Source organism: Apodemus sylvaticus, chromosome 3 (assembly GCF_947179515.1).
Source record: "Apodemus sylvaticus chromosome 3, mApoSyl1.1, whole genome shotgun sequence".
Lineage (NCBI taxonomy): Eukaryota > Metazoa > Chordata > Mammalia > Rodentia > Muridae > Apodemus > Apodemus sylvaticus.
Window position 1 is genome coordinate 4,263,515 of NC_067474.1, and position 72,089 is coordinate 4,335,603.

The window sequence follows — 72,089 nt, forward strand, 5'->3', positions numbered from 1 at the left end:
TCATCTTTTGAAGGCTGTTGTTTCCGGAGTGCAAAAAGGATACAGGCTAGATTGAATCAGCTTAGGCCTGAAGCTGAGATCAGCTAGGGTGTGAATTTTATTAGGCAAATTGTCTGCATCAGGTGAGAGGAATAGGGCATAAAATAAAATAAAATAAAATAAAATAAAATAAAATAAAATAAAGAGTAAAAAAAACAGATTTTAGTAACATGAAAAAGAAAGAGAGAAGGAAAATGGATTTCAGAACTCTGCTAGGGACAAAGAGAAATCTGGAGGCATACTGTTTCCTCTATGGACCCTACTGGAGATATTCTTAGTACTGTATAACAAGTGTTCCTCCCTCTCTATGTATTATTTGTCTTTGGTGCACCAGTTTGTCAATTTGTGCCTGCCCTTGTTTCATTCTTTGAATGACTGTTATTCTGTGTTTCATGTTGAAAGAAAAAAAATGGTAAAAACTTTGTCTGCTGGCAGTCCATCTCTTGATCCAGTCTCAATTTACACATCAGAGGCTGATTTAAGCTGGCCTGCATTCAGCTAGGGGTCAAGTACAGCTGGAGAAAAAGCCCTTTTAAAAGGGCCAGCAGCTTCTCAAGTTCTAGAGCAAGTAGGCTGATGGTTATTGCTCCTAGAAAAATCTCTGAAATTGTGATTATTGGGTCCACAGTGCTTTTTCTCTTGTAATTACAGCTAGAAAAAGAAAAAATGGATTTGGCTTAAATGTATAAGATTTGTGTAGTAGCTTCATTTTTGTTTCTGATTGGTCTTAAAGGTATAAATGTGTTTTGCATGTCTTGAATATAGAGTATTGGATAAGTATATAGAGTATAAGTTATTGGGCATGATTAAAAATTATAACATTGGTAACAAAAGGTTAGTATTAAATTGGTAACTCAGGGCTGGAGTTATCTTAAACAACAACATGTGGCATGCCCCAACCCAGGAAAACAGGCCTCTAAAGATACTTCTAAATTGGCATAATATTTTACTTAATTCTTAACCTAGAAATTGGATGTATAAGATTTAAAACTATGTCTCTTTAATGAGGTATTATAAGTTGCACTGTCATGCATTCAAACATAAGAACTGGCAGAACAATATTTTAATGTGAAAGTGTAAGACCCCCCCCAAAAAAAACCGAGGGTGCCCTAAACTCATAGGCTAAACATCTCAGATCAGTAATAATAACAAAGAACTGGGTGTAAATCCTGTACTTTCAAATTTTTAGTATTTATACCAATGAAAACCTTGATTTTGTATCAAAATAAAACCTGTATCAAATAAGAACTTATGCCTTGAACTTAATAACAATTATAAAGATTTTAGTATCAGAAAGACAGATTTTTTTCACTTAATATTTTAGAATCTAGTCTTCTGGAGGTCTCCCTTATTTTGACCTCTCTCCCAGAAAAACAATATAACCACAAAGTTTAACATCACATCGAGCATAACAATTTAAACAAGTTAAAATAAAAGAAATAAACCATGTGTACCAACTTAAACCCAAAAATTCTCACACCTGCCACATTGAGCGTCTTGTTAAGACTTGTTTTCCTTTTCAGGGGGCGTCAGAGCCCAAGTATTTTTGTCTCTCCTTTTGTTCTAAGTTGACGCGCTTGAGGCACGCTTGAGTCATGTGACCTGATTTTGGTGCCACAGAGTTGCTTTTCAGTCAAAGTCAAAATAATATCGTCCGTCTAAGTCCAAGAACACAAAACACAATACAAAACAACACCACATAGACAGCCTGACCCTGCCACCATCAGGCCTCTAGATTCAAGAACACAGAGCAAGAAAATCACACAATTTGCCCCTAGAGGGGCCCAGTTTCAGACACCAGGCATACCTGCACACATTACAGAAACTAGACAAGCCAGATTTACAGATGGAAGAGAGCCTTATTTAGCTCTCTCAAGGTCCAGCTTCCTCCAGACTCCCATGGTCTCGACTCTAGCAGTTGCCAGTCAAGCCCAGCACCAGACAGGCTCTCTGAACCCCAGAAGCTTGCAAGCAAAACCCAACAGAACCAGATCAGAAAACTAGACGGCTGGGAGGGAGTATAAGTTCTCCAATTCAGTAGAACTTCCATGTCCTCTCAGAAATTCAGACAGGAATCTATCTTCTAGGGTCTCTGGAGTTCCCCCAAAATACCCGGGAACGTCTCCCCAGGTCGCAGCCTGTGGTACAGAGCACATCTGCCCACCACGGTCCTCTGGTTCTCACGAACCCGAGAGGACAGCTGTCCACTGAAAACGTGTGTTTCCTCAGAAACAGAAAACAGAGCAGTACAGACATTCAGGACACAGACACCAGCTGGCACACACACATTCCAGAGGGGATCCCCTTTACCTCCGAGTTGGTTCTCGCGTGTGAAGGGAAATCGCACTTCCCGGCCCATGCACCAAAAAATGTAAGACCCCAAAAACCAAAGGTGCCCCAGCACCCCATGCCTCAGAAGGCGACACCCAAATCACTCTCGAGAAACGGTCTTGATGCAATAGCATGAGGATTTATTTATTCCAGAATTCTGGGTTCCACAGCCATACACCACGCAGTGGTAGAGGACTGAAGACCCTGTGCAACTGAAGTCAAGGGTATTTAAAGGGGAAAAATCACAAGACAAGGGTTGGAGGCCACAATTCACAAGGCAAGGGGTGGAGGACAAAACATGCATGGAATGGGGAAGTACAGAATGAGGAAGTAAGGAAGGCTAGAGATTATCTGGAGCAAATGTCCTTGGGGCATTGTATAGTTAAACATTGGAACTAGAACAGGGTAGGCTATCTTTCTCGAGCTGAAAACAGAAAAACAAGTTACTCTGTGCTGGACTAGTTGTTTAGAGGTCTAAAAACATTGAGTTGGGGGGGGGGTCTCTCAATTTAATTGGATCACATATTTATGTGATCCTTTTCAGTTGCCTCCTGCTTCAACACAGATAATTGAATTGGATGCTGTAACCACTATTTTTAAAATGATAAAAAAAATCAAGTTTTAATTTGTACACTGATAGCCTATATATATATATATATATATATATATATATATATATATATATATATATATATACATATATATGTATATGTATAATCTTAAAATATATATAATCTTAAATTTTGCAATTATTTATACAAATACAACTCAAATTAAGAAAAGGTACTGATCCTTTAAATGACTGTCCTTCGGACATTTAAGAGTTCATCCAGGGGCTGGAGAGATGGCTCAGTGGTTAAGAGAACTGACTGCTCTACCAGGGATCCTGAGTTCAATTCCCAGCAAGCACATGGTTTCTCACAACTATCTATAATGAGATCTGACACCCTCTTCTGGTGTGTCTGAAGAAAGCTACAGTGTACGTATATGTAATAAATTAATAAATCTTTAAGAAAGAGCTCATCCTGGATTGCCTGGACAAGACCCCCTTAAGGCAAGCCCACAAGAGTTTTGTATCCCAGGCAGACTGGCCATACAATCATATTCTTTACATCATCAAAATAGCAAGGGCTTGAGAATAATTTTATATTTTTAGAAAATGTGCACACAAAATTGTAAAGACTTATTCTCCGTGTCCTCAATTTCTACCTCTACCACATAATGGTGTTAATTCAAGAGGAATTAATCCATTATTACAAATTAATGGTACTCATATTTCTGATTTTAGAAAATTAAAATATGTGCATGTAACTAATGATACATTTTCAGGCTTTCTAGCTGCAACTGCTCTAACAGGAAAAGCAACTAAAAATGCTACATTTATTTTCTATGCTTGGATAGTCATTGCCTACATTATTGTCTATGATTTGTGTTCTAACTTAGATTAAAACAGATAATAGAACTGGCTATTTATTACAGTCATCAAACATTTGAGATGTTTTGACAACAATTTAACAAAAATGTAATTCTTATAATTCTCAAGGATGAGGTATTGTGGAACTTTATAACAATATCTTCTTTTTTTTTATTCGATATATTTTTTATTTACATTTCAAATGATTTCCCCTTTTCTAGCCCCCCACTCCCCGAAAGTCCCATAAGCTCCCTTCTCTCCCCCTGTCCTCCCACCCACCCCTTCCCACTTCCCCGTTCTGGTTTTGCCCTATACTGCTTCACTGAGTCTTTCCAGAACAAGGGGCCACTCCTCCTTTCTTCTTGTACCTCATTTGATGTATGGATTATGTTTGGGGTATTCCAGTTTTCTAGGTTAATATCCACTTATGAGTGAGTGCATACCATGAGTCACCTTTTGAGTCTGGGTTACCTCACTTAGTATGATGTTTTCTAGCTCCATCCATTTGCCTAAGAATTTCATGAATTCATTGTTTCTAATGGCTGAATAGTATTCCATTGTGTAGATATACCACATTTTTTGCATCCACTCTTCTGTTGAGGGATATCCCTGTGCATATTATTTAAATCATGCTTTTATATTTTTAAAAACATTTTAAATTTTGAATGCCAAGGAACTTCTCCTGAGTATCTATAGCTTCCTATAACTAGGCATACCCATGCCTAGGTGAGGTGGAAGGATCCACTTATTGGTATATGTCAAGATCCTGATCAGGTATTTAATATGGGGAAGAAGGCATGTTTGTGGTTTATCTGCAGAATGCTGCAGAAGCATCCTAGCTAGCTGAGGGATTGGTGTGGCATGCTGAAGATAATTGCTGACAATGGTGACAGGAAAGCTGTATTGGGTGTATGTCCTTGATCCACCTTTACTTGCCTATGTCCCAGATTAGATAAACTGCCTTGCTTCAAGCTTTTAGACTTTGTGGGACAGAGAACATGGAGACTATTAAAACTGAATTTGAAAACTTATTCTAAAGGAGGAGTTATAATAACATTCTCTTTCTTTTAATGTGATCAGTTATTCTGACTCAATCATGCACTAGTCTAGAAATAAATGCAAAATTGGAGATTCCAATTATGAAGATGGCTAATAATCTTTATCAGCTAGCTGATTTAATTTAAAATATAGTCTCCACTTTTTTCTGAGAAGTAACAACTTCTCTGTTGATTCTCAAAGCTACCTCCCACACCCCAAAGGCTAGCTTTTGTGTCTGATAGCTGCTACTTTGCAATTGAATAGGATACAACTTGTCCAATGACAAGTTAATTCCATTTTGCTCTCCTGACTTTGTATTTTAAGCAGGTGATTGCTTTGATGCAGGCAAGGCTTAGTGGCTCACAGTGACAATTTTCTCATCACTATGAAAAACTGGGCTGAGTGCACATTTGTAGGTCCTTTTGTGGCTTGGATTGTGTTGGGGGAAAGGTGTGCTATGAAGATCTGTTAGCCAGAGAACTATGATCTTTCATCAACCTAAGGCAGAAACGTGTGCCTATAGGCCACATTAATTTATAATAAATGCTAAAAGTCGGGTTTGTGCAAATAAACACAAACTAGATGTGCATGCATTTCCGAAGATGGGTAAAAGAAAGTCTAGAATTCTGACCTAAGACAGGCAGATCTGCCAGCCACCATAATTCCCAGACAGAACTATGGAGCATAAGTAAATCTTTGGCCCCAGTTCAGTCAATTTTTAATAAATCAGAAGGGAGGAATTGTGACCTCTCCCCGCAGCCTTCTGAGCAGGAATTCCAGACCTCAGGACTAGCTACAATCACACCCACCTAGGGTAGAGTGTTCAGAACAAGGTGAAATCCACTGTTCTTCCAGATCTACAATTTCCTGAATTAAGCAGGCAACCCTCTGAGCAGTGGAACCAACACATGCTGAGAAACTGAACTGATTTTGAAGACAAGTTTCCAGCCTTAGGGAGAAGGATCCCTCTGCCCCACCCACCTTTGTATTTGGAGCCCCCTATTAAACATTGAGTCTTGATCAGAAAGCCTTTTGTCTTGGATCCATATTTTTCTCCCCAGGTTTCCTTCCAGGTGACCTTGGTCCCCTTAGCTGCAGGCAGCTACACCTGAGATTCTGATATTGGCCTTTCTGTCTAGGGTGAGGTGGAATTTCAGGGTTGTTTTGATTTGCCTTTCCTTGATGATTAAGGATGTTGAACATTTCTTTTGGGTGTTTCTCAGCCATCTGGTATTCCTCAGTTGAAAATTCTTTGTTTACTTCTGTGCCCCATTTTTAATAGGGTTATCTGGAGTCTAACTTCTTGAATTCTTTCTATATATTGGATGTTAGCCCAGGTATGGAGAGATGTTGGATATTGAACAAGTAAGGACAGAGTGGACAGCCTTCTTTAGTCCCTGATGTTAGTGGGATTGCTTCAAGTTTCTCTCCATTTAGTTTGATGTTGGCTACTGGTTTGCTGTATATTGCTTTTACTGTGTTTAGGTATGGGCCTTGAATTCCTGATCTTTCCAAGACTTTATCATGAAGAGACGTTGGAAAGTCAAATGCTTTCTCACCATCTAGTGAAATGATTATGTGTTTTTTTTTCTTTGAGTTTGTTTAGATAGTGGATTACATTAATGGATTTCCATATATTGAACCATCTCTGCATCCCTGTGATGAAGCCTACTCGATCATGGTGGATGACTGTTTTGATGTACTCTTGGATTTGGTTGGCAAAAATTTTACTGAGTATTTTAGCATTGTTATTCATAAGGGAAATTGGTCTAAAGTTCTCTTTCTTTGTTGGGTCTTTGTGTGGTTTAGATATCAGAGTAATTGGGGTTTCATAAAATGAATTGGGTAGTGTTCCTTCTGTTTCTATTTTGTGGAATAGTTTGAAAAGTATTAGTTTGAAAAGTATTAGGTATTCTTTGAAAGTCTGATACAACTCTGCATTGAACCTGAAAGAATAGAAAATACAGCCTAACTCTGGCCTTCTAAGGAGCCCCAAACACTTCACATTCCAGAGCCCACTCTTTGTGCTCTTTGTTAGAAACTAGGTAAAAGGTCACATTCCAGAGCCTGCCTTTTAAGAGCTAGGCAGAAAGGTCTTGAATAGGTGATCCTGGCCCCATAAGGTAACTGGAAATGAGCTAAGCTTATCTTGCTTCTGTAAACTGCTTGTGCCATTACCCCTATCCAGGAGTTCACACAGCTATAGACATCCAAGAAAATAGGAAACTAATTGGTCCACTGAGTATGGGCTCCAGTAATTTAAACTGATTGGCCTAAAAACTATGGAGTGGTACAAATCTATTGGCTCGCACTTTGTGGGCTCTCCATGCTAAGAAATGATTGGCTTGTGATTCTCAGACTTTGCTGTAAACTTACAAAAGCTGTCGAAATTAGGCACTGGGGGGTCCGCAGTCCTCTAACCCTGCATGGTGTACGACTGTGGAACCCAGAATTCTGGAATAAAGAAATCCTCATGTTATTGCATCAAGACCATTTCTCATGAGTGATTTGGGTGTCACCTTCCAAGGCGTGGGGTCCTGGGGCACTCTCGGTTTTGGGGGGTCTTACAAACCCATCTGGTCCTGGGTTTTTGTTTGGTTGGGAGACTATTAATGACTGCTTCTATTTCTTTAGGGGCTATGTAGATCATTTATCTGATCCTGATTTAACTTTGGTACCTAGTCTCTGTCCACAAAATTGTTCATTTTGTCTAGATTTTCCACTTTTGTTGAGTATAGGCTTTTGTACTAGGATCTGGTGACTTTTTTGGATTTCCTCACTATCTGTTGTTATGCATCCCTTTTCATTTCTGATTTTGCTGATGTGGATACTTACTCTGGGCCCTCTGGTTAGTTTGGCTAAGGGTTTGTCTATCTTGTTGGTTCTTCAAAGAACCTGCTTCTGGTTTGGTTGACTCTTTGTATAGTTCTTTTTGTTTCTACTAGGTTTCTACTTTCAACCCTGAGTTTGATTATTTCCTGCCATCTACTCCTCTTGGGTGTATTTGCTTCTTTTTGTTCTAGAGCCTTCAATTATGCTATTAAGCTGTTATGTTAGTGTGTGCTCTTTTCCAGTTTCTTTTTGGAGGCACTCGGAGCTATGATTTTCCTCTTAGCACTGCTTTAATTGTGTCCCATAAGTGTGAGTATGTTGTGCCTTTGTTTTCATTAAACTCTAAAAAGTCTTTAATTTCCTTCTTTATTTCTTCCTTGACCAACTTATCATTGAGTAGAATGATGTTCGATTTCCATGTGTATGTGGGCTTTCTATTGTTTTTGTTCTTTTTGTTGTTATTGAAGATCAGCCTTAGTCCATAGTGATCTGTTATGGTGCATGGAATTATTTCAGTCTTCTTATATCTGCTGAGGTCTGTTTTGTGACAGAGTATATGATCAGTTTTGGAAAATGTACCATGAGATGCTAAGAAGAAGGCATATCCTTTTGTTTTAGGATAAAATGTTCTATAGATATCTGTTAAATCCATTTGGCTCATAACTTCTGATAATTTCACTGTTTCTCTGTTTGGTTTGTATTTTCCTGATCTATCCATTGATGAGAGTGGGGTGTTGACGTCTCCCACTAAATTATTGTGTGGGGTATAATGTGTGCTTTGAGCTTTAGTAAAATTTCTTTAATGAATGTGGGTGCCCTTGTATTTGGAACATATTTGTTCAGAAACACTGAAACATTGAAACATTGAAAGTTCTTCTTGGTAGATTTTTCCTTTGATGCATATGAAGTATCCTTCCTTATCTTTTTAGATTACTTTAGGTTGGAAGTTGATTTTATTCCATATTAGAATGGCTACACCAGCTTGTTTCTTGGGACCATTTACTTGGAAAATTGTTTTCTAGCCTTTTACTCTGAGATAGTGTCTGTCTTTATGCCTGAGGTGAGTTTCCTGTATGCAGCAAAATGTTGGGTCCTGCTTATATATCCAGTCTGTTAATCTATGTTTTTTTATTGGAGAATTGAGGCCATTGATATTAAGAGATATTAAGAAAAAGTGATTGTTGCTTCCTGTTATTTTTGTTATTAGAGGTAGAGTTATGTTTGTGTGGCTCTCTTCTTTTTGGTTGATTAAAAGAAGATTATTGTCTTGCTTTTTCTAGTGTGTAGTTTCCCTCCTTTTGTTGGTGCTTTGCATTCATTATTCTTTTGATTTGTGAAAAGATATTGTGTAAATTTGTTTGTGTCATGGAATACCTTGGTTTCTCCATCTATAGTAATTGAGAATTTTGCTGGGTATAGTAGCCTGAGTTGGCATTTGTGTTCCCTTAGGGTCTGTATGACATCTTCCCAGGATCTTCTAGCTTTCATAGTCTCTGGTGAGAAGTCTGGTGTAATTCTGATAGCTCTGCCTTTATATGTTTCTTGACCTTTTTCCCTTACTGCTTTCAATATTCTTTCCTTGTTTAGTATATTTGGTGTTTTAATTATTATGTGATGGGAGGAATTTCTTTTCTGGTACAAACTATTTGGAGTTCTGTAGACTTTTTGTATATGTTCGTGGGCATCTCTTTCTTTAAGTTAGGGAAGTTTTCTTCTGTAATTTTCTTGAAGATATTTACTGGCCCTTTAAGTTGGAAATCTTCACTCTCTTCTATACCTATAATCCTTAGGTTTGATCTTCTCATTTTGTCCTGGATTTCCTGGATTTTTGGGTTAGGTGCTTTTTGCATTTTTCATTTTCTTTGACTGTTGTGTCAATGCTTTCTGTGGTATCTTCTGCATCTGAGAGTCTCTCTTCTATCTCTTGTATTCTGTTGTTGATACTTGTATCCATGACTCCTGACTTCTTTCCAATGTTTTCTATGTGCAGAGTTGTTTCCCTTTGTAATTTCTTTATTGTTTCTACCTCCATCTTTAGATCTGGGATGGTTTTGTTCAATTCCTTCTCCTATTTAGTTGTGCTTTCCTGTAGTTCTTTAAGGGCTTCTACCTGTTTAATTGTGTTTTCCTGTATTTCTTTAAGGGGATTATTTATGCCATTCTTGAAACCATCTATCAGCATCATGAGCTGTGATTTAAAATCCAAATCTTGATATTCCAGTTTGTTGCTATATCCAAGACTTGCTATTGTGGGAGAATTGGCTTTGTATGGTGCTGTGTTGCCTTGATTTCTCTTGGTAATGTTCCTACATTTGCCTTTTGCCATCTGGTTATCTCTGGTGTTAGTTGGTCCTGCTGTCTCTGGGGGGGTGGGAGGGTGCTTGTCTCTCCTGTGGGTCTGCAAGCCTGTCTCAGCACCCCTGTGTGACCAGCTCTCCCCCCTGGCACAGACCTCTGTGGTGCTGCCCACCTCCTGGGTGCAGGTGGAGCCTGGACTGACTCTGTTCCAGCTGCTCTGCTGCTCCTGTTCCCTGTGTTCCTCGCTGTACCCACCCGTTCAGTCTCTGGAGAAAAGATGATGGTGGCCTCACCTCCAAAGCCAGGATTCAAACCACTCCCTGCAGAGCAGTTCTCCCTGGCATGATCAGTGCTGTGGAGCTGCCCAGCTTTTGGGTGCAGGTGGAGCCCAGATGAACCCGGCTACTCTGCTACTCCTGCTCCTTGTGCTCCTGGCTGTTCCTTTCAAGGTCTTAATCAGTTATATATATTAACTATATATCTAAATAGTATAATAAATGTATTAAAAGTTTACCATTATTGAATATGTTAAATCATGCAAATTTCCTGGTTTTACCAATCATCCAGAATAACTATTGGTATTATTAAAAGATATTATCAATAATTCTTATATTAGTAGTTAATTTACAAAATAAACAATACTCACTAAAGAATAAAGGGGAGTACCTACATGTCCCTTAATATGTTTCCTGGTACATTACAAATAGTTAATGACTAACTAGTAGTATAAGAATCTCATCTTTCAAGTCAGAGATTTCTAATGGTCTATAAAATAACTCAAAACACTAATTTCTAATCTTCAATTTTAAGTGCCCCTGTTAAAAGATGTATCAAATAATTTCCTTAATAGAGAAAATAAAATTTGAATTTTTTCAAATTTCCACAAAGCCTTGTACATAATTTTAAAAATTAATTTGAAAACTGAGTTTTAAAGCCTTAGTTGAGTCTGATCAAGTTTCATGTTTAAACATAAATTTAGATGTTTACAGTCTGTCTTAGTCAGGGTTTCTATTCCTGCACAAACATCATGACCAAGAAGCAAGTTGGGGAAGAAAGAGTTTATTGAGCTTACACTTCCACATTGCAGTTCATCACTAAAGGAAGTCAGGACTGGAACTCAAGCAGGTCAGGAAGCAAGAGCTGATGCAGAGACCATGGAGGGATGTTTCTTACTGGCTTGCTCCCCCTGGCTTGCTCAGCTTGCTCTCTTATAGAACCCAAGAGCACCAGCCCAGGGATGGCTCCACCTACAAGGGGCCCTCCCCACTTGATCACTAATTGAGAAAATGCCCCACAGCTGGATCTCATGGAGGCACTTCCCCAACTAAAGCTCCTTTCTCTGTGATAACTCCAGCCTGTGTCAAGTTGACACACAAAACTAGCCAGTACACAGTCCATCTTTGCCATTTTGCCCAGAAGTCTCTCAAGGCATTTTGAATTCTGAGATGACTATTCTTGATTTCTAACTTATCTACAACTGGAACTAACTAAAGCCCAAGTATCTATGTACACCTATGAGCAAGTTTTATTAATTAAATATTTGAAGTGGAAGGATCCACTTTTAATTCATATCTTTTGAGATTGAACGAAACCTGTTTATTCTGGGCCACATTCTCTGGGAGCAGTCAATATGGAAAAGGAATTTCTCTCTCTGTCTCTGTCTCTGTCTCTCTCTCTGCTTTCTCAACATCATTCTGACTGGCAAATCTATTCCTTCATTGACAATAAAGCCTACTACTTCAGGATTCCAGTGTATGCTGAAGACTAGATGAGTCATCTAGTCTTGTGGACTGAGCAGCAACTTGATTCTTGAACTTCCCATTGGTGGATAGACACTGTTGAACTAACTGGATCACAACATGCAAGCCACTCTACTAAATCCATGGATAGACATACATGGACAGACAGACAGACAGATAGACAGACAGACATGGTGATAGATTGAATCATTTTATCTGTTCTATCTCTCTAGGGAACTCTGATTAATATGGTCTGTGAAGCAGGCTCTACACACACTCTGAAACTTGAAAACCTTCAGAATATCTCACCAAATGCTGACAAACATGTCCATAAACCTTGATGAAATTTCTAGTGAAAACCAGATGTGCCTAATTAGCAAAAGCTTAAATGAAAGCACTTAAATTTATAATATTTGGCTAGCTTGTTTAGAAGGAAAGTTCAGCCTTCTGGATTCAACTGCAATTCTGGCAATCTCCAGTGTGGAATGAGCAGCTTAAGAAAGACATATAACAACAAGCTAAATATATTTTCTATGGAGGTCCTTACTGATGATAGCCATTGTTTTGAGTGTAGATAGCCTTCAGCAATGGTCTGTTTAGATTTCATTTTATTCTCCTTTTTTTTTTTTGTCATTTAAGTTTTGAAATAATGTATACCAAAATAGCTTCATTTCTTGTTAAGATCACAAACTAAGCCAGGCGGTAGTGGTGCACACCTGTAATCTCAGAACTCTGAGAGGCAAAGGCAAGCAGATTTCTGAGTTTGAGGCCAGCCTGGTCTACAGAGTGATTTCCAGGACAGCCAGGGCTATACAGTGAAACCCTGTCTCAAAAAACAAACAAACAAACAAACAAACAAAACAAACAACAAAAAACAAACAACAAAAAAACAAAAACAAACAAACAAACAAAAAACAAAAAAATCACAAACTAAGGCACATTAGAGCATTAAGATATTTTTGAAAAACTGAGGAGGGCTTTGATCATTTGAGCTTTCATTTGATCACCTGTGTCTTCTACAAGATGTCACAGAGGCCCATTCTATTAATAATACTATGCTGATTGAAATAACTAATCAGGAAGTAGGAACCACTCTGGACTTGCTGGTAAAGTGTACATACATGAGACAATGGGAAATAAATCTAGCCAAAATGTAAGGATCTTCTACCGGAGCAAAATTTAAGAGTTCAATAACATGGAGCTTCAGATATAATCCTTCTAAGGTAACAGTTATGTTGTTGCACCTGGACCCTATGACCATTAAGAAAAAAAGATTAACATTTGCTGGCCATATATGGATTTTGGAGGCAGCACATTCTTCTTCACTTGGGTAAATTTTCATCTCTAGCTTGATCACACTAGAATATTTTTGACCCGCCTTTAACTGTGATAGTTGATTTTGTTCATAAACTTGATATGATCTGGATTCAACAAAGACACCCAGCACAGCAGTTCTGTGATGGTTATTTCCAGAAAAGGTTAACTTAGGGAAAAGACTCTGCCACAGAGGTACTTACCAATAAGTAAGTACATGTGGCTGATATCCTTTGTGACACCAAAAATCAGCTTATTTGGATTTCCAATGTAGACAGAAAACCAGTGGCTCTCCAAAAATGTCCCTGGGGCACCATATTGGGGTTGTTGAGGTATTTAACTCATGCACTGAGAAGCTTCTTGGTTCTCAGTCTGTCCAGTGTACAGACAGCCATTGTTGAACTATCAAGCCTAAATCAGATAAGCCAGTACAACAAATCCCCTTAGTAACATGAGTATTCTATTAGGTCTCTTCTTCTAAAGAACCCTGACAAATATGTAAGTTAACAATCAAGTTAATGTTGCCATCAAATTAAGCTTGATTCCTGCTTAGCTAGAAGTATTACACCATCCCACATACCAAGGGACTTGGAATTTCATATACCTACTTTGGAATGGGGCCTGGAAACAGAATAGCTAGGTTGCTTTGTCAGATGTTCTACCACTTGGGGCATATGTTACAATAAATCTGGCATTTCAGGTGTCAATGGGAGATATAGACTTTGGCAAGTCTCCATAAGTAGATTACAGAAGTGGTCTGTAGGTCTTTGGAACTAGGCCCTGTTATTATTTTCAGATAACACCCTTGACCTACTATTATGTCTTAGTAGACAGTGACTGCTTGACAATGTACCATCAAGTTGTCATCTGAGCTGATGTATATATAAATAGCTGGGTGTTACCTGACCTGACAAGCCATAAATTTGGAAAAGCAGCAGAAAGCAGTACATATGTAACTGGACCCAATCTGGTCCTGAAGACCCAAGTAAGTTACATGAAGAAGTCACCAATATGTGTGTGTGTGTGTGTGTGTGTGTGTGTGTGTGTATATATATATATATATATATATATATATATATATATATATATCTCCAGAAATTTCTTAATGTTGCCATGTCCTTTGATTAAGGCCAGTGCCAGTCTACCAGGTATAAAACTAATGGCCCAAACTCTTCAGAAATGGTGATATTGGTCATCTCTCCAGGTAAATAAGCAAGACCTTAGAGATGTAGTAGAGGAAGATAGTTATAATTACCAGCTAAGGCCATGTGTCCAGTTAGACAACAATAACTGTAATTAATAGGAGCGTTTCTGTACTATTTTGGTAAGAATATGTTTGTAAAGCCTTGTGGTGGTGGCAGTAGTAGTGCATACCTTTAATCCCAGCACTAGGGGGTTATTTCTATAAGTTTGAGACTGGCATAGTCTACAAAGCAAGTTCCAGGACAGCTAGAGCTACATAGAGAACCAAAAATAGTTTGTATAAGTATACACATATATCAAGCAGATATTTGTTTTCTTTCCACTACTTTTTTAAGATGTAATATAACAACAATTGAGATACTATCAATGTTATATGTTACAAATCTATATTATTATTTCTAACTTATGAGATAGTGAAAGATTAAGCCTTTATCAAAAAATTTTGCCATCCATTCTGGAAGACTATAATGTTTTCATTTGAACATGGGGTAGTAATATCATAACAAACACAATTATGGCCTCATTATTGTTTTCATTTTGAAATGAAGCAGGACATAAGGAAATTCCATTCAGGGTCAAGATGACAAAGGATGAATTTGTGATAATTAACCTTGATTGTCAACTTGATTATATCTAGAAGTTACTAAAAGGCATGCCTCTGGGCAAGTCTATGTAGACATTTCCAGGAAGAATCTACTCAAAAATAGATCATACCTTCCAGCAGAAGTTCAGATACAAGGAGGTCCAAGTTAAAAACAATGCTCCTGAGTGTTTGATCTTAGCCATTCTGACTGGTGTGAGGTAGAATCTCTCAGAATTGTTTTGATTTGCATTTCTCTGATGACTAAGGATGTTGAACATTTCTTTAGGTGCTTCTCAGCCATTTGGTATTCCTCAGTTGAGAATTCTTTGTTTAGCTCTATGCCCCATTTCTAATAGGGTTATTTGGTTCCCTGTAGTCTAACTTCTTGAGTTCTTTGTATATATTGGATATTAGCCCTCTATCAGATGTAGGGTTGGTAAAGATCTTTTCCCAATTTATTGGTTGCCATTTTGTCCTGTTGACAGTGTCCTTTGCCTTTTCAATTTTATGAGGTCCCATCCCACTTGTCAATTCTTGATCTTAGAACATAAGCCATTGATGTTCTGTTCAAGAAAATTTCCCCTGTGACCATGTGTTCAAGGCTCTTCCCCACTTTCTCTTCTATTAGTTTCAGTTTATCTGGTTTTATGTGGCAGTCCTTGATCCACTTGGACTTGCACTTTGTACAAGGAGATAAATATGGATCCATTTGCATTCTTCTACATGGATGCTCCCAGCCAGCCATTGGACTGAGCATGGGGTCCCCAATGGAAGAGACAGAAATGGACTGAAGGAGCTGAAGGTATTTGCAACCCCAAAGGATAAACAACATCAAACAACCAGATCACCTAGAGCTCTCAGAGACTAAACCACCAACCAAAGAGTACACATGGAGGGGCCCATGGCTCCAGGTGCATGTGTAGCAGAGGATGCCCTTGTCAGATATCAATGGTAGGAGAGGCCCTTGGTCCTATGAAGGCTCAACGCCCCAGTGTAGGGGAATGCCAGGACAGGGAAGCAGGAGTGGGTGGGTGGGTGAACACTGTCATAGAAGCAGGGACAGGGGCAATCGGATAGGGGGTTTCTGCAGGGGAAACCAGGAAAGCGGATACATTTGAAATGTAAATAAATAAAATACCTAATAAAAATTAAAAAAAAAAAAAGCAGTGCTCCTTGTTTGCCTGCCTTCAAATGCCTTCAATTTCTAATGCAGAAGTATCAGACGAAATTGAGGTCTATTTGGAATTAGTAACATTTAACTATTATCCACATCCTTTGCTTGTATGTAGTACAATTTTAAGACACTGGTAAGTACATTAAACTCTTCCTCATACATTTAAAGTTCCTTTCAATTATGCATATATCTGTGATATAACAATGTTCCATATACATATGCCATTTTGTATGTTCTCAAGATGTAAAATCAATACTAGGTTGGGAACTATCAAGGGTTCTGAAGTGTGTCAAGTGGATCAGTGGGCATGTGTGTCTGAGCATGAAAAATTTGAAGGCCAGAGTACAACTTCAGATATTCTTCAGAAGCCACACAACTCATTTTTTGAAGCAGGTTCTCTCACTTGGCATAGATCTCTCTAATTAATCTAGTCTGGTTGTCTGGAATCCCGAGAGAAAAATCTGTCTCTGCTTCCCTCAAGCTGGAATTATGAATAAGCACTAGCATACTGAGAATTTTTTTTTAATATGGACTATGGAGACCAACTCAGGTCCTGTTTATGCAAGGCAAGCACTTTTCCATCTGAGCCTGTTCTTCTGTCTGTGGGTTAGAACCTTGTACATAAAGTATCTGTAATTTTACTAACTGTAAAATATTTAAGACTTCAAAGTGCAAATTAGTGTAACTTTACAGTGAGGCATAGACATGACATTTTATTGGCAACAGAATATCTTTCTCCAGGGTTTCTCAGTAGTTTTAAATGAAGTTATATTGAATTTTTGTACTGAAACTTAAGACCAAGTGAAATTTTCTTGATGTAGGGTTTATTTCCAGAGGCTTGAGGGTTCTCTATAAACTCCAAATTCATGTGTGGTTCACAGAAAATGCTAGTATGATTCAATCAGCTTTGGAAAGCCTAGATAGAATTTCAAGCAATTAGGAACAAGAGAATAAATGTGCTTCATTTACTTTAGACCAAACTCTGTGGGTTTTGAATTTAGAACTGAACAATTGGGGTTTAAGTTCTACTCACAGGAAAAACATGACTTCCTGATGGAAAGAAAAAAACTTGAAGAAAACAATTTTACTTTGGAAAAATACAAAAATGGTTTATACATGGGCTCTGGAACCCAAGTCCACTAGCCAAGAAGTCGTCTGAAAGGAATTTGAAGAAACTGAGTAACAGGATGTGTTACAGCAGGTTGTTACTCTGTATTAAAGAGAATTGCCAGAATATAGAGAGATGTGGAAACAATCTTCTTGGGAAAGAAAATGTTAACCTCAGTCATATGTTGCTGAATTCAAAATTTATTTTTTAAAAACAAATACAGAAGGTCTTAGGAAAGCAAGGAATTGGTTATCAGTGCATTGGCTAACTCAGCTGAGCACATTCCAAGTAAGGAGCTCCTGTGAGTCGAGTGGCAGAATCATTCTTCCATCACTTCAGAAACAGGAAATCTGCAATGTGGTGTTAAAGGCTGAACCCAAGGATTGCCACTTGGCAGGGTGGGCCCCATAGGCTAATTTTTCACTCAAACATCTACAACTACCGTGAGGTTGACTGATTCACGTGGCTGAAGACCACACTGCTGGTTATATTTTTGAGTTTATGGTTTTCCTTTTTGGCATTTCATAAATTTTGATTGGATGATTTCATGGAAGAAATAAATCTGTAATAAGTACAAGTTTAAAAAAAAATGTTACCTGGCAAATTAAAAGGAAAAAGCTTCCACTCACACAAAGAGTATGGAAACGAGAAGAGGGTCCTGAGTTCAGAAGGGTGTAGTTAAAGGGGTGAGTAAGCTTCAGACCAGTGGAAGATGAAGAGGAAGACTGGGAAATCAGATTTCTATCACGGCTCATGTATAGATTTGGATATCCTCCCCCTCCTAGAGAAACATATTTGATGCTAAGGATGGAAATATGTGTAAAAGTTCTAAAACAGATTACTAAATCTAAGACATTTGAAACCAGTTCTGCTACTTAAAATACAGCCAGATTTCTCTCTCAGATGAGACGGAGTGGGAAAACAAGACATTTCTAAAGACAGTTTCAAGCTAACCAAGTCTGCAGTTCCATGGGATGCCTTTGGAACCAGTCTAGTTTCACTCTACATGAATGCATCTGGTTTTCAAATAAATCTGGACTGAGTTAAAAGTTGAGGTGGAAGCCAGGAGAACCCTGAAAACGGGTGAAATTTAGCATAGCCAGCTAATTTTAGTTGATCTTTAAGACCCCCGCCCCTGACAGAGCACTATTTGAAGCTGCAACTGAAAGGTTATTATCCATTTGGACTTCCTTAAGTACATTTCTGTGCAAATACCCAGGGAAACAAAATGTCATGTTTCCTGCAACTTTGGTTAACTTGAATGTTACCTTCAGAAAAGACCCAGACATGACCCACATCTATAAAAAGTGTTGGAAAATGTTTATAAACCTTTTCAAGCTGATTGATTTGTAAATAAATTGAGGAAGAAGTTTGGGGGTTTTGTTTTGTTTTTAGTTTTAAATGCCACTCCAAGTCCACAAATTCTCCACTCTTAATTCAACAGGCAAGAGTAAAAAGCTTAAAGCACCCCCCCCCAAAAAAAGATTCCAAATAGAAAAAAACTAAAATAAAAGGTAGACAGAATTGCTGAAAATTCTCCTCTTGCATAACTAAAACTCATGAAAAGAGACCAAAATTCCAAAGAGAAAACTTGTGAAATGCCATAGGTTGTAGAGGACAATCAAAGCTCCAGCCTGCTGTCTGGAGAAATCTCTGAGCAAAATTTTTATTTCATTTATTCTTCATTAATTCATTATATAGTGATTTCCATATAGTTCCCATATAATATTCATTGAAAACATTTACTTAGTGTAATCATTTGAACCCTGCACAGAAACAGAAAATTTAGAAATACTGTAACATCTGCCAATGGGAAGAAAAGAACAGCAGTGTTAGGGATTAACTCAATATGTTTCACTGAGCTTCTAGCACACTGCTCTTTCTCCATCAGAGAGCTTAGTCCACTTGATTCAGCTTCTTCTTTTTTTTTATTCGATATATTTTTTATTTACATTTCAAATGATTTCCCCTTTTCTAGACCTCCACTCCCCGAAAGTCCCATCAGCCCCCTTCCCTCCCCCTGTTTTCCCACCCAACCCTTCCCACTTCCCTGTTCTGGTTTTGCCCTATACTGCTTCACTGAGTCTGTGTGTTCATTCTCTCACCACCCAGCCAGGTCCATCCCTAAGGCTATGCAAAGATCAGGCCTCACACACAACACACATATGTGTGCAACATACATTCTATGCTCCTATTCTACACATTCTGTGGCTCTATGTTTTTCCATTTACCCACAGACCTGAGGCTTTGGGGTCACTGACATGAGTGTGTCCTCATCAACCACGACAGAACACACACACACACACACACACACACAAACACAAACACAAACTGAGGACTTGCCAAACTCAGGGCTCCCGAATCTCACTTCATACTATTTTATCTAAAGACTTAAATATACTTGAGGAAAACTCATTTGCTACCAAAATAAGCAAATGTACTGAAAAATTTCTACATTGTGTTAGTCGCATAGAATGGCTGCTTTGTTCTAGAAAGATTTCTAAGTACTCACTTAAAATTACTCTTAAATAAGTTTCGTAAGTAGAAGCTTAGTTTGTATATATAAGAAATTTAAAGTGAAAAACCCTGGCTACAATCTATTCATTAAAAAAAAAATGAACGGGATAAATGATGCCTTCAATGTGAAACCATGAATCATTTGAATCACTTTAAATCATTTTAGATAAAGTTTGCAGTAATGTTATCAAAGACTTGGGAGATTACAGTTTTGGTTATTCTTCCCGGCAACAATAAAAACAAAGGTAGCAAGCTAGCTTTCCTCCTTTACATAACCCATCTGTATTAGTTACTTTCTCATGCCTGGAATAAAATACTGGACAAAATCGACTTTAGGGAAGAAGGGTTTATTTTTACTTTAATTTTGAGGGCACAGGATTCATCATGGTAGAAAGGTCGGGTGGTAGGGGCATGAAGCCTACTAAAGTGGCTAATCAATATACCTAAAGGTGTGCCTTGCGAATGTCCTAGGTGTTTCTTAACCCAATCATGCTTAACAATCAAGAATTATCATCAAACTATCTGTAAAATAAGATTAGGAAATAAAATAGTAGTTTTTAAATCATCTCAGTACAATTCTACTCCATGGTTCTCCCAAAATAACCTAACTGCTGATGTCTTTGTTAGCTTTTGCTTTCGACCCAAGAAATTATGCAGTGTGCCCTTCCTGCAAGGAGGGGCATTTCCTGAATGTTCTGGATGGTTTTGTGTCAACTTGACATAAGCAAAAGTCATCTGAGAGGGAGCTGTAATTAAGAAAATGCCTCCTTAAGATCAAGCTGTAGACATGCTGGGAGGGCATTAATTACTGATTGATGGGAGAAGGCCTGGTTCATTGTGGGTGGTACCACCTATGGCCTGGTGGTTCTGGGTTCCATAAGAAACAGACTGATAAAGCTATGAGGAGCAAACCAGCAAACATCACCCCTCAATGGCTTCTGCATCAGCTCCTGAATCCAGATTTCTGCCCTGGTTGAGTTCCTGCCCTGACTTCCTTTGATGAACAGTGACATGGAGGTGTAAGCTGAATAAAACCTTTCCTGCCCAAGTTTCTTCAGTCATGGTGTTTCATCTCAGCAACAGTAACCCTAACTAGGACATTGGACTTTGGAGTATATTCAAATATTTTCTATCTCATGTGATAGGACTGATCTTAATTTTTTCATTTTAGATATTGTCTAGTCTTAGAGCTTTTATATGTACCTTTTAGGTGCCCTTAGGAAATCTAGAAGCTGCATCTGTGGGAATGCCCTGGAGTCCCATGGTCAGGTCAGTCCCAAGGGAGTGGCCAATCAATTCAGTCCCACTGACAAGCACAACTTTTCACCATCATTAGCAATTTGCTAAGATGGTGTTGACAGACTTATTAGGGGTAACTGTTACCCATCAAATATAGAACAGGTTCAGAGTTCTAACAGGATTTGAGTCCATATGTGAGCTCATTGCTCCTCTCACGTAATGCATTGAAATTTCTGTCTGTCCAAAAACACACACACACACACAAAAAAAATGTTCATAAAGGATATTTAGGCTCTGATTTCTTCTTTTATTCATTTTTCTAGATTTTGACACAGGTCACATTGGTCTTAGAAAATATTTTTTGGGGCATCTTGTTCTGTCTTCTGAAAAAGTATGTGTAGAGCTTGAACTACTTACTGAAAATATAAAGAAATCATCTGGGTTTTGAGTGATCTTTGAAGAAAAATACTACTATGAGTTAAATTCCTTTATATATGCAATTGGAAAGCATAAAATAAGTCACACTCGAAAAACCTAAATTTAAAATTATGGTGTATGACTTTTGTACGTGTGATTGTAAATCATGAAACTAGAAAATGGATACTGAAATGAAATTGCAAAGAATATGGGAAATAGAGAGTGTAATGGGGGGGGGGGAGGGCAAAGGATAGTCCAGTCAGCAAAGTGCCTGCCTGGCAAGCATGATAGCCTGCATTTGATCTGCAGTGGTTTCAGGAAGATGTCCCCCCTGTTCTCAGGTATCTAAGTGCCTGGTCCCCTGTTGGTGACACTATTTGGGTAGGTTTCAGAGGTGGCATTGCTGGAGGAAGCATGTCAACAAGGACAGAATTTAAAGCCATTTTTATTATGCAGCCTCTTCTGCTTTTAACTGTCTTAATGAAAGTGTTTGTCTTATGGACAAAATCAACAAATGTAAAATGCCTGCAAATGCCATATGCTTATTAACATAGTAATGGTTTGATGACTGTCTGGGTAACTATTGACTACCAAATTGTTAAATTCAAAATATAATTTAGTCTCATATAAAATAATATGAATACACACTGGCCACCTCTCCACACACCCAAAATGACTTGATTGGGGATTGAGTATACCTGTGGCTTTTCTTTTAGCATGGAACCCCAACAGTTCATATTTCACTTACGACTTTACATTTTCATGCATATGTCTGGCTTCTTGCACTGTGTGAGCTTAACAACACTGCAGTGCTGTTGTTGAGGATCCGATGTTTAGGTAATGAGTAAAACCCTTGATGTGGTTTCTGACAAGACATCCAAGGTTAAAGTAACTCCTCCACTTGCACAGGAGTAGAGCACTGCCCATCACATGTGTATTTTGTCTGCAGACTGACACAGCTTTGATGTCTCAACCAGGGAGTCTGTTCTACTTTGCTCTCACTATCTTCTTACCCATTCTTTGGTCCTCCTTCCTCGGAACCCATGCTCCATCTTTCATGTGTGCTCACCCTCCAGTGAGTTCTTCCTCTCCATCTTGCTTCATTTTCATACTGTAACAAATAAGTAAAACAAACCACTATCCTTGTACTCTATTGACTTTGTTCAATTGCCTTAGAATCTACTGCCTTACCTTCTAAACCAACCATTTGGCAGCATTTGGGAAGCAAGATATTGTGATGTTAGTGCAGAAAACAAAATGAATGAGCTAACATTTGATATAAATACTTTGATATAAATAACATTTGATATAAATATTTCTGCTGTATTAAATGTCCTTTTGTGTTTTTACAGTGGTACCTTTTTCTTCTCTGACATGAGTTGCACATTCACTTGGCTTTCCCTAGTTATTGACTTTTGTTTGGTGAACTCAAGGAAGATAAGGGCAAGGAGGCTTCTGCTTATTTTGCTCACGTCTGGATAATATTAAAATAGTACTCAGTTTCTAGTTGCTATGTAGAACAATAGCTAGGCTTACTAAGACTCGAAATTCACATGTTAGTTTATGTTCACAATCCATACTCAATTAAAGGAAGAGACATGAGTGTGTCAAGAACATAAATTATCCTGAGAGCAATCCATAGAGCCTTCTACTCAGTGCTCATCCTGGATGTGATTCAAGTGCCCTGCTGTAATAACTAACATCAACATTCCTCTTTAGGCTGCCACTCAATGTAGCCATAAAGTGTGTATTTCAATGAACTCAGTGACTCACAAGGAAAGCATGGCATAACTACATGTCTTCAGAACCACACTGCTTACTTTTCTCTATTTCCTTAATCATTTTCATCTTCTTTCTTTTTCAATGGCAAGACTAAATCCAAGACTTCTATATGTTGATGAGTGTTCCAACACTGAGCAACCCCAGTCCTGATGCTTTTGTTTTTAAGTGAAAATATGTAATTTTTTTCTTTTTAAAATATGTAATTTTTAAAAGATTTTAAAGTAGCTCTTTGTGGACCAGAAAACATTTATTTTCAAATTATTTTTATTGATCTTACAGACAGAATAATATCTTTAATTTCCCATGACAATCAACAACACCATTACAATTTTGATATCAATAGCAATAACTACTAAAAATTGAGCAAGAAGATCACCAGTTTTGAGAATCAAAAGGCATATAATGGCAGTACCAGTAAAATAGTGTGCATGTGTGTTAAGAAAGAAATAGACAACATAACCTTTTAATGCCTTGGGAATTTTCTAGCTGTGGCATTTATACTATTTTTTTTTAACATGAGAAGCACATTTGCCAGTTACCAATGATGCTGAAAAAGAAGATATAGTAAAGTGCCTCTTTGGCTAACAGTGTCGCTGTGCACCTCCGTTTGATATCATACAGTGCTGACATCACTCACAAAACATAAGAAATCAATACTACGTTTGCCTCAAAGTTTTTCACAGATGGCTAATCTTGATGAAGATAACCTCCCTTCAGAAACTAAGGTCATTAATGTTTTAGCTTCATTTGAAACCTTTCAAACCTGCCGAATCTAATTGAACAGTCTTAGACTACTGGATGAAGAGAGACATCTAGTGGTCAGGGTGTTAGCACTAGCCAAATAGTTTTAAAGCACTACTGTCAAGAATATGTACCTATAAGACAGTGAAGAGGCTCAGATGCTTCACCTTTAACATTGGCACACATCTACCTCCAAATAAATTACAGATGAAAATTATAATTTCCTGATTCCATAATAACATATACTGACAGAAAAGTCACTCTAACAATCCGTTCACAGGTAAATAAATACCTTTTGTAGACTTTTTTTTTTTTTTTTTTTTTTTTACAAAATTCCTATTGTTACTTCTTTGTGCCTCACTTTTTATTTCTATCAGGTGTAAGAAATTCTGAATTATTAGTCAGTTAATTTTACGGGTGTTGTATGAAATGCAATAACAGCAATGTCCTAGCAATAAGCAGACTCAGACACGGTATGACACACTGATGGGCAGAGGAAGATGGCATGAAAGCTGCTCACATTTCCTCATCATTGATCTGATTTCACATTGGTGTTAGAATTGTTTTTGATGTTGTTGTTTTCTTTTGTTTTTACAACCAGGACACGTCCTGCTCATGTGGGGTTTTTTCAGTACATCTATCTCATGAAATGGAATAATAGAATCAAAATGGAATTACAGAATTGTTTTTATCATCAGAAAGCCATTGTTTGCTAGTTGTGACATTTTCCTATTAATAAAGAGTCAGTACATTCCTTGGCTATGTACATAGTGCACCTGAGGCCATCCAAGCAGGCTTTCTCTTTACTCAATCTTTGGACAAACTTCCCATCAAATTCCTGAAGCTTCTCCTAAGGCTTTGACAGCTCCAGGAAAACTGCATCCTGATTTAATAGGTTTTTCCTGAACAAAAATCACACATTATAGTCTGATGGTTATTCCTAGGTCATCCAGGAACTGTCTCTTCCCAAATATTTAAACACATATGGATGAATATGGGTGGGTATCACTACCTATATATTTTATCTCTCCCAAATTAACTGTCAATATCTAGTGCTAGCTTTTCCTTTTTTCTTTAATTTAAAGCTTGTACATGAATGTACTAGCCTCCCCCAAATAAAAAATAAGTATATTTAGCTCTCATAAAATTATCCACTACCGGCCATAAGCCATGATTTTACTTGAGACACTCATCTATATATTACTTATATGCATAAAGAGGGCTGTAGAGGCCTATGCTTGTAGAATTGAACAGTCATCCACAGGAAAGTATCTCACATGGTCATGGGAGCCATGAAGACTACCCTACTATCCCTTTAGATAATCATATAAGTGCTAGACATGTTTCAATGGGCATCTTATGGTCAAGTGCGTAATAACTTAATCTTATTAAATCAGCAAGTGTAACTCATAATTAAGGTCAAATGAAGTGTTTTCTATGCAGTGTGTAGGTTTCTCCCCAGTATACTACCCCCACTAACTTCCTAGCTGTCTCCTCCCTAACTGTTCTCAGTTAAGGAGGGGACATGACAACAAGTAGGTATATGTGAAATTTCCCAATGAAAGAGGCAACCATGGGTAGTAGTGGAGGCCACTGGAAGCTACCATCTGCTGCTCTGTTCTGGATGTACTTCATTCTCTCATTTTCTTCTCCCCTTTCCCATTGTCTCCTTTACTTATGCCTAAGGCTGCTAATGGAAGATGAAATGGTATAATTTTTTTTTTTTTTGGTGTCTGAACTCTGTCTAATGTAACAAAGATGACTTCTGAGTCCCAAAGGAGCATCCTGCTACTGTTCAACCCCCAGAACTGCAGTCACTCTCAGGTCATGGGTTATTATTACTATCTGTTCCTAATTATAACCTCTCAAAAAATTCCTGCAAACATGAACTGACAATCCCCATCAACGGTCTCTTCCCCATCTGTCAGCAGTTACACTGACCTTTAGGGACAGATTAGAAGTAAGTCATGTTGTCTTCAAAAAAAAGAAAAGAAGTGAGATAAAGAGAGAGAAAAGAAAAAATATATGACCTCCTTTCCCCACATGCACTCCCCTGTGAATAATATAAAGTATGCTTTCTACTAGTTGCCAAGGTTAAGTCTTCACTAGGTCTGGACAAGCAGATGGGGGTCTAGTGGAGTGTGCTGCTGCCACAGATACCAACAAACCTAGAAATAATTTGGTCTGGGTCTAAGTGCTAATATCATGCTGCTTAGTCTCCTTCGGAAAAGCATAAATGCAAAATACCCCATTCCTACAAGCAAACCAACCACAAGGGTGCTGCCAAGAACTTTTGGGGCCCTTTTCTTGGCCACCCGGAATGCTGTTGGCAGCACCGCAGAGATTAATATATTGTTGACATGTCCTAAAACCTTGTTAAATGTTTTTCTCTTCAAGACACGCTCATAATAGGTTTCCAAGTTCGGTCTCTTTCCATGTCCCCAGTTTCTTCTTGCAAACCCCAGGAACTTCAGCCGATGCAATGTGACAGCCAATGAGACATCTGCCAGTGTAAAGGATTCTCCACAGAGCCAAGGCTGGTTGCCCTCCTCTAATCAGAGAAAGGGAATGAGAATTAGGGACAAGCATTATACAAACAGACTACAGCTCCCATTTGCAGTCTGAGCCCTAAGGCTAAAGACAGTCACATTTCATCTTGACCATCACAGTCAAGCAGAGTTATCCCAAACTCACAGAGCCTTGTTTAACATGTCAGCCACAAAACACCCTTTGTTTCTTTGTCATTATACAATGTACCATAAAAGTTATTTGCATGCCCTTTGCATTATACTATGTATTGAAAGTAATCAAGAATGACTTCAAGTGTACAGGAGAATATGTAAATACCAAATCATTTTACATAAAGGACCTGACCATCCTAGGAGTGTGGTGTCTTCAGTTGCTCCGGAAACCAATCAACCCTCATGGAACAGAAGAATAGTTACATTTCCTTAAAGTAGAAGGAAGTCAGTCTTGCTTTTTATTTCTTTTAAGGTTTTTTTTTTTTTTTTTTTTTTTTTGGACAAGGGCTTACTCTGAAAATTCTTGAACTGCTGGCAATGCCTCTATCTCAACCTTACAATTACTGGGATGACAGGTAAGAGCAGTCAAACCCAGCTAAGCCCCTGTTATAAAAGAAGTTCCAGGTAACATTGTCTTCACAAGATGCACAAACAGGTCCCATGTATAAACATGAAAAATGGCTGATTGCTGTAGCTCACAGACGCAATCTGTAGATGTTCTGGGGCCCACTATAATCACTTGCTCCCACTTTACACTTTAGAGGCAAGCTATTTCCCTAACTGAGAAAAAAAAAACAGAGAGGACATACAAGAAATTATTTGGATTACTCAACGAAACCACTCTAAATATTGACTCGTGAAGCTGGTTAAGGTTTCATCTCCCAGACATCATTGAAAATGTACAGAGAACATTTCTTGAATCACATTACTTATAGATACAAACTAGATTACAACTAGATTCCAGAGTTCCCCTGAATGAAATAGTCTATTTAAAACTGCCTCTGAATAGAAATAACCCCAGAAACAGATTATAGAACATGGTTAGAGGGGTCTGAGAATGATACTACAAATGCTTTTAGGGTTTCATCAAAAAGAAAGCTAATGAGAACCTACCTGGAGTTTCTTCATTTCTTCTTTGTAACTCGGTTTCCACCTGATCCAAGACCTTCTCCAACTCATCAAGAATTTTCTTCAAGTATTTGACATTGTCATGATCAAGCAGCTTTGACTAATTAACAACCCAAAAAGAAGCTATTTATGGTACTAACAACAACAGGAAAACTATAATACACAAAGTAGATTTTACATACAGATGCATGTATACTTTTAGAATTAAAAGCTCTTCGTTCCACATAGTTTTTAAATGGGGAGATATAAAATAACTTTGCAGAGCTAGAGCAAAATGAGGAAATAGTCCAGCTGTGAGATTAGCTCAGTACTATTGGTCACTCCTGGGAGGAGGGGTAGATGGTCCTGAGGAACACCTATTTCTGCCTGTTGGCCTTACATACAGAAACATGTGCAAATGGACATACCACATATATGCACATATTGACAGGGGAAAGAAAGAATTTAAAAGAAGTCTAAACATGATTGTGAATGGTAAGGAGAACAACTATGGAGGATTACTCTGAGCCCATCTAGCTAATAGAGGACAAAAGGAAGGCAGGAAGCTGAGGGAGAGGTGAGTGCTGCTTGCTACAAGCACCATACAGAAAGAGCTTCCATGTGCCATCTGGGCATAGGCAAAGAACCAACAGAAGGTAAAAGACTTTGATGATTACTGATATTCCTTATGATGAGCAGAACAAGTCACTCAAGACATGGAGGCCTTAAAGTGGCAGACTGCCTGCTGAAAGATTCCTAGATTATATTAACCAAAACTTACATGCATTACCATCCATACTCAACAGCTCCTTATCAGATGATTATCAATGGATCTGGCTATCAAACATAATAAAGAATTTTTTTCTTGCTTGAAAGTTTGTTTTTATTTGGGAGTATTTGAGACTGTATCCCACTTTGTAACCCAGGATGGCCTGGAACTCAGTGACCCTCCTGGCACATATGCTGCTGAGTAAATACAGGCCACAGGAGCCACATGCACCAATGATCTACAATAGTACAAAGATGTTCTAGAAATAGCATTCATCTTTTTCAGAAAGAATAAGTGGTGTGAAGTATAGCAAGCCTGACACTTACTTTAAGTCGCTTCTGCTTGGCAATGTATGCCTCTTGTAGGTCAGGGTTTTCTTCAGCAAGTTTCCTTAGTTCAGACTCTGTGTTACCAATCTGGCCTGATAATAAAAACATTTTGAAATGAAAACAGCATTCTCCCTCTCATGGTCCAGACATAAGGAGAAGTAGGGACACACCCTGGTGAGAATGTGAGCTCTGGGACTGGCAGCCTGATGATACCTTGGAGATAGTTTGTCTGCCTCCATTTCCCCATTTAAAATGTATCAAGAAAATACCTAGCACACAGTCTAAGGATTTCATGAGAAGCTGTTGTGGGCAGCTCCAGCAAGGCTTGGCACCTTCGTGCTCTATGCCACTAGACTGCCTTACTCTCCCATGACTCTCCACTTTCTCTGATGAAAGAAAGAGAGAACCTTGTTTAAAATAATGTTAACTATAGGTAATAAGGTTGTAGTCAGTTTGTATTTCAAATCACATTTTAAAAACTTAGGAAGAGAAGAAAAAAACTATAAGGGCAGAGAGTGCTAGGAGAGGGCATGGGAGAAGAGAGGAGATAAGAGGAGGAGAGGAGAGGAGAGGGGAGGAGTGGAGGGGAGGGGAGAGGAGAGGAGAGGAGGGAAGAGGAGAAGAGAGGGGGGAGGGGAGAGGAGAGGAGTGGGGGGAAGAGGAGAGGAGAGGAGGGGAGAGGAGAGGAGGGAAGAGGAGAGGAGAGGAGGGAAGAGGAGAAGAGAGGAGGGGAGGGGAGAGGAGAGGAGAGGAGGGGAGGGAAGAGGAGAGGAGAGGAGGGGAGAGGAGAGGAGAGGAGGGAAGAGGAGAAGAGAGGAGGGGAGGGGAAAGGAGAGGAGTGGAGGGAAGAGGAGAGGAGAGGAGGGGAGAGGAGAGGAGAGGAGGGGAGAGGAGAGGAGAGGAGGGGAGGGAAGGGGAGAGGAGGGGAGGGGAGGAGACAGGAGGGGAGGGGAGGAGAGAAGGGGAGAGGAGAGAAGAGGAGGGGAGGGGAGGGGAGGGGAGGGGAGATGAGGGGAGAGGAGGGGAGAGGAGAGGAGAGGAGGGGAGAGGAGAGGAGTGGAGGGGAGAGGTGAGCAGGAGAGAGGGGAGTGAAAAGGAGAGAGAAGAAGGGGAAATGGAGGAAAGAAGAGATGGGAAAAGAAAAAGGAAAAAGTATACAAAAGGAGCAAGGCAATAATAATAGAAGCAACAAGGTTAGATGTCATGTAAGAAAAAGACAAGACTTGGGATCGAGTGTCTTCAAACACTCCTGAGTATGACCAGTGCCACCTCTGTCCTTCCTACTCTTCTTCCACACTCTCCCCCTCTCCACATCTCATACACTGATGTTACCTATCCACAAGACAGGAAGTAGAGAAGAAGCAGATGTCACAACTCAATCTCAGAAAATTCCCAATCACTGAACATGGAGGTGATGGCTGTACATCCTCTCATCCAGCTTCCTCCCTTCATGAAATATGTGGACTGAGTTACCCATACATCCAAGAAGGTGTGGGCCATTCAGTTTCCCCGTTCATCTTCTTGAGAACACATCACGTTCTCAACCTTTCTATCAGTTACCTTTCTAAGTTTTATCAAAGTTTGGCCTCAAGAACAAAAGCTGACAAATTAGACCAGATAGAAAATATATATCTAGTTAAATTTCTCAGGAACAGATTAACCTGACAGGTTATTGAAATGATGCAGTCTCATGCATGTCCATGAAGCAAACTCAACAATCCCATTCCCTCATCTTCCCTCAGTGACCAGAAGATACAGCAAGTCTCAAAACTGACACAAAACTTCAAGCAGAATCAGTCCCTGGCCTTTGAGATTTTTACATACTGCGAATCCTTGTGGTTGCATAAGCTGGGATCATGGAATCCACAGTGAGCTCAGGATGCAAAATACAGCCATGCGTGTAAGCATCCATGGGCAGGGAGTCCAGAAGTTCTCGATAATGCTGCACCCGTGGGTAATACATGCTTCCCTCATCCGGCATTAGCCTGGGTGTTCTTTCTAAAACACACATAGAAAATATAAACACAATATTGGAGGAAAGCTACAAATAGGACATAACATTGAAATGCATTCTTATCATCTCACCACAGCTGCACAATCACAAAATGAAGTCTTTCCAGACCAGTCAACATTTAAATTAGACTTATGTTCCAGATCAGAGTCCAAACCATGACCCTCCAGCACCCTCTCATTTTCCCACCTTGTAAATTCCTGCTCAACCCTCAAGTCTAACCCTCAGGTCCATCACTTCCTTATGAAGCATGCCCTCACCTCCTATATCCAACTATCTCACTTGTGTCTTCCTGTACATGCCATAAAAGGCCAACTGTGCTCTGCTATAGGCCCTGTCACTTTGTACATGGTTGCATCTTTTTACTTCATGAATGCTTTGGGGACAAGGAACTATGGTGTAGGCTATACATAAAGTGTAGCCGTGCTAGTATTTATTGTGAGAAGGCAATTGAGGGCCATTCTTTTTTATGAGTCAACCAACACGAGAGGCCCCACAGTTACTAAATGACCATTAAATAGCAATCTATATAAAGTAGAAAAGGCTTTTGCTCAAAAATCCATTTCACTTTCCCTACATTTCTAGCAATCTAACCCTGGAAAATTCATTCTGCCTAAATCTTCACTTGCTGGTGAAAATCTAGATTGTAAAACTCTTGTGATCTGGGAGCACATAACATGCTTCATTAGACCCCTCAAGCGTAATAAATATTTAACACATACTCAGTACATGATAAATTATAGTAAGTAAGCACGTCCCCAAGTTGCTGGTTACTTATACTGGGAGGTCCTGTAGTACTTAATACAGAGGCTAGAAAATGGATACTGGAAAGTTAACCCAGGACCCACAACTACTCTATGTAAGACAAAACAATTGCAACCTGACCACTACTAATTCAAGGCGTTACTTATTATACCATCATATCTTCTAAGAACTCATATTTCAAAAAGTACCCACAAAGAAAAATGTGAAGGATGAAGCCCAAAGGGCAAGGCTATGTCCCTTCAGAATCATTTCCCAATCTGCCTCTTAAACTGTTCTGAAAAATGCCAACTAGCTTATTTCCACTAGTGCAAGGAAGAGCCTCAATATTTTTTTATTTACTCATTTCTTGGCTCATGCTCTATATTTAATTCAGAATGCCCTGAGCATTCCACATTCATTCTTAAACATTGACAATTCAGAGTTGGTTGCCATTAACAGAGCATTTCAAGCAAGATCTTCTAAGGCCAGACCAAGACAAACAAGCCTTTTAAGCCAGTTGGAAATTTCCAACTCTCTAAGGAAAAAAAAGCATGGATGATTCCTCAGACTAGTAGGCAAATGTCTGGTTCCCAGTTAGACAGTACATGCTAAAGACTTCCTTAGAATAACAACAAAGCATGGACTACAACACCTCAGTACAAACCCCATGTGAGAACAAGACAGGGAAGCATCGTAGACCACATCTGTCCTGTAGACACTGCCCGCCTTAATTAGCTCCTTACTCAGACTTTTCAGGATCTCATCAGTATTTCCAGTTCCCCAGTCAATCCATTTCCACGAGGAAAATAAACACGAAGCTATGAAATACTGAGGCCCTCTGACCCTTGCATGTACCACTGGTCTTGTCTCAAAATAATAATGTCCTTAGATGCATAAAATAAAAAACATGACACTACAGAGATTATTAAGACATTAACAAAATAATACTTATTTATAAGATACCTACATATATACTTCTTTAATACATTACTAATATCCAGCAGCAGATGTGATAACTTCCCTAATATAAAAGTATCAAAACATCTATAATAATTTACTATAGTAGGGACATATCTGTGATTTCTATTGGTAACAAAGTCAATGCACTCTTAACTGCTTTGTGTTATCTATATTAGTAATAAAAGAACGGCAGACTCCAATTAGAAATAAGCAAAGTTAAAGACAATTTTACACTCATCTAAGATCTCAACTCTTCCTCCACTCATAGATCCACAGAGTTCTCAATGTGTGACCTGAGTATCCACAGACTTCCCAGAGGCACATTGAGGGGATTCATAAATTCTAGACTTTTTAGAATAACACTCTGATGCTAATGGATTTTCACTCTTGTTATCTCTCCAGCTATAATCAAGCCTTCAAGGGGCGACATAAAACACACTGGCTCTGTGACATGTGACAGTCTTAGACACTTGAGTGCTCTAGGGTGTTAAAAGTTTTCTGGTTCGCTTCTAAATAGGAAATATTGACCCATATAAGCCAAACCTCTCAAGTGTCCTCAATAGTTTTTATGACAAAGAGATTCAAAACCCTTAAGAAGCATTCATTGCCTTAGCAGTCCAGGAGCCTCATGTTAATAACCATAAACAGTACATTTTTGATCACTTTCCAAATGACAAGTTTATGGCTCATGGGTAGGGCTGCTTTCTGGTGCCAAACCTCATTGCTTTCTCCAAAAGAACATACCACTTCCTTTCCAGAAAAGTGAACTAGAGGAAGAATAGTAACATTTAATTGTTTTCTGGGTACAATCCATCTGGCTAAGCCTGACTTCTTCAAAGTAGAACAAACACTTAAAGCCATGAACATAATTTTCTCCTATCCAGTGGCCCACTGATAGCCACTCTCTGCTGGAGAACTTTGTCAGGCAGGCACAATCACTTCACCGATGCCCTTATCCTAGCTCCCTTCCCAAATATCTCAATGCCAAGTAGGCTACCTCCTTTGAAAGCAAAGCACAACAGCATTCACTGCCTCAGGTAAGTTCTTCAAAAGACAATTGAGCCCAGCAAGTGGTATGCTTGCCATTCCAGCATTTAGCAGCCAGTGTGGGCTATGCAGTAAGTAATGAGCACTCAAACAACCAAACCAAAAAATAAAAAAGGCAAGGGGTAAATTCTTTTGAATTATACATATCCTCCTTCCAATATGTTTACTTTACTTTCTAATTCTTCCATAGAGTGTCATTGTAAAGATGTTTTTAAAGTACATTTTATTAGTATTCTCCCTCTGCCAGCAATGTGGATAATAAAAAGCATATGGGGGTCAGGAAAGGAAGCGAGGGAGTTTTTAAAAGTCAGTGATAAAAGGAGGTGAAAGCATTGCAATAATGCAAGCCAGGTGTGGTGCCTTTGAAGAAAAATAAATAGGAGCTAGGGGCGTGACTCAGTAAAAATGTTTGCTAATCATTTACAAGGCCCTGGATTAAATTTCAAGTACCTAAAATACTGATATATATATATAAAATATATTTATTAGAATAAATATATAAAATGTTTTAAATAAAATGACTTCAAAATTAATATTCTTTTAATGTTATATGTAAGTTTTAATGCATAGTGATAAAATTATGTCTAAAAATAAATTTATATTTCCTAACCATATTTCTATATTATTTTTATTGTGCTAGGATAATTTAGTTCCAAACCACATCCTATATTTTAATAGTATTTTAAATGATAGACATAAGACACCAGACATAATTTTCTGAGAACTGTTATATATCAAATTATAAAAATACTGCATAATATCCAGAATTCCAGGTTGTCCCTGAGTTTTTTGGCAATAATAAAAGTCATATGTTCTAGTATTTTCTACATATTTCATGCTACTTTTCTTTTATCAAATTTTGCTGACAGATTTAGGACCACAAGATATAGCTGAATTTGAACATCAGCACTGCTGTGTTTATTTACCTTGTCCTGTCCCCCATTCCTGTGTTTGCTCACTGTCATATCTCACCTAACCTAATTAATGTGTTCCTTTAATACAGTTTTCTTTATTATATGCCAGATTGAAAAAGCCATCATGGACATAAAACATTCTACAAAACTGAAAAGTAATAGCATATACACATGTTAAGGACAGGTAAGTTATTCTTGTCAAACTATAGATAAAGTATTTTTGAAGACCAACAAGTTTCTAATTATTTGAGGTCTGTGAACTATCCCTGCACATCCCATAAACTTGCACCTAATTAATGTCTGCTAAATTAATGTCTGCTAAATGGTCTTGAGAAGATGGATACAGAGAACACTCTCAGGTGACCCTCCAATAAGCAGTTATAATGGAGAACTTCTAAGTTCTTCCTTAGCCTTGGGAATATCAATCATATCTCCATGAGTCTACTTCCAATAATAATAATAATAATAATGTCTATTATCCAATTTAGATAATCATTATTTTGGGTCTAGACTTAAAAAGAGCATCCTGTTTCAAATTTCTTCTGTAGAAGTGCCAATTACTTAACAGATATCCCAAAACAACAGGCTGCAAATGTATGAATATGGATATACAAAATGATTGAGCAAAACACTGTTTAGCATAATTCTCTTGATTGGCTACAAAGGATAGCAACTTACAGCAGACACCAGTTCATAACATTCTGGTCTTTCGTTAAATGACTATACCTACAGGGCTCTTATTATAACTACAGATAATGATGCACCTCATCAAACCATAGTTATAACCATCCTACCACTCCTGTAAAGTCCATTTTAGAGAGACAAAATGACAAATTGTATGACCAGTTTAGAATGCAGAGCACTACAGATTTCTGGTCAGGATAGAACCAATACTTTTAAAAACAATCCAAGACCACACTAGCCTGGCAACTTACTAACAATCAAAGTCACTTACCCATTCTAATTGCAGCTAATTTTTAAAGCCAAAAGAACATGCATGGTATGTATGTACTCACTAATAAGTGGATACTAGACAAAAAAAAAAAAAAAAAAAGTAGTGAACACCCAGGATACAATCCCCAGAACTCAAAGATTAACAAGCTGAAGGGCTCAAGTAAGGATGCCTCAATCCCACTTGGGAGAGAGAAGAAAGAAATCACAAATCACAGGAGAGGGGAGAGAGGGAGGGACCTGGGTGGGGAAAAGGGACAGGAGGGGAAGAGGGGAACATGATCGGGTATCAGGTGGAAGAACAGGACTGAAGCCCTGAAGAACATCAGAAAGAATGGAAACAGGCAACCTCTCAGGAGGTAGGAGGTGGGAATGGGGGGGAAACCCAACAGAATGTACCAATGACGTGGGAGGTGAGAGATGTTCAGGACTCAGAGGGAGGGACCTTCGATGAAATGCCTACCAGTGAGGAGAGGAAACTTGTAGAAACACAGGGAATCAAGGGAGGGATGGGGTTTCCATCCCACAGTCAAAAACTCTGATCCATAATTATTCCATGTGAAAGAAGTGCAGGGGAAGAACGGAGAAGAACCTGAAGAAAAGAAGGTCCAGTGGCACACCCAGATTGGGATCCAGCTCAAAGGGAGCCCCAAGGCCTGACACTGTTACTGAGGCTATGGAGTGCTCACACAAAAGGGCCTAACATGACTGCTCTGTGAAAGACTGAGCACAGCTGAAAGAATCTGATGCAGATATTTATATCCAACCAACAGAGAGAAGCTGCTGACCCCTATAGTGTAATCAGGGGAAAGCTGGAAGAAGCTGAGGAGGAGGGAAGACCAGCAGTATCAACTAACCTGGACCTCCCCCTCCACCCACCCAGATCTCTTGCAATGGCAAGACAGTAACAGCGGGAGCGAGTCTTGCTATAACTTGGTTTATCTAGCTCCTGCCATATGGACAGGAACAACTAGTTTGTTTCAGCAGGGCTGGAGCTGGCTGAGAAACTCTGTTATCTGGTTCCTGCCTTATGGGCGAACTGTGTGTTGACTGTCTTTCTCTGTGTTCTTGGACCTGGATGCTGGCCCAGAGCAGGGTCAAGCTGTCTGTGTGGTGATTGTTTTTCTCTGTGTTTGTTAGTATCTTGTTCTGTGTTCTTGGACCTAGACCCCACCCATGGCAGGATCGAGCTGTCTGTGTGCTGATTGTTTTTCTCTGTGTTTGTTGGTATCTCACTCTGTGTCCTTGGACTTAGACTGATGACATTGTTGTTTGGACATTAAACCAACTGAAAAGCAAGTTAGTTACTCTCTGCTTCTCCGAATGACCTGTCCATAGGGACCTTTGACTTGCAGGTGATCAAAGCAATAGAAGAAAAAGTTTTTATAGTTACCTAGAAGAATCAAGTGGAGGAACCACCTCCCCCTCACTCATAGATAAAAGCCTTTATTTTCCCAAGACCCACCTCACAGGTTCTGGCCTTCAGAAAAAAGGAAGTGTGATAAGAGAGATCTGGACCTGAAAAGAAGTCAATCCTCCTAAGCCCCTTCAACAGGGGACCTATTGCTCCAAGACCCTCCCTGTATCTCCCTACTCTTGCCCCCACAGCCCCACCAGCTGCCAGTGCCAGTTCTGGGATCCTCAGCCCATACAGGACCAGGGAGAAGTGTGAGGAGACCTGAGAGCCACCTCCCCTGACACTATGGGATCTCTTTCACTAAGTGCATATTTTCAAAGAGACTGATTAATCTCTTTGAGACTGTTTTATTTATAATACGGGAAGCCAGAAAGAGTGCCCCCTCAGACAGGGGGGCGCCATTGATTGACCAGGCTGTCATGAACAGTGGGCTTTCCCTGACTAGACCTGACTGGGACTTTAAATACACCAAAAGGTAACAGACACCTGAAGGTCCACCACCAGACTCCATGGGCAGGTCTCAAAGGGTCCACATGGCAACCAACAAATTTGACTAAGGTATGTGAGGTTAAACAGGGACCACAGCCTTTCTAGAGCAGATCATAGAAGCATTGTGCCAATATATACCGTATGACCCCAGGGGCAAGGAATACAAAACTATTGGGGCAATGGCTTTTATAGACCAGACTAGTAGAAATATCAGAGAGAGCTTCAGAGGCTAAAAAGACAGGATAAGCCATTGAAGGATTTAGTGAAGGGTGCCATTACAGGGAGACATAGGAGGAGAAGGAGCAGAGAAAGAGAAAGGATAAGCTATTGAGGGAGTTAGTACAGTTTACTGACACAGGGAAACAGAGGAGGAGAGGGAACAGAGAAAAAGAAAGAAAGAAAAGCAAAGGAAAGGAAGCTACAGAGAGTCCTGGCTACAGTAGTTAGGAAAAGCAGAGAAGAGAGACAGAAAAGGACGGGTGCACATACTGCAAGAAGAGAGGCCACTTGGCCTGAGTGTGCCCTAACAAACAGAAGCTGGGAGCAGGAATTCCCAGGCCTTGGGAAAAGTGCCCCCAAGTGGCAAAGGTGTTAGCCCTGGGTGAAGACAGTGACTAGGGGAAATGGGGTTTTGACCACCTCCCCTAACCCAGGGTAACTCTGAGAGTGGAGGGGAAACCCACTCAATTCTTGGTGGACACCGGGGCTCAACACTCTGTCCTCCAAGCCAATGGCACCGTTTCCAAGAAAAGATCTTGGATCCAAGAAGCCACTGGCACCAAAATGTGTTTATGGACTACCAGAAGAACAGTGGACCTAGGGACAGAATGGGTAGCTCATTCATTTAGGGTCTCCCCAGACTGTCTCTACCCTCTGTTGGGGAGAGGCATACTCTCCAAAATGGGGGCCCAGATACACTTCTAACACAGCTAACTGGCCCAAAAGGAGAGACCTCTCTGACTGACCCCTGCAGAAAGCTGAGACTATCTGGTTTACAGATGGGAACAGTTTTCTCCATGAAGGTCAGAGATGAGCAGGCGCTGCTGTGGTGGATGGCACAAATGTCATCTGGGAAGAACCTCCACCCCCTGGCACTCAATGCAGAAAGTAGAGCTAATTGCCCTCACCAAGACCTTGGAACTTAGAGCCAGGAAGAAAGTTAACATCCATGTGAATAGCAGGTATGCCTCTGCCACAGCCCACATCCACAGGGATATATGCCAAGAGAGAGGACTGTTCACATCAGAGGGAACAAAAAGGAAATCTTGGACCTCTTGGATGCCCTAATGAAGCTGGCAACTGTGAGTATCATCCACTGCCCAGGACATCAGAAGGGAAGAGACTCAGTGGGCAATAACCAGGCAGATCAAGTGGCTCCAGAAGTGGCTATGCAGGAGCCAATCCTGGTTATGGGCCTGCAAGAGACACCTGCTAAGGAATGGGACTGGACTAAGAGATGGCCTCACTTAGAATATGCTGAAGAAAAAGGGACTCAGATTGCTAGCCACCCTACCAACTATTACCAAGAAAGGACAATGGTGCACACAAGAAGAGAGAACTATACTCACCAGAAAGTAAGCAAAAGACTTACTCGGCCAAATGGACAGATGGACTCATTTAGGGGATAAAAAGTCTGCTCAAGCAGTTAAGGGACCTAAAGTATATATTTATGACTCAGGTTTTGGGCCAGAGATATAGTAGAACAGTATAAGGTACGCCAGCAAGTGAATTGTTTATGCAGCAAAGAGTAAACAGGGCAATATACCTAGGAAAGAAGAGCCTAGAGTATACTGAGAGATTTTTACAGTAGTTAAGGCAAGAGAAGATGGTTACAAATACTCTCTAGTGTTTGTAGATGCTTTCTCTAGATGGGTTGAGACATTACCCACCAAGCAAGAAACAGCTACCATGACAGCTAAAGAAGATATTAGAAAAAAATTTCCCAAGGCTCAGAGTACCCAAGGTAATTAGATGGGACAATGGTTCTGCTTTTGTCTCTTAAGGTAAGTCAGGGAGGGATTGACAGAGATATTGGGGGCTAATTGGAAGCATCATTGGGCATACTGTCCCCAGAGCTCAGGGCAGGTAGAGAAACAGAACCCTATGAAAGACCTTAACTAAATTGACCTTGGAGACTGGCTCAGGCTGAATAGTGCCCCTCCCCTTGGCCCTGTTCTGAGCCCAGAATAGCCCCTGCCATTTTAACCTGACCCCTTTTGAGATCCTCTTTGTTACCCCAACTCATTTGGCGTCCTCTGGGCCCTCCCAGGAGGTATCTCACAACATGAGATTTAGCCCAAACTGTCTGCCTCAAATGCTCCAGGGATGCCAGGGACTCCTCACTGCTTTCAGACTGGTGACTGGATCTATGTAAGGAGACTTAAGGGACAGTTGCTGGAACCCTGATAGAAGAGATACTTCCTGGTGCTGCTAGACACCCCCACAGGCCTCAAGGTGGACAGTACTTCAGCCTGGGTGCATGTTTTCCATAAGAAACCTGCAGATTCCCCACTCCCAAGAGACCCTCACTAGACAGTACAGAAGACAGACAATCCACTCAAGCTCAAGATCACTTGACCTTGATCATCTGCCTGTGGTAACCTCCAATTCTGGTTCCTTCCTCCATCCTATGTGCCTGTCCACCTGTTACAGCACTCGCTGTCTCCTTTTCTGTTGGGGTTGGAGATGGCTGGAGCAGCCACCAGGACTTCCACTCTGGTCTTACAAGGGAAAATTATGACAGTCTGAGGGCAGCCACTGATTTATATAGAGAGAAATAAAAACTTCCATCAGTCACTGACTTCATTATCAGAAGTAGAATAGGAGGGCTATGTGCTGCCTTAGCTGAGGAGTGTGGCTTTTATATAGACCATTGCAGGGTTGTTAAAGAGTCAATGGCTAAGATGAGGAAAGGGCTAGCCGAGCAGAAGAGAGAGAACAGAGTCAGGGCTGGTTCCAGTCTCCTCCCCTTAACTCCTCCCTTGTCTATAACCACCTGCATATCCACCCTGTTAGGACCCTTAATTGTTCTCCTGCTATTGTTGACCTATGGCCCCTACATTTTGGACCACTTGGTCACTATTGTTAAGAAACACTTAGGTACAGTACAGTTAATGATCTTAAAGCAGAGATACAAAGAACTAGATACAGAACATCAGGAGTGTGAGCTATCAGAATACCAGCAATTGCTTCAGGATTGAAGCATGCACAAAGAAAAGAGGGGATGAAATGTCAGCTCAGGAACTTTAGAAAGGTCATAGAACACTTGCCCCTCCCAGAAGGGAGAGACTAAATTACATTCCTCGGACCACAGGGAGGTCCCTGGGCTAGGGGAGGCCCAGAGTTATTCCAAGACTCTGGTTGGCCACCTACCTATTCCCTAACAACCAATTAATTTAAGGGTAACATGCACATTGTGCCTAATGGAGACTGCCCTGAGGACTGTGTAAAGGTCTGCTGCATGGACTGCATGGAGTTGTTCTCTCCCCATGTGCAGGGTGACCCCAGCATGCTGAATTAAATAAATTCCTCTTGTTTCTTGCATCAATTCCCATCTCCACATTGTTCACTCAGGGGGTCTCTGGTAAGTTAAGACCCCAAGTCTTACTTGATCAGAGACTGGACCACCAACCAGGCAGGCCCCCAACACATATACACCAGAAAATTTTGCTTATTGCCTTGCGTATTCCTTGACTATTTGTATTTATTGCACTGTTTACCCTTATTACTTGCATGTAGTTAAAATGATATAAAAGCAGATTGGGAAGAATTAAACCTGCCTCAGCCTCAGAACTGGCTGGGGTCATGTTACAATGTTGTCTAATCATCTCTTTCTTTTTAATCCTCATTCCTGTGCTAAAGAACCTGTTGACTGGTAGAGCTGGCTTGGTCAATGTATGCTAATTTTCTTTCTCACTATTCACACGATTTTTAATTCAATAATATAATCTCACATGTCAATTCTTTATATTTAAAAAAAAGACAAAATTCATGTATTACATTAGCCTTGTTAAACTTCATCTTGGTTTATTATTCCACAATAAACATTTTATAAGATAGTTTTCATTTTAATGATCCTAGCTTTTCCATCATTCATAAATATGGTATCATTTATCTTAATTAATTTTTAAATTTCATATGAATTAGTATTTTACCTGCTTGTATGTTTGTATAAGGATGACTGATACCCTGGAACTGGAGTTACAGACAGCTGTGAACTGCCATGTGGCTGCTAGGAATTAGACCTTGATCCTCTGGAAGAGCAGCCAGTTCTATTAACCACTGAACAATCTCTCCAGCCCCAGTACCATTTCTTCAGTATCCTTACTCATTTTGTATATTAAGCTCAAGTCAGGAAACAGAAGCTTTAACCACCACTGGGGACTAGCAGGGTAGCTTAGTGATAGATCACTTGCCTAGCATACATGAAGGCAGCTGTGGGTTGACTCTTACAACTTCAATCAGTCAATCAACCAATCAGTAAGAGAGCACTACAAAGCCCCATCCCGACTGGCAGATATTTCAATAAATCATTCATTTTATCCATTCAATATTATTTATCAAAAATCTTTCCTGTAGTATCTACTTTCAGTAACCATAGGGGCACACCTTTAAATAAGGCAGTCTCTGACCTCTCAGTGACTTAGAAGTAATTCAAATATGAATAAGTATAATAAGAGTGTATAGATGGAGGGCCAACTTAACATGCTAAGTCTGTTTATCAGTATTCTACAGTGTGGTAATTAATTCATCTGCAGATGCTTGTTACTTGCCATCTGTGTTCTCCCCGCAGCCTTAGAGCAGAAAATTCAGACCTCAGTGTTTGCCACAGTCACCCACCTATAGTGGGGCCTTCCAACCTAGGTGATGTCTATTGTTCTCAGGATCTGCAATTTCCTGAGATGAGTCAGCCTCCCACTGAGCGGCCAAACCAGTTTTGTGGAACAGTTTCCAGCTTAATGGGGGAGAGTTTTCCCCTTTTAAATTCTCACTTATTCATTAAAAGGACCGAGCCTTGATCAGAAAAACCCTGTCTTGGATGGTTATTCCTCTTGCCCTTTCTATTCCAGCCCCAGCCCTCCTTCTAGGTGACCTCAGTTCTCCATAGCCCTGGGACAGCTACAACCATCCTCTCGTCATAGCTGTCTCTCTATTCCATAAGAATATTCTATAATCTCAAATGTTCTGCTTGGATCAAGATACATTATATTGTGAACCATGGTTTACACATAGTAGACACATTTTAAAGGTATTTATAACATTCTCCAACAATGTAAAACTTAAGTTAGTTCCTTCTAGTGACAGGCATAAGGACTGAAAATATAAACTTTTCTTTTAAACTTTACCAATGTTATCAGTTGTAGAGATAAACAGATCCAACCAATTAGTATTTTACTCATTCCTCTTCCCAGGAAGGTATTTCTCCAATTGGAAAGGATGAAAAAAAAAAAAAAAAAAAAAAAGCCAAGTTGGCAGTACATCCTAGAACTTTGCCAGAAAGAGTAATTTGCAGCAATGCTTTAAGCATAGCACAGTAATATATAAATCACCTGGGGTTCTTGCTAAAACAAGATTCTAACCCAAGAGCTTTGCTATAAGGTCTAAAACTCTGCATTGCAAACAATCTCTCAGATGGTTCAATGATGCTGGCTGGCAATGCTGGTGATGCCTCACACTTTGACAAGGGTTGGTAGTTTATCTGTCCTGTTCTTTGACAATGAGATGATATTTGGTTATATGCTCTTTGGCTCTTTTCCTATTCCCCGAGTCCTTAATGGTAGATGCTAGCTGTCTGAACTATGATTGTGATAATGCTTATGTATGTTGTTTCTCTAAATCTCGATATCCTGAGGTCAATTCTACCTTGACCTGCAAACTAGTCTGGTTGTCATATCTGCCCAAAACTACAGGTGTCTTAATCTTTTTATCCTCTCCAATTGGATAACTACTCTCCTGGGAACACAGAACATGAAGTAAGAGTTAGTTGGATTTGTTTTACCTTACAATGGCAAATTCCATCACCCAGTTCAATGGTTACAAAAGATCTTCAACGGGGTACCAGCAGCATCCGGCCAGAAGGAAGAACTGACAGCTCCACCTCAGAGACACTCAACCAGAACTGAAGCTCACGATTCCCACATTCCCATCCTGTCACTCAGCCACAGTGCTTTATCTCAGTAGTAAAGCCATCAAAAGAAAGTTTCTTCCACACAGTAGCTGAGAACAACCTGAGCTATTAAGTTCTACTTCAAAAACAAATAAACCAACAAAACTTATTTTACCCCATTTGGCTGTGCTCTATCTATAACTTAGCAAAACTTAGAATATATTTTAGCTTTACTATCATATAATAAAAGCAAATGCTAAGGAAAATTTTAAGGAAACAACTATAATTAACATTTACTATACAGCATTGTTTCTTATGAGGTAAGCAAGAGAACAGGCAAAAGTGGAGGAAGACCTAGAATAATGATACAAGCTATGTTAGTTCAAGCAATGTTACCAGAGGTTTAAGTATTATTTCTCATGTATTATATAGGTAGTGTATCTAATTATATAATATATAACATTATATATTGTATATAATACATAAAAATAATATCTAAATAATATCTACATTTTAGTCATTTAAAATAAATTCTTTCAAAATTATTTTTGCTTTGTTCCTATTAATCAGTTTTCCCAAGAAACACATATAAATAACAGTCTTATCCATTTCCAAAAAGCTCAAGGTTGAGAAAATGTATATTAAATCAATTTATCTCCATTTTCAGCACAGTCGCCAGCATATAAATATATAAGGATAGCTAATAATAGTGAAAAGTAAGTAGTTCTTTACACTGTCTGGATTAGGCCAAGGCCAACCCTAATAAGACTTCTGATGGAGTTCTGGGTTATTAACACTTAAATTAAGAATGATGGCACCTCTCCACACAAATAAAAAGACTACAAGTTCCTAGTCTATTTCCTCCATGAGGTCTAATATTCATTTTCCTCCTAGGGACCTTGGACACGTCTGGCCCTGTTAATTTCCTTCCATGGCACCCTTAATTTGGGGTTGTATGCTGAGCTTAACTGCCCAGTTAGCACCAGCACAGCAGGATATATGCAGCTGGATCTCTTGGAGAACAATGTCTGACAGAGAATTAAAATGAAAGCCTGGAGCCATGGGCTCCACCCTGAGTTCTGCTAGTGGTCGGCCTTGATGCTGTGCCAACCTGGCCCTGTCACTAAGCTACAGCTGACCTGAAGGGGCTGTCAACAGAAACAAGCAAGACCATTTGTATGCAGCAAAGAAAATGGCAAATGGCCCGGGGCCAAAGGCTTTGAAGACCAAAGACCCTGCCATAAAATGGCTGTGTTATCTTAGACAAGTCCTCTATTTCTTTTTCCTCACGTGCAAATTGGAATGAGTACTCTCCACACCTATTTTCAATGAGCTCTTTTGGCAACTGACTAAAATCAAAATATAAAATGCCTGACACATAAGCCATCATAAATGATCATTGATTTAAAACATGATGCATGTTTAAACCTTTCTGTAGAAAGGATAAGAATTAAAACTATGCAAAAGTAATGAGAGCAAAGAACCCAAAGTACAGGAGCAAAGGATTCTTCCTTCTCTAGTACTGATTCTTCTTTTTCTCATTTTTAAGATAAAAATGATTTACACAATATATACTAAAAATCAACATCATAAATCTTACTTTAAAGCCAATAAATCACCACCATGACAAGTACAAGTGAATTTGGAATTTGATTTGACATTGTGACTCCACTTGAGATTCTTTCAAGCATTTGTACTGGCTGATTTGAATTTTGGGTTAGGCCTACATTTTTTGTGCTTATGGAAATGGAAAAGGTTTTTGAAATCACTAAACCAGCATATTAAAATAGAGAGGGAGAAAGAAGAGGAAGAGGGAGAGAGAATGGGGGTGCTCTTATTGAAAATAAAGTCAAGAAATTACAAATAGCCTTAACATTACCATCCAGGAAAGTCTGCTCAAGATAATCAATGATCTGAGTGGCCTCACAAATTATGTTTTCCCCGTGGATAAGGACAGGCACTTCTCCAGTTGAGTTCAAACGCATAAACCAAGGCTCATTGTGCTCACTCAGGGGCAGACTTACATCATGTTCCTCGCACTTCAATGCCTTTTCAGCAATTACCAAGCGTACCTGCAAGAGTTCACAGGGGTTACTGCTGTTTCCACCTTCCCTAGATACAGCTAAACAACCCTAGTTGTCTTCCTGAGCCAGCTCACTTAATGAAGGTTGTTCCTAGAGGGACTAAATAAGAAGCACTCTAGCATTACAGAAGAAAACATCAGGAATGAAAGTTATTTTGTCTTCATTACAGTCATTCTTTCTTCATCACCACTGTGGTCTTTGTGCCCTAAACTGTGTTCTTCCCAGATGTACAGGAAAATACATATTAGATATTTACATATTAGATATTTACATTACAATTCACAACAGCAGCAGATTTACAGTTGTGGATAGATAGCAATGAAAATAATTTTATAGTTGTGTTCACCACAACATGAGGAAGTATATTAAAGGGCTGAAGCATTAGGAAGACTAAGAAGCCCTGGTTTGAGGGAATGCTCTACTCTTGCCAATGACCTGAGCTTGACCCCCTGCATCCACATTGGGTGATTCACAAGGGCCTGTAACTCCAGTGCTAGGTAAACCCATAAAAGAACCACCTAAAGTACAAGCATATGTTTGGACCTCTGATACAGAATGCAAATGTGGAAAAACAGAAGCAAGTTTCATTCCCTTGGTGAGGGGCAGTGCCTTTACATGATTTTGTCTTGTCTCCACACTGCACCCACCTTCAGATGCTAGGGATTACCAAATCTTGGGCCTGCTAGACAAGGACTCTATCTCTGAGCTAAACACCTAACTCCTTCCTTCCTTCCTTCCTTCCTTCCTTCCTCTCTCCTTCCCTCCCTCCCTCTCTGTCTTTCTCTCTCTCTCTCTCTCTCTCTCTCTCTCTCTCTCTCTCTTTCTTTCTTTATTTATTTATTTATTTATTTTTTAAGGAAGAGCCTGTCATGGTGACCCAAAACTGCAATCCCAAAAGTAGAGGAGCAGAGTTAGAAAGGTTGCCATGAATTCGAGGCCAGCTTGGTCTACCCAGCAAGTTCAGGTTGGTTGAGCAGGGTTGCACTTCGAGACCCTGTCTCAAAACTATAATTTATTTATTTTCTTTCTTTCCTTCCTTCTTTCTGGGGGTTTAGGAGGAAAGTAGACCAAGGGATTGCAGGAATGCACTTTTTCCTCCCTTTCCTCTCCAGGACAAAACCTCTAGGCCAAATGCTTCTTAGTGTTGCTTCCAGACCCGCGCTTGCGTCACTGCCTTCCAGCATCATCCCGCTTCTGCTGATGCACTTAATGCATCCCAGCTCTGAATGCACCCAGAGGTCCGGCCCCTTGGAGGCCCACACGTCAGGCAAGGGGAGCTGTCCGGGTGCTGAACCCGAGGGCAGCCCTCCACTACAGGAGGTTACCTTTTGAGAGCTGAAGGAGTGAGTCCAGTGGTACAGAATGAGGCGGACCTCTGCGTCCGGCCGGCCTTCCGCCCTCAGGGGCACGCCCGCCCGCGCCTCGTCCTGCCTCCGAGACATTTCAGCTGCTGTGACTCAGGAAGCCTTGTTGGTGGGCCGGCTGGCTGCAGACACTTACTGTACTAAGCGTCCTTTGGTTTCTCAAGGTCCCCTGTTGCGTAAAGGACGTACTCCGCAGACGAACTGGCTTCTGGGAAGTGTAGTTTCTCCCCAAGGAAGCTGTGCTGCCTTGTAGGCTGAGGCCCTTGAGAAGTCATCTGTGAGATGTAACGGGATGACTTTTAGGTAAAGTTTTCTAAAATATGACAGTCTGGATTTTGGGGCAAGGAAAAATGATAACAGCAAATGATGCTCCTGGGCCTTGGACATTGCTTGGGCATAAAAGCACCAGTTTCACAAGACATTCAGGACTTTTACTTATGTAGGAAAGTTCTAGAGGACAAAGCAATAGGATTAAGTATCAAGAAATTTTCATTAGAAGATATTACAGCCGGGTGGTGGTGGCGCACACCTGTAATCCCAGCACTCTGGGAGGCAGAGGTAGTTGGATTTCTGAGTTCGAGGCCAGCCTGGTCTACAGAGTGAGTTCCAGGACAGCCAGGGCTACACAGAGAAACTCTGTCTCGAAAAAACCAAAAAAAAAAAAAAAAAAAAAAAAAAAAAAAAAAAAAAAAAGAAGAAGAAGAAGAAGAAGAAGAAGATATTATATTACAATGGAGTACGAAATATGTATTTCATAAATAAATCAACAATGGCAATGTAAAAGTGCCTATAGGTTAAGTGTGAATGTTCATACCAGAAATACCTGAGAGCATATTCTGCTGTTTTCATTTCTGAAATAGAAATACAAGTTTCACTTATAAGCTTTTTGTGAGAACTGAGTAGGTAAATAAGACAGTACATGAAATGGCAATACTACTCACAAGACCTTAACAATAGTCTCTTTATGGGGCTGGAGAGATGACTCGGTGGTTAGGAGCGCTCACTGCTCTTCCAAAGGTCCTAAATTCAATTTCCAGCAACCACATGGCAGTTCAGATTGTCTGATGTCCCATTCTGGAGTGCAGATGCACATGCAGACTAAGTACACATATGCACAAAAGATGTGAGTCCTTTTAAAAGTCTCTTAATAACCATGATCAGAAAGAATGGCAACTACAGACTGTATTCTAATTCCAGTTATAACTGCATATCGCTTAAAATCTGGAATCATAGTAAACTAATAAAATTTCTTCTTCAGCAAATTCAGGTAAATACTGTTTTGAAATAGTTCCCTTATAATTCACTACCAAATATTATTTGAGCACTGTGTTCTAGGCATTTTGCTTGATTCAAGAACTATAAAATATTGCTGTGAAAGATGTAACGTCTGACACACAATATAGAAGTCTGCTGGCAGGTGTAACAACATAAATAGCCACACTAATTAAGGACAGCAAATGCATAGAATAATGGAGACTGAAGGCATGGCAGGCAGGCAGCCCAGGGAGGAAGGGCTCCTGAAAGAGACAAAAGTCTTCCTGAGTTTTTCCTTCCTTTTACAGTACTTCAACTGTTGCCCTTCATATTTCTTTTATTATTTGAAGGGTTTTACAATATATTCTCAGTAAACCAGGATTAGCTTTTTTCTTAATGAACACAGTGGGGTCTATCCTCTGCCTTCCTGAATCATTGGGGGAACTTGTGAAACCAGAGCCGTTTGAGATGCCAGAAGTTGTTGTTGACTTGGTAGACCAGAAGGTCTGTAGTTCAACTCCCCAACAACAGTCAGCAGCAGCTGTGGATGGAAGTCCGAGGATATGGCAGTTGCTCGGTCCCACGAGGAAAGAGAGAGTGAGTCTTCCTTCTTCCAATGTCCTTATATAGGTCTCCAGATTAAAGGTGTGTGCCACCACACCTTTAATCCCAGATGATCTTGATCTCGGAGATCTCCCTGTCTTAATCTTCTGGAATTCATAGGCACTATGCTTCAAGATCTCCATGCCAAGATCCAGGTCAGAAATTTATATCTCTGAGCCTCCAGATTAGGATCACAGGTGAGCCTTCCAATTCTGGATTGTAGTTTATTCCAGATGTAGTCAAGTTGACAACCAGGAATAGCCACTACATACATGCATTTACAAAAGTCTTAAATAATAAAAAAAATACACTTAAAAAGTAAATACTTTTAAAATGAATTAAGAATCATAGTTCTGTAATCTGGGAACATGTCTCTGCATTTATGTCTCTAATTCCTAGCCACTTACATATTTCTTAGTGAGTGAAGTCCAGATGGATTAGATATTGTAAAACAGCATGTCACAGAGTTTCTCTGAACTTTATTCACTTTACCTATAAGTTATATTAAAATTTTACCAGATATTCTGGTGCACAAACATACAGTTTGGAAAGTTTTTTTTTAACTAAACAGTTATAATGTCTATACTTTCCTATATTTTATGACTTGATAAAGCTTTAATTTATTAAATAGTATTGCTAGCACTGAAATATACATACTAGATTTTTATGGATGTATACATATATGATACCAAGTATATATTCCTATTGTTGATCTGATGTACTTTGGCACATGTTAGGTGATACTTACATTTTTATTTTGTTTTTGTTTTTGTTTTTGGTTTTGGTTTTGGTTTTTGTTTGTTGTTGTTTTTTCAAGACAGGGTTTCTCTGTGTAGTCCTGGCTGTCCTGGAACTCACTCTGTAGACCAGGCTGGCCTTGAACTCAGAAATCTGCCTGCCTCTGCTTCCCAAGTGCTGGGATTAAAGGCATGCACCACTACTGCCTGGCCGATACTTATATTTTTAAGTGAATTTCAACTAAGCCAGAAATTTGAAGAAACCTGACAAATTTGAATACTTCTGTTTTTAAAGTATTATTCTGAACGACCACAAGAGGTCTCTAGCTTTTAAGAAAAGAATATCTCTTGCTATTCTTTCTTTCTGGACAAACTAGAAAACAGAGTGATTGATTAAATTTTCCAGAAAATATATTTAGTTAATAAAACAATATTAAAGGCATATTTTCCAAATTAAAAAAGACATATTTTGTACATGTATGAAAATAGGGTTCTTTCTACTCTCTCTTGAGGGTAGCACTACTAATAGTAAGCATTCAGGAACTGGATTCCCATGTCAGGAATCTAGTTCATGGGAATCATGTAGGATTTGGAAGTGAAGTACACTTAAGAAAAAAAAGGAAAACATTCATTCACACTGACATCGGCGTAAGCAAGCACCATGTGACTAAGACATGATCTGACCAAAAGCACACTGTGGACAAGGTTGCCAAGGATTAGTGCCATGACAAACTATTCTATAACAAAAGGGTTCTGTGACCAGTATGTGGAAGTCAGGCAAATGTGTACTGGAAAGCACTTTTCTTAAGAATTTTTATCTTTAATGTAAACAAAACTAGATAGACTACAAAACTCTACTATCACTATGAAAGCATAAAAAAATTAGTTTAATATTAACATTATTAGTCATTTCTGAAAAAAAGAAAATTAATTGGATCATATCATGTAACAACAGTAACTTCAAACTATATACTTTTGAATTAGTAAACTGTAGTTGGGAATAAATAGTGTTTGCTCTTGAATGGAAGATCAGAGGAAATATATTACAGACCCTCCCCACTAATAAATCTTACATAACTCATGTGGACTAAATTACTGACATGGCTTGAAGCAGAGGAGGCAGCCCAGACTCTGGCTGCTCAGTTAGTATTAACACTGCTTCCGTCAAGAACAAGTAATCCTAATTCTCTACCTACACAGGATATCTTTAGTGTTTGGACATCCGCTTTCAATGTTGTTTAAGCATTGTCTAATTGAGTAAGAAGAGAGACAGCTCACTAAATGTATTCATTCATGAAGAACTTCAGTGGTTCAATGTAGGTTGACCTCCATACTTGATGTCTCATAGTAGTCCCCAAAAGCAGTCCCCCTGATTAGCTGTAGCTCACTACCTAGGATCCTGTTACATGTGTATACATTTTAATGAGCCTGCATCTCTGCAGGCAAGACCCAGCAATTTGTGCTTTAACAAGCTTCCAGGTTTCTCTGATAAACATCAAATTTGAGAGTTACCTACTAAATGTATCTTTTGACAGCAACTCTCAGCTTCCTGTCTCATCAGTAAATAATTCCAAAACAGACAGGAAAAGCCCATGGTACACACCACCAGGCTCTAGGTGCCAAGACTGCCACATTACATTAGAGGTGGTCTGAATATACTTGGCCCAGAGAATGGCACTATTAGGAGTTGTGACCTTAACAAAAAAAAAAAAAAAAAAAAAAAAAAAAAAAAAAAAGGAGTTGTGACCTTGTTGGAAGAAATATGTCCCTGTGGGATGGTGGGGTGGACGTTGAGACCATTCTAACTGCCTTGGAGACAGTCTTTTTCTCCTGTTTGCCTTCAGAACAAGACATAGAACTCTCAGCTCCTCTAGTACCATGCCTGCCTGGACACTGCCATGCTTCCTGCTATGATGATAATGGACTCAGAACCTGTAAGCCAGCCCTAATTAAATGCTGTCCTTTATAAGAGTTGCCTTGGTCATGGTGTCTCTTTACAGCAATGGAAACCCTAACTAAGACACCAGGAAAAGCATAGACGATTGTCCTGTTGCCTATGGAGCAAAAGCCATAGTGACTGGAGAACACTGAATCCTGCTTTGCAGCTGCAAAACTGCTTTCAAGATTTAAGAGCACACAATTATATTTTCCACCAACTGTATCTTATTAATCCAAGAGGCTCTCATTTTGAGATTACTATTGTTCCAACCAATAACTACTAAGGTTAGCAAATCACTAATTCTCTCCTGCCTTTTTTTTTTTAGTAGAAAATTCACTCTGACTTTCATTTCTGGTGGAGAGGATTGGCTATCTCTTATAATGCTTTTTGTCAACTTAAACTTCGACATATATGGGAAGAAGGAATCTTAATTGAGAAAATGCCTCCATCAAAGGCAAGAATGTAGGGCATTGGCTTGATTCACGATTGCTGCGGGAGGACTCAGTTCACCCTGTGCAATGCCACTCCTGGAGGTAGTCCTGGAATGTATGAGAAAGCAGCCTAAACCATGGGGAGCAAGTCAATAAGCAGCATCCCTCCATTGCCTCTGTATCAGCTCCTACTTCCAGGTTTGACTTGTGTTTATCTATTTGTCTTTACAATGATGTGTTTGGATATGTTGACTGGGTGTGGTCAATATTGAATGAGTGCATTGGCCAACTATATATTTCACTGTGAACTTTCTAGAACATGTCCATACTAGTTAGCACATGGAAGGCAAGAGATTAGGTTCTACAGTCATAACTTAATTCAAATTCTGATGTCACTACTCAGCTTTGTGATCATGAACTTAGCCTACTTTCCTGCACACCAAAGTAACTTATTACACCTTCATTGTGATATTTCTAGAATTCAGTTTTTTAAGCAAAGGATTTAGTGCATAAAATTACAATAAGTATTAATGACAAGATAGTATGAAAAAATTTAAATACTCTGTATAAATATGTTTTAGTAATAGGAACTTTATTGTGCACTTCAGCTAGACTTTGAAACTTATTTATAAGGTCTAAACTGGGCATGGTGGCATACACTTGTAACCTCAGTACTCATGAAGCAAAAGGAGGAGAATCACTACAACTCCAAGGCCAAATACAACAAGACCCTATCTCAAAACAAAACAAAACAAAACAAAACAAAAAACAGATGTTATTTTCTCAATCAGTTTCAGCAATTCATACTTTTCAAAATGACACTTGAAATGATCTGAATCACTATAAAGTATTACAGTTTCTAACAAAAATAGATAATAAGGCAACAATAAACATCCCAGGATGCTACTTATAGCTCCTTGTGAGTTCCTTTCTTCATTTTATGCCTGGTTGGTAAATTATTTTACAAACACCCATGGTGCTTGTATAATAGTCTATAATGTCACTTATGACCTGAAGATAAGAGACATCAGGAAGATGGAAAAAGTCTCTTTCCAATAAGTTCTACTACTGTCACAAAACTAGTAAGATCCTATGTTCACCTTTCCTTTATTGTTTTGATATTAAGAGACCTAGTCATATGTGATTGCAACTGTAAATTTCTCTGGGATATGTCAAACACAATCTTGGGACAGGTGTATTCCATTGGGGTATTTAATGCCTATGTTTTACTTATTTTTTAATGCCTATGTTTTAAATTGTACCTTTTAATTTCCTAAAAGTTTTCCTAAAATTGTTTCCTAAAGTGTTTTCCTACTGATTTGATATGTGCTTGTGTATATTTTAAGTATTCTGTCCTCATAACTACACAATTCCAGGAACGTGCCTATGACTTACTATTTCCCAGTAAGTGATTTGGAGATTTTTCTCAGGCACTTAATCATTTCATTTTTTATATTTAAGGGAATCTTTCCAGAGATGGAAGACCTTTTAATACATGCCTCTACAATTCAAATTTAGAGTATTCAATAATACACTGGAATTTATTTTGCAAATAACTTTGGTATTCTTTTTGTAGAAGGTGGGTAGCTAAATTTGTGTCTTCGCTGTCTCTAGGCACATGAGAAAAGGGCTCAAAAATTCAAAAACATTGCTTTAGAGAAAGTGCTAATGTTGTGAACATTGCTTGATTTTGCTTTGTGAATATAAAAATAGGAAAAGAGACTGTGGGTAGAGCAGATTATGAGCATCAAATGGTCATCTCTGTTCTTTTGGCATGAACTCCAACTCACTGGCATAATTTTTTTTCTTAGCCACCTAATGTCATTAGGGCTGTTGACAGAATAAACACAGGAGCTAGTGCTATATAAACCTGTTCCACTTACCTTGTGGATCTTAATAAGATCCCACAGAGCTAAGTTAACGACGATACCAGAATACAGAGCTGAGTCTGCATCCAAAGCACTGTTTCCTTATTTTTTTTTCTTTTATTTTTATTTATTGAAAAGGGAAGTAAAAACACTTTATGATAAAAATTAAAGATTTACATGGAAAATATTTCAGATAAAGACATTAAAATTGACAATTTTCATGGAAAATTAAGGAGTAAAGTGGTAGACATGTAAAACACTGCTAAATTAAATCAAATATGGAATAGAAACATTTTATGATAGAATTGAATATTTACATAGAAAATATTTCTGATAAAATTGTAGAAAAATGTAGAAAACATGTTAGAATTGAAGATTATCATGGAAATTTTTATATAGCTATAATAATGGTAGGCATAAAAGTATTCCTAAGAATTATAAAATTTTCTGATAAACTTGAAGATTTACACGGAAAATATTTCTGATAAAATTGAAGAAATATATAGAAAAAATGTTAAAACTAAAGATTATCTTGGAAATTATATAGATAAAATGATAGGCATAAAGATAATTCTAAGTTGATTGAAGGTTGAATTATAAACATTTTCAGATAAAATTGAAGATTTACGTGGAAATATTTCTGGTAAAATTCAGGAAATATATAGACAAACACATTAAAATTGACTATTTCATGGAAATTTTTACATATAAAATGGTAGATATAAAAACTCTTTCTAAATTAATTTAAGGTGGAATTAGAAACATTTGTGATAAAATTAAAGATTTACATTGAAAACATTTCTGATAAAAGAGAGGAAGTATATAGAAAGACATTAAAATGGAATATTATCAAGAAAAATAATGCAGATAAAATGGTAGACCTAAAAAAAATACTAAATTAATTAAAGGGGTAATTACAAAATTTTCAGATAAAATTGAAGATTTACATGAGAAATATTTCATTAGTCTATGCCTTTTTATTGGGAAGTTGAGTCCATTGCTGTTAAGAGATATTAAGGAATAGTGTTTGTTGCTTTCTGTTATTTTTGATGTTATTTATATGTTTGTGTGGATATCTTCTTTTGGGTTTGTTGGAAGATTACTTTCTTGCTTTTTCTAGGGTGTAGTTTCCCTCCTTGTGTTGACATTTTCCATCAATTATCCTTTGTAGGGCTGGATTTGTGGACAGATATTGTGTAAATTTGGCTTTATCATGGAATATCTTGGTTTCTCCATCTATGATGATTGGGAGTTTTGCTGGGTATGGCATTTGCTGGGTATGGCTGGGCTGGCATTTGTGTTCTCTTAGGGTCTGTATGAGGTCTGCCCAGGATCTTCTAGCTTTCATCGTGTCTGGTGAGAAGTCTGATGTGATTCTGATAGGTCTGCCTTTATAAGTTACTTGCCCCCTTTCCCTTACTGCTTTTAATATTCTTTGTTTAGTGAATTTGGCATTTTATTATGTGCCAGGAGGACTTTCTGTTCTGGACCAGTCTGTTTGGAGGCTTCTTGTATGTGCACGGGCATTTCTTTCTCTAGGTTAGGAAAGCTTTCTTCTACAATTTTGTTGAAGATATTTACTGGGCCTTTAAGATGTAAATTCTCGCTCTCATCTATAGTCATAATCCTTAGGTTTGGTCTTCTCGTTGTGTTCTGGAGTTCCTGGATGTTTTGGGATATAAGCTTTATGCATTTTGCATTTTCTTTGACTGTTGAATCAATGTTTTCTATGGTATCTTCAGCAACAGAGGTTTTTTTCTATCTCTTGTATTCTGTTGTTGATGCTTGCATCTATGACTCCTGAATGATTTTCTATCTCCAGAGATCTCTCACTTTGTGATTTCTTTATTGTTTCTACTTCCATGTTAGGACCCTGGATGGTTTTGTTCAGTTCCTTCACTTAATTGTGTTTTCCTGTAATTCTTTAAGGGATTTTTGTGTTTCTTCTTTGAATGCTTTTACCTGTTGACCAATGTTCTCCTGTATTTCTTTGAGGGAGTTATTTAAATCTTTCTTGAAGCCCTCTATCAGCATCATGAGATACAATTTTAAATCCAACTCTTGCTTTTCCGGTGTGTTGGGGTATCCGGGACTTGCTGTGGTGGGAGAACTGGGTTCTCTTGTTGCCATGTGGCCTTGGTTTCTGTTGGTAGGGTTCTTGTGCTTGCCTTTCGCCATCTGGTTATCTCTGGTGCTAGTTGGTATTGTTGTCTCTGGCTGGAGTTTGTTCCTCCTGTGGGCCTGTAAGCCTGTGTCCTTACTCCTATGAGCTCAAAAGTGAAAGCACTGCTAGGAGATGTCTCTCTCCTGGCAGGCTATGCACAGAAGGCTGTGGAGTTTCCTGGCTCCCTGGTGCAAATGGTGGGAAGACTTCTGTCCCAGCTGCTCCACTGATCTTATTCCCTGTGTGCTCCTAGCTGGTCCCTTCCAGAGAGAAGATAGAGATCTCACCTCTGCACTCAGAAGCGAAAACAGCTGTTGGGAGATCACTCTCTCCTGGTGGGCTGTGCACAAAAGGTTGTGGAGTTTTCCAGCTCCCTGGTACAAATGACAGTGAGAAGACCTTCCTTAGTTTTTTAAACTATGATATTTTTCAAGTCAACAACTAAGAGAAGAAATGGACATAAATGTTCAGCATGTAACATGTGACAGCCCAAGGTTGAGCCTGTGCCTATTGAGGCTTTATAAGAGAAACAGGTGGCATGTGGTCAAGATGAGCCTGCTTCCAGAGCTTAACTGGGGAGAGTGGTTTGAGAGATCAATGAACCAGATCACACAGAGAAAGAGCTTGGCTTTCTCATTGCAGAGCTGTTTAACATAAAAAGAAAAGAGGTCAGATTCAGGTGATGCTTTGGTTTTGGAGGCACATGGTGAGAAGAGGCTACCTGGCTTAGCCTAAAAGCAGTGGCCTAAGACTCCTGCTATGTGCAGATTTTAAAGATGCCTGTTCTTGATGGCAGAAGAAGGTAAAAATGATAAAACCACAGCCACATGGGGCCAAGCTGCAAATGAAAGAGAAACAGTTATGAACATGGGTGCATAAGGTGAAGTAAGTAGGTCCCAGAAATAGCTGGTGCTGGCTGAGAAAAAAAGACAGGGGCTGCCAAAGGAGAGGGCCATGTTCCTTCTGGACCTTGCAGGGCAAAGATGCTGATTCTGTTCAATCAGTGGCTGAAATCCAATGGGCTTTAAATAACTGATGACCAACAAGAGCCCTCTTTCCACCTTCCTTATTACATCTGTGCCTTGATGGTTAGGGAAGCTACAGATAACATCAAGTTCTCGGACCAGCTTTAGACTCGGCTTTCAAGAGACCTGATTCTAAAACATCATTTCAGCCACAGAAGTATCAGAGGATGGCCTTGTAGGACATCAATGGGAGGAGAGGCCCTTGGTCCTGGGAAGGCTCGATGCCCCAGTGTAGGGGAGTATCAGGGCAGGGAGGCAGGAGTGGGTGGGTGGGGGAGTGCCCTCATAGAAGCAGAAAGAGGGAGGTTTCCAGAGGGAAAACCCAGAAAGGGGATAACATTTGAAAAGTAAATAAATAAAATATCCAATTAAAAAAAAAGTCAATTCAGAGTGTCCCCCTAGGGCTAGAAGGGTGCCGGAATCTCTTCTAGAGATTCTGTGGTGGGCTATGTACTCCGAGCCCTCCTTTCTTTGCTGAGTCACAGCTCAGAAAACAAATGACCAAGAGACATCGACTTTTGTGCATGATTCTGACAAACCCGTCTCAGCCAAGCAGGCCTGTTAGGTGTGTAAATGTGATCCAGCCAGCCTTTCCAGCCTCAGCAGCAGAACTGCACGACCATATTTATTGCTGTTGCTATTCTAAGGGCTGGATGACGTTTTTCTCCCCTTGTGGCTGAGCAGTGCCCGTTCATCTTTCACCACTCCCTCCAAGTCTACAGGGATAAACCCAGAGATACAAATAGATTCCATCAAGAGGAAAGCTAAATTGAGAAGTTCCTAAGCATTTCCAAACAAATATGCATTGTGCCATCAGATCTTTCAGTGCTGTTACCCTGCTTTGACATGTGTGCTGTTGGCACCCCGCTATTACCTTAAACAAGAATTTTCAAAGAGGAGTGGAAATACAGCAAAGGGTGGAAAAACAATTCCAGTTGGACATCTCAACTTGGCTAAAGAGGAAACAACAACTCCATTGCTCATCATGGCAAATGTTGACTTTTGCACTGTTGGGTGCTGGGAATGTTCACATGCTGTCAGAAGGCTTCAAGATTTTCCATTCACCTATGTGCAACCTCTGTCTCTCCTCTCTTCTGATGACGTTCCTATGATGTCAAAGGGCCACGGACATGCTACTTAAGGGTACAAGAGTACAGGGTACAGGGAATGACTCCTCAAAGTAACTATATACAGTTTCGTAACTGAAGAACTTAGACACATGAATAACCAATTATAATATGTACTAGGCGATACACCAGAGAAGAGAGATTATGTGACTTAACCACTAACTGCTCCTCATTACCACCTGGAAAATCTCTTATCACTCTTAAGCCTCCATGCTTGGACTTACCTGGCAAACTATCATAGCAGAGATAAAATGCTCCTACATATTTCTTTTACTTTTCCACAAATTCCACTTGAACTGTATATAGTGCAATGGGTTGTTGAATTATGAAATACAGGCTCTGAGTTTGAATCCCCACTAGAGATATAGAAGCATATTGAGCCTTCGAGTCTTTATTACGTTGAAGTGATAAATAATTACCTTGTAGGTTTCTTGGAAAACTACAATCAGTTGAATTATTAAAGGTTCTTAAAAAAACACTTGTTTGCCTTTTTAGAGCATCAAAGTTTCTCATTATCATTTGCTTTGGATTAGATCACTCATAATTCATCCTTATCTGTTTGCCAACTCAGAAAGAATGACAATACAAGGTTGGTGTTATACCTAAGTGGTAGCACATTTGTCTAGCATGTATAAGAACCTAGGTTCAATCCCTAAACACACACATACACACCACAATACATATACTGGTACTTCAGTATTGGTATTTTTGGGTACAGGAGTATTCAATGTATACTATCAGCAACAACTTGACTAACGCTCAGCTATAAAGTCCATAAACTATAGAATTATTTAAGCAGAAGTATTTAGTAACAGGGCCTGCTCTTATGGTGATAGAGGATATATATATATATATATATATATATATACATATACATATACATATATATGTGTATGTATGTATATATATATATACACACACATTTGTTTGCCATGATTTTGTTATTATTTTATCCTCTTTTCAAATGCATATTTCTGTTTTGTTACATCTCATATGTGTAGAAATGTAACTATTTTATCTAGCATTAAAATATCACCAGAGGTCTGTTTCTGCTAAGATGAAAAATCTCAGTGTTGTCTAGGTAATTCTGCTACATCCACTATAATACACATAATTTTTGGCTGGTAAATATTCAGTCACCTCTCAACCTCCAAGTTAGGAAAGAAGGTTAAAAGTGGATCTACTTTTCTGGTGATGTAGGGATAGCCTCCATCTTCCCTGCTCTCCCACTGTACCACCATAGGCTACCAATGTGCCATTCTTATCCATGTTATGCTGGGACTTTTACTGCCAGGCTTCTTCACTTTGACTTTAGAACTCAGGTGACCCAAGGAGATCTATTGTTGCTAATGTGCCCCTAGACACAGAATGAGATTTGCTTGTCGGCATGTGTTCTGCTCAACATTACTCACAATGAAGTGAAGCATTGTGTTGAGCAGACACAGAAGATACACCTGCCCTGAAGGCCCAAAACTGAATTTACAAGACATTCGAGAACTTCGAAAAATCATTGTGCAATGGAGAAGGCACTGTAGCTAGAATGTACGGGCCCACTATGTGGGTACCTCAGAGTCTGTGACCTCTTTGCCTTGGTTTGGTATTGATTATGAGGTTGATGTTACTCTTAATAGATGTACAAGAGGGAAATGATTAATACATTTCATCCCTCGAGCCCTTATTAGACCCATAGGTAAATCTAGACATTTCTATCTATATTCAACAGGTCGGAAACCTCCCTAGACTGTCCTGGTAGCATATCCTTTGTCCTCTCTGATATCTCACAGTGAACACCTGCATTCCGATTTTCCAATTGAATTCCGTTAAGGACCCATATTTTTGGTTTGTTTTACCAAATCAAAAATGTCATGAATATTAGCCTTCATCTCTTGCATATCACTTCCTCCAAGGGTAAAATGCTGTTGTCAAACGCATTCCTTTGTACATGGCCTTCTTTTCCCTCTGAAACAATAACTACTGTTGATGGAACGGAAGAATTATGTTAATTTAAAACACCAAAAGTCAGCTTTGTTTGACATTTCAAATGGGTGAACCTGATCAGCATACAAGTGTATACTCTACCTGTTGTTCATTTCTTTTGTTTTGCCACAAAATACACATTTCTTTTATTGGCTGCATTCTTTAATTAATTGAATAAAGTGTTGAGAGCTGCAAGTTTTTCAAATCTTATTAAAGAACTGTTCCACATGTGCCTGAGAACACAGCCCAGGTTTTCTTGGGATCTTAACACTTCCTAAAAATCCTTATCAGGTATGTGTAAACTGGTGATCAACACCTTTTTCAGGCATTTGGTCATGGACAGACCTCTCTGTTCCCTTCTACTCTGTCCTAGATAACATAGGCAAGAACCATAGGAACTTGTCACCTCACCCACAGTCTGCTTACACTCATCTTTATCCCTCCTGACTCTCATTAGAGTCGTTATTAGAACTTTGAGTTCTAATTACCCTTTTTAGAGTGTTGGAAGGAACAATTTATCCTGTTATCATAGTGCTATATGAGAAGAAATACCTTCCCTTTTTGCTTGTAGGGAGTCTGGAAATAATCCACTCTTTATTTAAGATTGTTTTCCACAAAGGAGTCTACACTCCTATGGGAATTCATCCAAGGATCTTAAGGGGTCAGGTAAATCTCTCTAGAATTTTCCTCTCTTTTGCTGGCTATTACCTAGTTTAAGGGGCTAATTATGCAGTTATTCTTGAACAGAACTTGGTGCCATTATCTTTATTATTTCTAACTAATGAAAGGCAGGGCATACATATACTCCACCAAGCCTGGGCAAATGGTGAGCTTGTACACTATGCAAACCAATGCTTCCTCAAAGACCACATGGTGAGGATCCCCAGGCATCCTGAAGAATGCAAGTGCTGTTCTTGGAAACTGTGCCTTCATGGGCAGTGCCCTAACATTTGAAAATTCAAAACATCATTTGTCACATTAAATTTGGATTCTTACTTTTAATATTACTTTTTCAAATTAGTTTGGCTTTATATTGACAACTAAACTAAAAGCACATAGATGTAAACCTTATTTATATTTCAAGGTACAAAAACACAAAATTAATATCTTTAAATCACAATATGAAAAAAAACTAGATATAGCTTTATTTTTCTTTCAAGGATACTTCTGTTCTAGACAAAGGAATCTTATCTTGCTTGAAGGTAGGTATTAGACTAAGTAGAATGGGTTGAATTTAATACCTTTCTCAAATTCTCTAATATTAACCATTCTCCTCTTTAGTTTTCTGTGCGCCATTTCCAGCTATGGGAGATGTAACTAATCAGGTTTCTTACTGAGATCTTACAATAAAATCACAAACAGGCCCTCATCTCCACCTTCCTCCCCAGCATCGTCTCTCACTGAGACCACCTCTTCCCTGTTCAGTGAGCCAGAACACACATTATCTTTCTTCTTCCTTTCAATGTCAGAGGGCTTTTGCTCAACATATTTGGTTCTTCTCCAGCTGGTCTACTTGACAGCTATTGTCTACTTATCCTTCAAAGTTTTGATTAAGTGTCCTAACTTTAGAAAATCCATTTAAGCAATATCTATAGGAAAGATTAAAGGAACACACATAAGTGGCTGAATAATGGGTAGCAGATGAATGCATGGATGAATGAATATAGAGATGAATGATGGGTTAGTGGGTATATAAATGGATGGATGGGTAGATGGATGGATAGTGAGTTGGTGTGTATATAAATGGATGGATGAATGGATATATGGATGAATGGTGGGTTGCTGGGTATATAAATGAATGGATTGATAGATGGATGAATAGATAGATGGATATATGGAAGACAGGATAGATGAATGGATTGTGGGTCAGTGGGTGTATAAATGGATATATGGATGGTGGGTCAGTGAATGCATGTATGTATGTATGTATGTATGTATGTATGCATGCATGGATGGATGGATGAATGGATGGATGGATGGTAGGTAAGTGGATATATGGGTAGACAGATGGATGAATAGATGGGTGGCTACAACGGCCTTTCCCAGTCTTGTAACTTAATAAAAATATTCCTTAATTTCTTTCCTTCCTTCCTTCCTTCCTTCCTTCCTTCCTTCCTTCCTTCCTTCCTTTCTTTCTTTCTTTCTTTCTTTCTTTCTTTCTTTCTTTCTTTCTTTCTTTCTTTCTTTCTTTCTTTCTTTCGTTCATGATACTGCCTTACTTTCTGCATCATAACAATTACAATGATATATTGAATTTAGTGGTGATCTCCTCAATGGACTGTAAATTTTATAGGGTGTCAAACCATTATAGGGTATGCATGCCACTTAGAATTAAATGTGCTATATGCAGGCAGTGCCAAGCAAATTAACAAAAGAAAAATGTCAATATTGTAGTAACTACTGAATAGCTGCAAACAAAAGGAAAGACATTGTCTAACATTTAAAATAGTCTCATTAACATAGAACAATCTAATTTTTTTTTAAATGGGTGGGATGAGATAGTTCAGCAGGTAAAGACACTGTGTTCCAATCTATTTTGGATATAGATTCCATTCCCTAGAACTAACATGGTAGAAAGAATAACCCACACACTTTATCTTTTAACCTCTACATGATGGCATGCACATACATATATATACCAATAGATAGATAGGTGATAGGTAGGTAGGTAGGTAGATAGATCATAGATAGATAGATAGATAGATAGATAGATAGATAGATAGATAAGCAAATAAATAAATAATAGGTAAGAGGCAGCTAACATTTGAGGCAAGTAACATGTGGCCTTGAAGATGAAAGAAAATCATAAACTAATGCACTGATTTGCAGCTAGGAACATTGATAAGCTGGTAAAGCCAGGGCTTCAATGACCACCACTGCATAAAATCAGGCACACACATACAATCTTAGCACTGAGGAAGGCGAAGGGGTCAGAAAGAACAGAAGTTCTGGATCATCTTTGGCTCGATGAGAGTCTCTCTTTAAAAATACAATAAAGGAAAATGAAATAAAACCACTTGTGGACAGCCTACTTAGACACAGAGCATCAACAAAATATAACCATAATCAAAAGGAAAATTACTTCAAAGCCTAAAACCACTTTAAAATGACATTCCATTACTGTTTAGACAGAAGAACAGTTCTGTGTATATAATTAAGTGGTCAACAAACGAATTTCTCAGAATAGTAGCAAACATTTGTTTCTTTTATCAGATAATTTTAAAAATACCTTTAAAAATGAGCACAAGAAGTAGGACCAGGCTCTTCAGATGCATTTTCTTCTGTGTTCAGAACTGAGCTTCTCCTGTTCCCACACTATCCCAAATATGTAGAAGTGATGAAGGAACACAGCCCGTGCTGGTGCTGGCACATAGGACCAGGGAATGGCCAGTGCGCCTGGCAAACCCAGGGAGGGCATGGCCCTGAGATCTGCCAGCCAGATCAAGGCTGGAACTGTCAGACGGCTAGGATCCCCAGGAGCTGGACATAGAAATACTGTTTTATGGTTACCCAAGGGAAGAATTTCTCCTGACTTAGTTTGGGTCCTGAGCTGTTTCCCTCCAAAGTAGGTAAAAGTGACACATGTCTCAAAATTATCAGTCCTAAGGAAAAACACATTTGAGGTGCCATGCTGGAGATGAAGATGTACAAGATCATCCACTGAGCTATTATTTTCAGGGTTTTATTAATAACTGGACTTCAAGGCTTCCTAGTTAATGCTTTGTTCTATTTTTAAAATTTTCACTGCCCATCGCATGTCTCTTTAAGAGACATGTTCCAGCCCTTTCGAATCGCTATCAAACTGACAAAAAGATACTGTTTATAATTCACTAAGTACTTGGAGAGAGAATTCAGGCTTTAAAATGTTGAAATTGTAGACTGGAAAGATGGCTCAGCATTTAAGAGTACTGACTGCTCTTCCAAAGGTCCTGAGTTCGAATCTCAGCAACCACATGGTGGCTCACAACTATCCATGAGATCTGACTCATTCTTCTGGAGTATCTGAAGACAGCTACAGTATACTTACATATAATAACAAATAAATCTTTGGGCAGGAGCTAGCAGGGTCAGAGCCAACAGAAGTCCTGAGTTTAATTTCCAGCAACCATATGATGGCTCACAATCATGTGTACAGCTACAGTGTACTCATATACATTAAATAAATAAATAAATAAATAAATAAATAAATAAATCTTTTTAAAGTTGAAATTGTATTAGGATTAATATGAAAATTTGAACGTATCTGATCAGTGTAGAAAACCATAGTAAAATACAGCAATGTTTCCCTGAAGAATAATCAACATTAGTTATTCAAAACCAGTTTTTAAGCCGAATACAAACCCGCAGAGTCAGAATACATCAAGAGACAAAGCTAAACATGTATACACTTAAAATGTGCCCCAGGTCACTGTCATCACGGTCATCAAGGAAAAAAAATGATACGCATTTCTGACCACATGAAAGTCTCTCAGAGTGAGGTTGAACCTGCACAACACCCTTTAGAATGCCCATCATGGTGTGTTTGCATGTTAAGTTTATCACTTTGATGAAACGTTAGGCCAAAGGGAATATTTAAGATACATCTAAGTGTAGAAAGGAGCTATAATGCAGTGTAGGCCACTGCAGATGGAAATGATGTTTCACACTGATTTCTAGAAAAGGTGAAACTTTCAACCAAAAGTATAGCCAGACTGACCTGTGAGTCAGTACAGACCTGAAAGACTCCAAATGTCCACGTCTGTCACAGGCAGGCTCACAGTCTAACAATGGTCAGTTAGAACTCACTTATACGTTCTCGATGGTCTGGGAAGTTTGCTTCCATTTGGGACAGTGAGCTTGAAGAGGTCCTGATAGTCATGCCTGCACATGACATTGCCCTTGTTACATTATCAACAGACTGGCAGTCCTGTGCAATCTTGTATACAGTAATGATTTTTAAATAAGTAAAATAACAAAATGCTGATCTGCTGAAGATCACATTTCAGTTCAATTAGGAATAAGCATTATAATTTCAAGGTTCAAAATAAAAGCTCCCACTCCATGCCCTTGACCTCTCTTTGAATACTTCTACATATAAACAAACACAGAAGAAGGACTGCGTGCTATGTGCATTGTTGTGTACCTTCCTTCATTAGGTATCTCAGCTCAGGCCTCCAAGAAGCAGACACCAGGGCAGAATTAAAGATAAAACTAATTTACCAGCAGGGACACAGCTCCAACATAATGGTCAAAGGGAGCAGAAGTGAGGAAGGCCTTACATCCTGATGCATATAAAGGGAGAACTGTATAGAGGAGTCTCAGGTCACAGTTTCAGCTAGGTCAATGGAACACAGAAACTCTCACTCATCAAGAAAGCCTATGTTGGAATGGAATGGCCAAACTCCCTGATACTCCCACTGTTCTCAGTGATTGGCTAGCTACAGTTTTGGAAGTGTATATATTTAACATAAATTACTGGTAGGGTCCAGAAAGACACGAGTGGGACGTTCTTCACCTACCTCGCCACTGTCAGCATGTGAGGACTGGGGAGCTGCATGTCCGTGACCAGAGGCCTTACATCCAAAAAACTCTGCACATTCAGAGCAGCTCTCATCGAAGCTTTGTAACGAGGACTCGATGAGGCAGCAGCAGCCCAATGCTTCAGTTGCTCTTGAAATCAAAATGGTTTTCATCTTCTTCCTCCTTAGCTACCACATGAATAGGTACTGATCTAGTGGTTTCTGGAGTTAGACTCTTTGGAAGCCTTACCCTTCTCCAAATAGAGTTGCTGCATGTATGGACTTAGATTAACAAAGGGCCCAAAGCACCCTAATGAGCCACTCAGTTCTCACACATGCTTCTCTGTCCTCCTTATATAAAAGCCCCCTCCTACTCTTAAGGATGGACCATCCTAGTATGGTGAGAGTTCCTTTATCTGCTGACCTGAGGGCCTAAGGCAATGGGGATTTCCAGCTATCAGTCAACTTCTGAAGTTCAACAGTATTCCTTTGTCCTGTGTTAACGATGCTTCCCCTTTGGGGAGCCCAAAGTTGCAGGGCTACAAAGTAGTTCAGTGGTAGATTGCTTGCTTATCATGTGTGAGAATAGTTCTGAGAAACACTTTGAATCTGACAGTAAGAATACTGCTGCTTCTAATTCTTAGTTCTCAGGTATACATGTTGTTCCCATTAAGGATGACCCCAAAGAGCAGTCTGATTAGTGCACATACAATATCCAAGAGGACATGGCACCCCTGCATATATTTCTATCAAGCTGAACTTTAGCCATGAATCCAGAAAACCATTCCATCATTGGCTCTTCATAGATAATACAGGTATGTGATATTGTACTATATGATAAAGTCAGTAGCCTCCACAATCAGGGATCATTCTAGAACCTCCTTCACTATCCAGTGGCCCCAGTTGAACATGTATAAAATTCCATGCCTGTGAATTAGTCATTATGTAAGCCCCTATAGAATGTTAAGCAGAAAAGTCAGACTCACACCTAGAATAATTATCTATCCCAATAAGAATGAAGTAATTCCTGCTTGCAGGCTGTAAGCAACCAGAAAAGTCAACTTTACATGAAGTAGGTGATCTGTTCACAGGGAGAGAGTCTTTGTAGGTGGCAAGCTGAATAGAGAGTCATTAGTAGCTAAGCTGCCCTTGACTGGCTGGGACTGCTAAATTCATGGGATTGTTGTTCCAGATCTCTCATGGTACATAAAGAAAGTAAATATTAACTGTCTCAGCCCTTAAGTCTACTTGGGATTTCAATGGCTGTCAAATGGAGAGCATTAGCATTAGCATATGTGGTTCACATCCACATATCTACCATTCATCCACATATCCTGGCCTTGTAATTCCATGATTCCATCTTCCAATTACTCTCCTTCAAGGTCCCTAACCACATGGCCAGGCTGTTTGCCACTTTTCAAAAAAAATATATCAATATATACAATAGTATATATTGTACCATTTTTCCATTCACATAAAACATATAGTGAGATCCACTGCTGTCACAGCTCACTCCACTGGATCATTTTCTGTCTAGATTTTCATGCTGTGATACATCTTCATTCGTTTTCAGCTTCTCACACATACCAAGCCTATCTGTCCATCAACAAAATGCAGCCTTCATTCCTTCTTACCTCACAGTATAAATCCTAATCTAGGCACAAGAAAAGCTGGAGAAAGGACCCATGAGTAACCCAGAGTGGGACACAGTGGTCTGGAAAATTTGTCTTGCCCACTTCCTGCATCCTTTGGAACTCTCAGCTTGATATTGGTTTGACATTATATGAAACTTAGATTGCTTTATGTCTGTACAACCTTTCTTCATCAAGACCCCAATCATGATGGAAATTTCTGGAAGAGTGGCACTAGGTCCTATGATCAAATGTCCATTCTCTATTAAGTCTAAATAACTTACCAAGAGCTGTTTTTCAAAAGATACGTATTTTTCCATTGTAAATGATCTGACCTTGCTTTAGATCCCTACCCATCTACACTACGATAGATGGGGACTTGCCATTGTGTCTATGTATGTTCTAACACTACCAGTATGACCAACACCTTCAAATTTGAGTAAGCAAGTGACCTAAGAGGCAGAGCAGCTTAAATCACATCCATCCCCAGGTTGCCTTCCTGACTCCTCTCAAAGCTACACAGTTCTTACCATGTCACTTTCCACTAAAGTAGGAACAGATTCTAAGTGTGGATCCAAAGTTCAAGAGGCTTTCCTGGTGCTCAGCATGCTCTGTGTTAAGGGACACAAAATGAACAAAGTTCCTTTTTTGTTGGAGGGATGTTGTGGGCAGAGCAAGGGCTTGATAGAAGCTCTGCAAGCAGATCAAGGGTCACGACAGGTGGAGGCTGTCTTAGTCAGGGTTTCTATTCCTGCACAAACATCATGACCAAGAAGCAAGTTGGGGAGGAAGGGGTTTACTGAGCTTACACTTCTACGATGCAGTTCATCACTAAAGGAAGTCAGGACTGGAACTCAAGCAGGTCAGGAAGCAGGAGCTGATGCAGAGGCCATGGAGGGATGTTTCTTACTGGCTTGCTTCCCCTGGCTTGCTCAGCCTGCTCTCTTATAGAACCCAAGAGCACCAGCCCAAAGGTGGAACCACCCACAAGGGGCCCTCACCATTTGATCACTAATTGAGAAAATGCCCCACAGCTGGATCTCATGGAGGCACTTCCCCAACTGAAGCTCCTTTCTGTGATAACTCCAGCCTGTGTCAAGTTGACACACAAAACTAGCCAGTACAGAGGCTGTCTGCTATTGTGCTCCTCGCTACAGCTTCTCTTGAAGGGATATGTGAGCAATGAGCCACCAAGAATATGCCATAGACAGTTCTGAAGTCTGCCTGCGCTTTAAAAAGTAATCTAAAATAAAAATAAGCAAAAACAAAACAAAACAACCCCCCCAGCAATTTAAAGCATTTGCCAGAGATAACAAATGCTGGAGTCTGATGAAGATGGGGAGGAGAAATGTAGGGTCTCAGTCTGTCTAGAGAGCCCTATATGTGGGCTTTGTGGTATACATGCTGAGGAGACAGATGGGACCACAACCACAACACTTGATGAAGATAAAACAGTCCCTTGTCACTAGACTGGAGGAAAGCTTTCTCTATGCTTGCCCATTGTTCAGATCTCATCAGAACAGTGTTGGAGCTAGTCATTCTTCATTTATAATTTACATTTCTTTTACTCCCTAATAATTGATTTTTTCTTTCCTTCAGCTCTGAGTCATTTAGCTTACTCCTAAATTGTGCTTCCCATGATATTATAAGCCTCCCTTCTTTAGCCAGCTGCTTTATGAAAAGGTCATCACATCAATTTTCACTAATTTTAGTCTTAATGCCAACACTCCTAAATATACTTCTCTAGTCCCTTACCATCCCTAGTTTGTGGTATTTCAAATTGGGAGGTGCCTTTCATGGGAACTAGCTTCGTTACTCTACATGTTGTATATGCAAGATGAAGGCAAGGCAGGTCTTGCCCTCTCAGAAGCCAGGCAACCCCTTTCCCAGCAGGCCTCTTTCCTTACCATCTCAGACATGTTTTCTTCCCATTCCTTGCTTGGTAGTGTGTCTGAGTTTCAGGAGTTCATTACACTGCAGTGTCTGGAAGGATGAACTTTGCTATATAACTCCCCAAAACAAGTTCAACTACAAGTCTACAAGATCGCTCAGTTCTCTGAAATCTTATGATATGTGGCTTTTGCTGGCTACTTGCCGCTCTTCCTTGTATGTTCCTATATTATTTTTCTTTGTATCTCCAGTGTCTTTAGAGATATTTTCAAAAGACCTTACAATCCAAGTGTGAGCCATACATACATCTCCAAATCTAAGGTAGATAGCACAGCTGCTCATACACATGTACACATTTTATGCTCTAATTCAGGTCTCCTAATTACTTGCGTATTTGCTTTGTTAGAGGCAGGGTAGCCATGTACTGTTCTGGCCAGCTTACAACTTACTATGTACATTTCTGCCCTTGCCATTTCCATAAGACTCAACTGTTGTTTTCATGCAACAATTGACTGTTTCTAAATTACACTTAGCCTCTCCTACAGAACACCCTGGTTGTACCAGCCAACAAGTGTCCCGGATGTCCCGGATCTTACAGAAATCCTCTAGCCTTTGTATCAGGAGTGTTTTCATTACAGGTGTGCACCACCATATCCAGCTCCTTCTGATCTTCAGAATAACCTGAGAATCGCTCTGCATCTTTTAGCTTTCTACTCTTAGTAAGAGTATTGCTTTTGGACACAGATGCTAGTTTACCCCATTAGGAAGAACAGGCAGAAGGCCCCAGGGACAAGTCATGGGAAGAAACCAAAGCACTGCCCTTGAGATTTACACGTTGCTCAGCTGGTGTTTTTACATAGGAACTAAGACTGTTTCTAAATTAGACTTAGCCTCCAGGGCAGGACTGCTAGATAGTAGCCAACAAGCATCCAGCAACCATACTAAAATTCTGGTACCATGATGTTTCTAGGTTGGAACACAGCAATCAGCCCAAAAGTAAAGAGACCAGAAGTAGAATAGGGAATGACCTAGATAAAAAGATGAGAGAGGAAAGGGAGAGACACAGAAAAAAAAAAAAAGGGCTCCGCAAAAGGCAAGGAGATGAGTTCTTATAACTACCAAGTTTGTAGCTCTTACTTGAAGAACAGGAGCTAAAGACAAGGCCACTTCATATATGAAGCAAAAGGTTCCCAGCTGCTGGCTAGTTAACACTTCAATAAACATTACAGAAATCAAGAATCAGAGATGGGCAGGTAAAGATTGAACTGTGATACGCCTCAAGAAAGTCTGAAGTTTTGAGAATAGGCACAGAGACTTGAAGAGGAAAAGAAAACAAACAAATAAACAAAAACAAGATACTGAGGATACCAGAGAATCTATTCTGGCTAGAAGGAAGAAACTAGGACACATGGTGGGAATGAATAACTGATGCCTTAAGAGGGGAAAAAGAATCTCTTTTGTGTTTGTGTGGGAGATGGGGTTTGAGGAGTAATTAGGACCCCTAGGAGGATAATGGCCCTTCCTCTTTCCTTCCCAGCTACCATGAGGTGACAGGTCTCCTCCATCACATTTCCTCTCCTACCAAGTACTACTTTACTGCAGGCACAAAGGCAAAAGGGCCAAGCAAGTGTCCCAAACCTAACAGAGAGCTAATACAGATACTAACTTTTAAAGACACATCACCTTTAAAGGTTCTTTGCTCAACTGAAGAGTGTTAGGGCTAAGATGGGCTGGAGGATAGTGACATACATGTGGAGCTGGCCAGGAATAGATCTACCTTCAGGCATAGGAGCTCTGCACAAGGGTCACAAGCATAGACTGTAGTAGCAACAATTAAATGTTGTGCTAGTGCCCTCAAGGAGCTTCCAAGAACAAGGGATGGAAAATGGTGGCTCAGGATTGAAGACACAAAGACAGATGTGCCAGAGGCTAAAGTGGAAATTTCTGGTTTCTCTAACAACTCAGTTTTGTCATGTGATGTATTTTTCTGGAAACTGTCTTATGAGATGATGTTTTGTGGAAGAAGACATATGAGGGGATGTTTGCTCAGAACAGACAAATGGTGTTTTTCTGGAAGCTGTCTTGTGAGAGGGCATGTGTTTTACTGAAACAGATACTTGAGAGGGCACATGATGTTTTAGAAAGAATATAAATATAATCCCACAGACAATGAGGAGATATTCTTGTATTGGTTCATCTTTCGATGCTTTGCTGGTCTTCACTGATCTTGACTTGTAACTTTACAGAGAGAAACCTGTCAAAGAACTTCCTCATGGTATTCGGGCTGCTTCTTGCCACTTCCACCAACTTTTGCTGATTAGGCAGAGCCTTGAGGTTTCTTCTGGATCGAGATGCTACTGATTCGTGTTTGGTGTTTGCCAATTGGATTGGTCTGCCACTACTGATTTCTGTTTGATGTTTTGCACTGGACTGCTGATATCCTGACAACAAATGGTAATATCCCAAAGAACTAACTACTACTCCACAGGCCCACAATCCACTTTTCCTATAAACCTTCTTCTTTCCCTCCCTTGTAGGCTAGAAGGGAGGTGGAAGTGTTTAAGAACCCTTATTAAAGTAGGTTTTGAAAAATCAAAGCCTTAAAAAAAAAAAAAAAGATGAAAAGCCTGGCAGCAGTGGTGGGGCACGTCTTCTTTAATCCCAGAACTTTGGAGGCAGAGGCAGGCAGATTTCTGAGTTTGAGGCCAGCCTGGTCTACAGAGTGAGTTCCAGGACAGCCAGGGCTATACAGAAAACCCTGTCTCAAAAAAAAAAAATCAAAGCCTACAAGAAACTACTGTGAAAAAGCAACTGAATGCCAGAAGCAGTGAGGCAGAAATGATTACAAAGGCTACTAGGCAGACAGGACTCAAGGAGTCGGAACTTTGATAAGAGTCACTGGTTTCTTATGGGACAGTGGGAAATATAAAGGAATGCTATCGAGTAAAGTAAAACTGTAAAGTTCCAATTATCAGAACTGGCCTCTATCTAGGTCAATAGATAGAAGTAAGGAAGTTTCTGAGGAAGTAAACTCTAAGGTGAAAGTCATGACACTGCAGGAAGTAAGAGATGCTCAGATGCTAGGGTGATGCTGTATAAGATGATGTCAGGAGACAGCACAGAGATGAGGAGTTGTGAGCTACCATTCCTTTTAGAGCATGGGGCAGTGACCTAAAGATGCTGACAAGAGTAGGCCTCTGAGGGCACAGGTAGAATAGGTTGAATCTCAAAAGGAAGCACTACTGAAAAGGAGAAAAACAATTACGTAGTGACTTTCAGGATTTTTACTCTTATTATTACGCAGCTGCCTATTGTGTCCTGATGTGTATTTCTGGGTTCTGTTTGCAGTGCAGGGATCTAAA

General features: G+C 39.4%; 1 protein-coding gene across 3 annotated transcripts; it reads right to left on the bottom strand.

Moving 5' to 3' along the window:
- Window positions 1-25,560: 25,560 nt before the first annotated feature.
- On the bottom strand, window positions 25,561-46,661 carry Gdap1 (ganglioside induced differentiation associated protein 1). Of its 3 annotated transcripts, XM_052175395.1 has the most exons (6): window positions 46,545-46,661; window positions 45,015-45,207; window positions 30,321-30,494; window positions 28,494-28,588; window positions 27,405-27,519; window positions 25,561-26,320 (listed from the first exon to the last, which is right to left on the bottom strand). In XM_052175395.1, exons 1-6 carry the CDS (start codon window positions 46,659-46,661, stop codon window positions 25,938-25,940), a joined length of 1,077 nt encoding a protein of 358 aa, XP_052031355.1. In that variant the 3' UTR covers window positions 25,561-25,937. The 3 variants fall into 3 exon arrangements, with proteins under 3 accessions (XP_052031355.1, XP_052031356.1, XP_052031357.1); XM_052175396.1 differs by lacking the exon at window positions 30,321-30,494; XM_052175397.1 differs by lacking the exons at window positions 27,405-27,519; window positions 28,494-28,588; window positions 46,545-46,661 and having other exon boundaries at window positions 45,015-45,135.
- Between the last annotated feature and the right edge of the window lie 25,428 nt (window positions 46,662-72,089).

Coding starts and splice junctions, on each gene's coding strand:
- Gdap1 (XM_052175395.1), bottom strand. CDS start 46,661: ATGTCTCGGAGGCAGGACGAGGCGCGGGCGGGCGTGCCCCTGAGGGCG. Junction 45,208..46,544: donor ACTCCTTCAGCTCTCAAAAG/GTAACCTCCTGT, acceptor GAACTCTTGCAG/GTACGCTTGGTAATTGCTGA. Junction 30,495..45,014: donor TGAGCAGACTTTCCTGGATG/GTAATGTTAAGG, acceptor TGTGTGTTTTAG/AAAGAACACCCAGGCTAATG.